This window comes from Lutra lutra, chromosome 14, assembly GCF_902655055.1.
Source record: "Lutra lutra chromosome 14, mLutLut1.2, whole genome shotgun sequence".
Taxonomy (NCBI): Eukaryota; Metazoa; Chordata; class Mammalia; order Carnivora; family Mustelidae; genus Lutra; species Lutra lutra.
Window position 1 is genome coordinate 50306332 of NC_062291.1, and position 72089 is coordinate 50378420.

Below are 72089 nucleotides of genomic sequence, written 5' to 3' on the forward strand. Positions count from 1 at the left end.
TTGTAGAACTGGGACAGAAAATCCACAAGATGAGCCTAGAGCACCTTATAGTGCCAAAAAGCAAGGAAATGGTCAAACGACAACAAAATGTATTGATGGGGCACTTTAAAAGGACACAGGAGACCACTGAAAAAGCTCCCAATGGCAAAGTTTGGAAAAATTTGATTCACAAAATAAATAATGTAGTACAGTTGGTTCTTAAACAACATAGGTTTGAACTGCACAGGTTCACTTATCTGTGGATTTTTTTCAATAGATAGAGAACAGTACTGTAAATATATTTGTTTTCCTTATGACTTTCTTAATAACATTTTCTTTTATCTTAACTTTATCATAAGCATATAGTATATAATATGTATAATATACAAACTATGTGTTAGTCAAATTTTATGTTATTAATAAAGCTTTTGGTCAATAATATGCTATTAATAATAAAGTTTTGGGGAAGTCAAAAGTTATATGTGAATTTTTGACTGCACAGGGGGTCAGCACTCCAAATCCCTGCATTGTCCAAGAGTCAACTGTATTAGATTATAGCCCAAAATATAAAGTAAATATTCATGAGTCCATACTGATATAAACAAATGACTGAATAAATAAATAATTGGGGAGAAGAGAAAAATCTCCCATGCAGAATCCCAAATAAATTATGTAGATACTCAGCCTTCAATGAGGTGGGCATAACTCTCCATGTGTGAGTTGTACATAATTACTTCCTTCCAAAGAATAAAGTATGAAAAGGGAGGCAGAGTAACTTCACAGTGGAGAAACCTGACAAATACTTTCTCAGTCAAGTGATCAAGGTCAATATCAACAATGATGGCATATTGATAACATGTACCCTTGATATGATGTGATGAGAATGGCTCTTTACCTCTATGATCTCCCTCCCAAGAACACAAAACATTAGACTAATCATGAGAAAAAGCATTGCACAAATCCCAGTAGAGGGGCATTCTAAAATTCTAAAATGTACCTGACCAGTACTCCTCAAGACTATCAAGATCATCCAAAACAAGGAAAGTTTGAAAAACTGTCACAGCCAAGAGGAGCCTAAGAAGCCATGATGATTAAATGTAATATAGTATCCTGGATGGGATCTAGAACAGATGAAAGATATTAGGTAAAAACGAAGGGAGTGTGTGTTAACTATAGAATTTAGGTAAATCTAATACATCAATATTAGGTCATTAATTTTGTCAAATGTACCATCTAATCTAAGATGTTAATAATAGAAGAAACTGGATGTGGAATATATGGAACCCTCTATACTATCTTCATAATATTTTTGTAAATCTAAAACTGTCCTAGCTTTTGACTTAAAGGAGGCAAAAGTGCAACTGTTTTCAGTGGTCCCAAATCCAGTTTCATTCGACATGAGCTGCCTCCACCATGGGCCCAGGTTGAACTCCAACAAGATCAAAGTCTTATACCTAAAGTACCGGTGGGGAAGTTAGTGCCACATCTGCCCTGGCCCCAAAGATCTCCCCTCTGGGTCTGTCTCCAGAAAAGGTTGGTGATGACATCGCCAAGGGAACTGGTGTTTGGAAGAGGCTGAGGATTATGGTGAAAATGATCATTCATAACACACAGGCCCACATGAAGTGGTACTTTCTGCCTCTGCCCTGACTGGGAAAGCCCTCAAGGAACCCCCAAGAGACAGAAAGAAGTGGAAAAACATGAAAGACAGTGGAAATACCACTTTGATAAGATTGTCAACATTGCCCAATAGATGTGGCAACTGATCTTTAGCCAGAGAATTCTCTGGAACCATTCGAGAGATCCTGGGGACTGCCCAAACTGTGGGCTGCAATATTGATTGCCACCACCCTCATGACAGCAATGGCAGTACGGTGGAATGCCCAGCGACATAAGAACTACAAAGGAAAATATTTCAATAAAGGATCATTTGAAAACCAAAACATTTTTTAAAAAGTTTTTAAAACTATATTAAAATATTAAATTTATTTTAAAATGAATGAGCACAAACTTCTGGCTGAATACGGCAGTCCAAACGAGGAAACATCTCCAATCAATACTCTCTGGTTTTTACCAACTATAGTGGAAATATTAATATACAAAATATTGCACATAGTAAATGTTACACATCTTGATGAGTTTGGATATGACACTTTTCTCAAAAGAAAAATCCCCTTAGTTTTTGTCAGGTGCTCACCCCATAGTCCACTACTATATGCCAAGTTCTATGCTAAACTCCTTGAATGGACAATCTTGGGACCATTGCACGAATAGGAAAGAGGCAGGGCAAACACTTGTAGGTGCCTACTCACCATTTATCCCCCTTCTTGTTCACTGGCAGAATATTCTATTTAGGGCAGTAAGACAGCCAGTTCCCTCTCCAGGCAAACTGCCCTGAGCTGGGGGTGGTCTCAGAATAGGTTGCTTCCCAGGTTCTGGTGTCATCGTTCTCTACTTCTGTCCTTCTGTCTGTCGGGAGTGCAGACACAAGGCTGTGGGGAAGCAGCCTCCTATGAACATGAGGCTGGAAGCAAGAGGACAAAAGCCTCACCTATGGGCAATGTGGTAAGAGAGGATCTGGGGACACAGATGACATGGAGAGCCACTGAGCCAGCCTGGACATCTATCTCAGGACTTCGTTTCATGTGAGAAAGTAAATCCTTAATAGGTTAAGCTATTCTATTGTGTTTCTGCTCTATGAATTTGACTAGAACTCTAATGGAAGAATTAAGTAACTTGCCCAGGGCCTCATACATAGGACATGACACACCTGGCTCCCAGATCAAGTTGGTGTGACCCCAAAGCTTGAAACTGCTGCATTTCCCTTCCTTTCACATTTGTGGTGATTGCTTATCATTAACTGTTTCATCCAAGGCTTTCCCAGCTCCTGATTTTCAATATTGACTTTATAATTTGAAATGCTCAAAGACTGTTCCTGGGCTCACCCCAGGGCTCTTCCTGGTCCTGGGCACCCCAGGCAGCAAGTCTGTGCCTGGGGTCACCCCTGGACTTTGGGGTATAGAGTTCAGACAAAACAGGCCAGGTGGGCATGCATTTTTTGGCTGCAGCTCAAATTCATCCCTATACCCTCATTGGCCCTTTGATCCTGTTTTTCTCCCTAAGCCACATCTCTCAAACTCTGACTCCCATGCAACTCATACTAATCACTGAATCAAATAGTCAGTGTCTAGCCTTATGTCAGCGTCCTGGGTTACAATGCGGGAAGATGATGGCAGCAGTGACCAGTGACTGTAAGGACAGGCCAACAGTGAGCACAGCAGGGAGGACACCCTCTCAGCTCTCCTTTCTCATTCTCTCCTCCACATTGCACCTCCATCAAACCCTGCTTCCTCTCTCCTGCCTTTGGTTAATGCTATTCTTACCACCTCACAGACAGCAACTTTGGGAAAAAAAAATAGTAAGGGCCACTATCGCTGGCTTGAGTCCTCTGTTCACCTCCATGTGCCCGGGTCTGCCAGGACCCCCTCAGAGCTCTGTGCCTGCAGCCTGGGTGCCCTGAGCAGTGTCAGCTCATCTGCTGTAGGTGGAGACCAGGACCTAGATCCTTCGGGAACTAATGCACTGTGGACATGAGCACAGGGTGTCCCTGTATGCCCCATGGCGTCCACTCTGATGCATCTGAGTCTCATGGCCAGGAACTAAACTGCTCAGAGGCCAGTGGCAGGGTGCTCCATGCACAGTCCCTCAGAGCACCTGGTAAAGGAGGCGTCTGGTGAACACCCTTGGAAGGAATCCGCAAGCAAAGCACAACTCCTGTGCAGCCAGCCCTGGCCTCCCCAAAGAGACAGCTCCTTGCATCTGCTTTCTCCTGGCCACCACCACCTGATGCCCCAAGGTCACCCCACACAGAGCAGTTCCCCAGTAGAAAGCAATCATCCCCCTTTCCCCAGCTTGTCCTTTCTTGAGGCGTGAACAGTGTAAGAACCATCCTCAGCCTCAGGTTCCATAGAGACAAGAAGGACAGAGTCTTCTCTGGCCCTTTCTTCTCTTCTTCCTCCTCCCAATCCTCCCTTTCCACAGACTTAGTCTCACTTGGGCCTTGCCACCTGCACTGTCCACGCTGCTCTACTTTATCATGCATATTTCCATCTTACCTCTGTTTGAAGCCCTCACTATGGGCACCTGCCTCCCTCCCACTCCAGGCTCCTTCCCCATTATTCTCCCATCACCCTTGCTGCCCCAGGCCTATCCTGAAAGTGCTTTTTCCATTTAACTTCCCTTAACTCCAGCTGTTGAAAGTGGATATCTCCCTTCCAAAGCCCTGAATGCCTGCTTCTCTCTCTCCCTCTTAGAGCAGCTTTTGTTTTGTACCTAATCATGCACTAGACGGCATGTACATGTTATCCAAGCGGACTTTGGGGCAGGACCATCTGCACATCTTGTATCTTCCTGAGATCAGTCATTTCCCATGGTGGGCACTCAGGAAGGAATAGAATCCCAGAGCTACAAACAATCTCAGAGCTGACAGAGGCAGCTCCGATTAGGTACATCCCATTACCAAGGTGAAGAAGATCCTCAGAGAAAGGAAACAGGTTGCTCAAAGTCATACCCCTCACTTGTAGCATCAGACAACAGCTGAGTTATGAACAAAAATATGTCAGACTTAGAGCTGTAGAACATTTGTAGAATTCCAAATGTCAGTTTGGAATTCCAGCTCTTATCTCTCACAGTTGATATATAAATAATTTTTTTAAAAAGGTAACATGGATTAAGTTTTCATAATGTGCAGGTGCTCTGCTAGGAACTCTGGGTGAGCTATCTCATGTGACCCTCACAACAGTGTTGTCACATAGAGTTAGTTTTATCCCCACTTTATAGATGATCCTAAGTCTTAGGGAGACTTTGCAACTTTTCCCAGTCATATATACCAGTTAAATTTTTGAGAAAGTCTTGAGCCTAGGTAGTCTCACATAAGAAATCATACTCTGAACTAAAACATTAAGTCACTCAAACTTCTGTGACCACCTGTAAAATAGGCATAATAGTAGTTTATCCTCATGACATACAACACACATGAAAGAGCTCCAGAATGTGCATCACCCTCTAGAGCTCAGGGAAGACTCCAAAGATCTGAATACTCACCTCAGCTCCTGCTTTCTGGCCTGGTGTACACAACCCTTCAACTCTCCGTGCCTCACTTTCCATATCTATAAAGTGAGGCACTTAACCAGACAATATTTAGTCTAAGCATCCTTGTGGTGAGTCTTCTGGCTGGAATCTGCTAACATCTGGTTGATTTTGCTTTGTGCTGGGTCACGTGCTCATTGACATGTGGTGCTATTAGTATGATATACCATGTTCATTGACATGCCAGGCTTGCCTCCACCAATACATATAAAAACAAAGCTTCACATGAAATGTTCTTTCAGTGTTTATTGTCACTTAGTTTAGGGGACATACTTGGAAAGGGATTTTTCTTTGCTTTTTAACTAAAGATACTATTTTGCATGATACTATCCATATGTTACTAACATTAAAACTCAGAAATATGCCTTTGTAGTCACTTCATGGAAAACAAATAAATATGCTTCATTATTTTTAATAATTGTGTAATGTGGAATATGAATTTACCTAAAATTTACTTTGTTTCTGCTATTTTCATTAAACATGGTTTGAAATATTTTTCTTCATTCAACATAGTTAGATAATCTTAGAGCTTGTATAAAATTTCATTGCACTAAAGTGCATAATTTATTAGGCTCTAATGTTGGGTATTTAGGTTATTTCCAATTTTCCTTGGATTTAAGTGCACATTTGTGAAACAGTGGATTTCTGGGTTAGTTTGAGGCATTGAGCACAATCTAAAATTGGCAACAAAATAAAGTCCAAGTTTTCAGTTCTAAATGAAAGGACACGTTAATATTATCCAACAGTGAAGTTCCCATATATGGCTCTGTGTTAGACCCAAAAGCTCAAGCTTCTAGAGCAAAGAGCTGGTGCATAATGATTTTTAAATTTATTTCTTCATCATCCATTATTCAATTTATCTAAATATTTATTTTAGGCATACTGTATTCTAAGCACTCTGCTAGGTTCTGATGATATGGGTAGGATGTCTTCCCTGACCTGGTGGGATTTATAATCTAGTAAAGAAACAGAGAGTACAGCAGTAAAACAAACATGTATGAGAAATAACATATGGAAAAGGGAATCTAGGTATATTTAGGTTACTTACTATGTATGTACATGGGCGAGTTATGTAACCTTTCTGTACCTCACTATCTTCATCTGCAAAATAGACAAAATAACAGTTAACATGTGTAAATGTTTAAAAGGGTCCTTGACACATACTAAGCACTCAATATGTTTTAGTTATTGTTTTTGTATTAATTATTCACTGTTATATAACAAATCACCTCCAAATTTAGCAGCCTCAAACAAGGATTTATCATCTCACAGAGCTTCTGATAGTCAGGGATCTGGAAGCAGCTTAGCTGGGTGGTTTGGACTCAGGGTTGCTCATGAGGCTCTAGTTATCTGAAGATCTGGCTACAACAGGAGACTCTGCTTCTAAGATGCCCCCTCGACATGGCTGTTGGTGGAAGGCCTCCATTCCTCGTCCTGTGGATGTCTCTGTAGGGCTGTTAAAAGTCCTTATGATATGGCATCAGGCTTCCCCTAGAGCCAGTGATCCCAGAGAGAAGAAGAAGAGGCAGTATCTTTTATGATCTAGTCTTGGAAGCCCTATGCACCATCACCTCCACCAATCTATTTGTTAGAAGTGAGTCACTAAATCCTGATTTCACTTAAGAAGACAAGACTTTGGGTCCACTTTTTGAACAGTGTCAAAGAGCTTGTGGACATACCATAAAATGCCACACAGACATGGAAGGATGACTCAGCACCTGACCCACAGAAGGGGTCCTCTCTCTCCATTCTTTTGGGCCCCCTCAATGGACCAGTAGACACAACACACCCCTTCATAAAGCTCATTTACTGAGATGCCCTCTATTTCTATCTTACCCTATATCCACAAATTCCCATCATCTTCCTCCCCAGATACACAAAGCTCTTTTGTTTCTGACCTCATGTTCAATCAAAGCAAATAATAGATTGATGGCTTTAATTCTTTTAAATCCAAGCCAGTGGGGAAGAGCAAGATGGCAGAGGAATAGAAGATCTAAATATTATCCTGTCCCAGAAACTCAGCTAGATAGTTATCAAACCAATCTGAACACCTATAAACTCAATAGGAGATTGGAGAGAAGAAGGGCAGCAATTCTAGGAACAGAAAACCAACCACTTTCTAGAAGGTAGGAAGTGCAGAGAAGTGAATCTGAGGTGATATATGGGAAGATAGACTGCAGGGGGAGGGGTTGGCTCCCAGCAAGTGAGAGAGCAGCAGAGCACAAAGTTGGAACTTTTAGAAGTCTGCTCCACTGAAAGATATCACTCCAGAGGCTAAGTGGGGAGTGGAGCCCTCACAGGGACAGTGTGGTCTCAGGACCTACAGGGTCACAAAAAGACCAAGGGTGACTAAGGATGGCAGAGCTCCCAGGTATAAGAATGGAGAAGGCAATTCAGAGACAGAGCCAAGAAGTGGGTTCTTAGCTCAGGGTTACCTTAAACCATGATCCAAGGTGCAATCGGGTCACTACTTTTCAAGCAGGGACTCCACTGGCTGATCTGGGGAGACTCACCTTCCTCCTCTGGGAGAAGCGGCATGGCAGCATGCTGCAGGAATCTGCTGGGTTTGGGGGCTCCAAACAGGGCCGTGCGCCAGAGACAGAAATGCTCAGTCACAGGCTGGATGAGCTCGGAGCGCAACCAGAGACCAGGGAGACAGGAGTGATTGACTGCTTTGCTCTGAGTGGAGCTTTGAGCTCTTGGTTCCTCCAGCCCAGGATAGGAGGCCGCCATTTTCATTCCCGTCCTCCAGAGCTCTACAGAAATCATTCAGGGAACAAAAGCTCCCGAGAGTGAACCCGAACAGATTCTTAGCCCGGCCCTTGACAAGAGCTGTGCAGTTCTGCCTCAGGCAAAGACATTTGAGAATCACTACAATAGGGCCCTCACCCAGAAGATCAGCAAGAACATCTAGCCAAGACCAAGTTCACCGATCACTGAAGACTGCAAAACTTCAGAGCTACAGATATACAGCACATAGAATCCAAGGCTTTTTTTCCCATGATTCTTTAGTCTTTCAAAGTTAAATTTTAAAAATTTTATTTTTTCTTATTGTATTTAAAATTTTTTTTCTCTTTTCTATTTTAGCCTTTTTAAGCTATTCTATCTTATCAATATCTTTTTAAAAATCTTTTAAAATTTTCATTGTTATGGTCATATTCTGTCTCTTCATTGTATTTAACCATACACACACACACACACACACACACACATATGTGTGTGTATATATGTGTGTGTGTGTGTGTGTGTGTGTGTGTGTATATATATATACACATTTTTCTTTCTTTAAAATTTTGGGATACAGTTTCTTCTAATAGATCAAAATATAACCTAACTCTAGTGCATGGTTTTGTCCAGTCTCCAGCCTGATCACATTCTTTCCTCTTTTTTTTTCTTTTTTCAACCAACTTCTTATTGTATCAATTCCTTTTTTAGAAACTTTTTTTAAAAATTTTCATCTTTACAGTCATATTCCATTCCTTCATCATGTTTACCCATATTTTTGTATATATATAAGTTTTTCTTTCTTTGAAATTTTGGGAGGAAGTTTCTTCTAACAAACCAAAATATACCCAAAATCAAGCATGTGGCTCTGTTCTATTCATAAGTCTAATAGATACATATAACTATAATATATACATATATATTTTTTTTCTCCCCTCCATTCTTCTACCCCTAGGTTCAGGTCTCTTCTGATTTGGTTAGTGTATATTTTTCTGGGGTTGTTGCTACCCTTTTAGTACTTTGTTCTCTCATTCCTCTATTCTTATCTGGATTAAATGACAAGGTGAAAAAATTCACCTCAAAAAAAAGAGAACAATGGTGTTCCTGGGTGGCTCAGATGGTTAAGACTCTGCCTTCGACTCAGGTCATGATCCTAGGGTCCTGGAATCAAGTCCTGCATCAGGCACCCTGCTCAGTGGGGAGCCTGCTTCTACCTCTCCCTCTGCTGCTCCCCCTGCTTGTGCTCTCTCTCTTTCTCTATCAAATAAATAAACAAAATATTTCTTAAAAAAGAACAAGAGGCAGTACCAATGGCTGGGAACCTAATCAATATGGACATTAGTAATATGTCAGAACTAGAGATCAGAATAACAATTATCAAGGTGCTAGCTGGGCTCAAAAAAAAGCATGGAAGATACTAGAGAATCCCTTTCTGAAGAAATAAAAGACCTTCCTGGAGAAATTAAAGAGGTAAAAATCTAACCAAGTTGAAATCATAAAAGCTATTAATGAGGTGCAATAAAAAATGGAGGCTCTTACTGCTAGGATAAGTGAGACAGAAGAGAGAATTAATGATATAGAAAACCAAAGGATAGATAATAAAGAAGCTGAGAAAAAGAGAGACAACTACTGGACAATGAGGAGAGAATTTGAGAGATAAATGATACCATAAGACAAAACAGTATTAGAATAATTAGGATCCCAGAAGAAGAAGAAAGAGGGGGGCAGAAGGTATATTGGAGGAAATTATAACAGAGAATTTCCCTAATTTGGCAAAAAGAACAAGCATCAAAATCCAGGAGGCACAGAGAATTCCCCTCGAAATCGATAAAAATAGGTCCATGCCAGTCATCTAATAGTAAAACTTACAATTCTCAGTGACAAAGAGAAAATCCTGAAAGCAGCTTGGGACAAGAGGTCTGTAACATACAACAGTAGAAATATTAGATTGGCAGCAGAGCTACCCACAGAGACTTGGCAGGCCAGAAAGGACAGGCATGATATATTCAGAGCACTAAATGAGAAAAATATGCAGCCAAGAATACTATAATCAGCTAGGCTCCTTCTATTGAAAATAGAAGGAGAGATACAAATCTTCCAGGACAAACAAAAATTAAAAGAATTTGTAAATAAACACCAAACCAGCCCTACAAGAAATATTAAAAGGGGTCCTCTAAGTAAAGAGAGAACCTAAAAGTAACAGACCAGAAAGGACAGTAACAGTCACCTTACAAGCAATAAAATGGCTAAATTCATATCTTTCAATAGTTACCCTGAATGTAAATGGGCTAAATGCTCCCATTCAAAAGACACATCTTATCCTTATCAGAAGGATAAAAAGCAACACCCATCAATATGCTGTCTGCAAGAGATTCATTTTAGATCCAAAGACACCTCCATATATAAAGTAAGGGGGTAGAAAACAATTTACCATGCTAATGGACATCAAAAGAAAGCTGGGTGGGCAATTCTTACATCAGACAAGTTATATTTTAAGCCAAAGACTATAATAAGAGATGAGGAAGGACACTATATCATACTTAAAGGATCTATCTGACAAGAAGATCTAATAATTTTAAATATCTATGCCACTAACATGGGAGCAGCCAATTACATAAGCCAATTAATAACAAAATCAAAGAAACACATCAACAATAATACAATAATAGTAGGGCACTTTCACACCCCCCTCATTGAAATGGACAGATCATCTAAGCAAAAGATCAACAGGACATAAAGGCTTTAAATGACACACTAGACCAGATGAACATCACAGATCTATTCAGAACATTCCATCCCAAAGCAAGAGAATGCTTCCCTAGTTCACAAGGAACATTCTCCAGACTAGATCACATCCTGGTTCACAAATCAGGTCTCAACTGGCACTGAAAGACTGGGATCATTCCCTGCAAATTTTCAGACCACAAAGCTTTGAAACTAGACCTCAATCACAAGAGGAAAGTTGGAAAGAACTCAAATACATGGAGGCTAAAAAGCATCCTACTAAAGAATGAATGGGTCAACCAGGAAATTAAAGAAGAATTTAAAACATTCATGGAAACAATTGAAAATGAAAACACATCTGTTCAAAATTTTTGGGACACAGCAAAGGCGGTCCTGAGTGGAAAGTATATATAACAATGCAAGCCTTTCTCAAGAAACAAGGTTGGTCTCAAATACACAACCTAACCCTACATCTAAAGGAGCTGGAGAAAGAACAGCAAAGAAAGCCTAAGCCCAGCAGGAGAAGAGAAGTAATAAACATCAGAGCAGAAATCAATCAAAGGAATCAAAGGAACAGTAGAACAGATCAACAAAACTAGGAGCTGGTTCTCTGAAAGAATCAATAAGATAGATATACCCCTGGCCAGACTTATCCAAAAGAAAAGAGAAAGGACCCAAATTAATAAAATCATGAATGAAAGAGAAATACAATTATAAGAATATATTATGAGCAACTATGTGCCAGCAAATTTGACAATCTGGAAGAAATGGATGCATTCCTAGAGACGTATAAACTACCAAAACTGCACCAGGAAGAAATAGAAAACCTGAACAGACCCATAACCAGTAAGAAGATTGAAGCAGTCCTCAAAAAGCTCCCAACAAACAAGAGTCCAAGGCCAGACAGCTTCCCAGGGGAATTCTACCAAACATTTAAAGAAGAATTAATACCTAATCTTCTGAAACTGTTCCAAAAAATAGAAATGGAAGAAAAACTTCCAAACTCCTTTTATGAGGCCAGCATTATCTTGATCCCAAAACCAGACCAAGGGCCCATCTAAAAGGAGAATTTCAGACCAATATCCCTGATGAACACAGATGCAAAAATTCTGACCAAAATACTACCCAATAGGATCCAACAATACATTAAAAGGATTATTCACCGCAACCAAGTGGGATTTATTCCAGGGCTGCAAGGTTGGTTCAACATCCACAAATTAATCAATGTGATACAATACATTAATAAAAGAAAGAACAAGAAGCATTTGATCCTCTCAATAGATGCAAAAAAAAGTATTTGACAAAGTACAGCATCCTTTCTTGATTAAAATTCTTCACAGTGTAGGGATAGAGGATACATACTTCAATATCATCAAAGCCATCTATGAAAAGCCCACAGCAAATATCATTCTTAATGGGGAAAAACTGAGAGCTTTTCTCCTAAGGTCAGGAACATGGCAGGGATGTCCACTATCACCACTGCTATTGAAAATACTAGAAGTCCTAGTCTGAGCAATCAGACAACAAAATCTAATAAAAGGCATCTGAATCAGCAAAGAAGTCAAACTCTCACTCTTTGTAGATGATAGGATACTTTATGTGGAAAACCCAAAAGACTCTATCCCAAAACTACTAGAACAGGAATTCAGTAAGGTGTCAGGATATAAAATCAATGCACAGAAATCAGTTGCATTTCTATACACCAACAGCAAGACAGAAGAAAGAGAAATTAAGGAGTTGATCCCATTTACAATTACACCCAAAACCATAAGACATCTAGGAATAAACCTAACCAAAGAGGCAAAGAGTCTATACTTAGAAAGCTAAAAAGTACTAATGGAGGAAATTGAGGAAGACACAAAGAAATGGCAAAACATTCTATGCTCATGGATTGGAAGAACAAATATTGCGAAAATGTCTATGCTACCTAGAGCAATCTATACATTTAATGCAATCCCTATCAAAATACCATCAATTATTTTCAAAGAAATGGAACAAATAATCCTGAAATTTATATAGAACCAGAAAAGACCCCAAATAGGCAGAGGAATGTTGAAAAGGAAAACCAAATTTGGCAGCATCACAATTCCAGACTTCGAGCATTATTACAATGCTGTAATCATCAAGACAGTATGGTAATGACACAAAAACAGACACATAGATCAATGAAACAGAATAAAGAGTCCAGAAATGGACCCTCAACTCTATGGTCAACTAGTCTTCAACAAAGCAGGAAAGAATGTCCAATGGAAAAAAGATAGTCTCTTCAACAAGTGGTGTTGGGAAAATTGGACAACCACATGCAGAAGAATGAAACTGGACCATTTCCTTACACCACACACAAAAATAGACTCCAAATGGATGAAAGATCTCAATGTGAGATAGGAATCCATCAAAATCCTTGAGGAGAACACATGCAGCAACCTCTTTGACCTCAGCTGCAGCAACTTCTTCCTAGGAACATGGCCAAAGGCAAGGGAACTAAGGGCAAAAATGAACTATTGGGATTTCGTGAAGATAAAAGGCTTTTGCACATCAAAGGAAATAGTCAACAAAACCAAAAGAAAACTAACAGAATGGGAGAAGACATTTGCAAATGAAATATCAGATAAAGGGCTAGTATCCAAAATCTATAATGAACTTATCAAATTCAACATCCAAAGAACAAAGAATCCAATCAAGAAATGGGCAGAAGACATGAACAGACATTTCTGCAAAGAAGACATCCAAATGGCCAACAGATACATTAAAAAGTGTTCCATATCACTTACCATCAGGGAAATACAATTCAAACCCACAGTGAGATACCACCTCACACCAGTCAGAATGGCTAAAATTAACAAGTCGGGAAATGACAGATGTTGGTGAGGATGTGGAGAAAGGGGAACCCTCCCACACTGTTGGTGGGAATGCAAGCTGGTGTAGCCACTCTGGAAAACAGTATGGAGGTTCCTGAAAAAGTTAAAAATAGAGCTACCTCAGGACCCAGCAATCGCACTACTGGATATATACCCTAAATATACAAATGTAGTGATCCGAAGTGGCATGTGCACCCAAGTGTTCATAGCAGCAATGTCCACAATAGCCAAACTATGGAAAGAACCTAGATGTCCATCAATAGATGAATGGATAAAGAAAATGTGGTATATATATATAATGGAATGCTATGCGGCCATCAAAAAAAAAACCCACAAAATCTTGCCATTTGCAACGATGTGGATGGAACTAGAGGCTATTATGGTAAACGAAATAAGTCAATCAGAGAAACACAATTATCTTATGATCTCTCTGTTATGAGGAATTAGAGAGGCATGGTGGGGAGTCGTGGTGGGGGGACGGGAAGGAAAAAATGAAACAAGATGAAACCAGAGAGGGTGACAAACTATAAGAGACTCTTAATCTCAGGAAACAAACTGAGGGTTGCTAGGGAGTGGAGGGGCCAGAGCGGGTGGCTGGGTTATGGACACTGGGCAATATATGTGCTATGGTGAGTGCTGTGAATTGTGTAAGACTGATGATTCATAGACCTGTACCCCCGAAGCAAATTAATACATTATATGTTAATTTAAAAAAAAAAAGCAAGCCATCTTCCATTCCTTTCCATAAATCTCTCTTAAGGAAATTCCTTTATTTTAGGAAAGAACTATCCTGTCCTGAGAGAGGTCAAAATCCACAGTGGGGGGAAGGGGGTGACTCCCACATTGCCCAGAGCTAGGTCAGCCTGCACCCAGGACGCCTCTTCCAGCCTTCCCCAAGGCTGACCAGCAGGCTTCACCTGGCCTTCGGTTCTCTCAGAGAGAGATCGTTTACCTTCCCTTGGGAGGATATTTACCAGTCCTACTGTATTTTTAAAAATTCCTATATTTATAAGATGCCACATCCTTGGCATAAGTTATCTTCAGTCATCACTTCAACTCCAAACATCAGGTATTACTTCCTAGTCTTCACTGTAAATGAGAAGGCTGAGTCTCAGAGAAATCAAGGTACTTGCATCAGCTCACCCAACACTGGAAGCTCAGAGTGAGGCTTGCTGCACTCCATATCCGGGTCTGTCGACAATGCTGACAGTCCTTGGCATTTTATTTCAGAGCTGCAAGACTGCAAAACCCTCCAGTCACTCTAGTTATGCCCAGTCATGCCAGTTCACTCACCAAACCTTTCCCAGAAGACTTTTCCATCCCCCATTACAACAAGACGTCCCCCACACATAGGGTTGCCTGATAACATACAGAATGTCCAGTTAAATTTGCAAGTCAACTAATTTTCTTAGTATAAATTTGTCTCATATTCAGCTAAAAAGTAGTTTGTTGTTGAGATGCAAATTTAACAGGGCCTGCTGTGACAGCAGACTAGAGTACTTAAAGCTCTCCCTCCCCAGGGCAGATCTGGAAGTCTGAACAGATCTGAGGGTTTCTGATTTCCTCACAAAACCACATAGTGGATGTGGAGATCATGGGAGCTCTGAGCTCTGTGTTTCTGCAGTGGGAACGGGGCGGGATGTCCCAGGAAGTGGGGGCTTCCACGGACACTGGGGTGCCAGGCCCCACCATGGGTAAATGCCAGATAGTTCAATGTCTGCCTTCTGTTCAGTCAGAGCTGAGTCTAAGTGTGGAAACCCGATTCTGTGGGTGTTACTTGTAGCAAAATTGTCACCACAAATGCACACTCTTTCATCAACCTTGTGCCTTTGAAGGGCCCCATCGCCATTCAGTAAGTAATGACCCTGGGTGCAGACCACAGCTGGGAAGAGTCTACAGCAACCCCAAATAAGGCAGGCTCCATGGAATTAAACTTTGTTTTAGTGTCAAACCAAGTTGGCCGGGACAGATGGACACCACTGTTGCCCTACACTGTCCTTGCCCAAATCCTGGCTGACCTCTCCATCATCCCTTCATGCAGCCGCGGCTGGAGAAGAAGATATGCTCCTCCCAGCGGCTCTGCAGACTCTTAGAACATGTGTCTGTTTTCAGAGTCAAAATCCACCAAAAATCCCTTAGGATAAAGTGCCAAAATTCTGGAGTGTGCTCCAGGCATTGTGTGACTCTCCCCTGCCCACAGGTCCCTCGCTGTCTTCTGCCACCAGTCACAGTGGTCCTTCAGAACCCCAAATGATTTCCTTCCCTGGACTGTTCTCATTCTTTCTTCTGGAGAGCCCCTACAGACACTGAAGGTAACAGCTGAAATACGATTGCCTACAGGAGGCTTTGGCCCAGCCCTGCCCATCTCCCCATCACAGCTAGGTCAGGTTTGCCAATCAGCCACATTTCACATGCTCAAAAGCCACATAAAACATTTCCACCAGCACAGAAAAATATTTTTCCTTAAAAAAAAAATTTAAATAAAGTCTTCTTTTTCTTTACTTCCCAGTGTCTTATAGAATTGTCTCTGGTGGGGTTTTCTATTCACATTCTTTGCTTCCATCTCAAAATTTTGTGCCTTAGCCTTCCACCTCCTTTCCCCATCCTTGAGGATATAGATCTGATGCTTTCATTCGCTTTTCTATAGATAGCCCCCAAGTACTGTCCTTGATGATCTCATCCATCCTCTTACTACGATTTCCACCAGACAGCCTGAGCTCTTGCTTTTAATTAATTTACTCTTTCAAATTCAAAGTCTGATAAGAAAGAAGCAGATCCAGACAAAGGTGCCTTGTCAACGATTTCTAAAAATCAAAGTTTGCTTATCCTGGGACAATAAGCTTCTTCTGGAAAACGAAAGAGCCAGAAGCTGAATGCAGTGACATCCACTCTTCTTACTGAATGTGCAACAAGGCTAAAACAGCTTTCTGAAGCTGTGGGCCCCTCCCATTTCTCACTGTCCTTTCAACTGGCAGAGAAGACAGAGGGCTTTCCTCTTGCAAGGTTCCTCCTAGACACCTCCACTTCCTTCTGCTCTTAACCATCTCTCTTCCCATAAATCGACTGGTCTTTCTTGAAAAGAAAATCCAAAACCTATTGATTCTCCATGTACATGAAGAGATAACTGCTGGGAAGTGAATACATGAATGAAACAAACAAACCCCAAGGTTCCATTCCCTGGGGGAAATTCTGCAATCTGTCTGCCTATTCAAGGTGGTCACACATCTGGGTCCTCTCATCTTTGAGCAAAACTCAGGAGAGAGGGAGAGAGAAAGAAGCAGATGCCCCCGCCAATCTCCCAGCTGAGGAGGGACATTCAAGAGGAGGTGTTGCTCAGGTTGTGTGCGTCTCAGATGACGGATTTCTGGGACTCTGGCACAGGCCTTCTTGGTAGGCTCTGTGGCGCAATGGATAGCGCATTGGACTTCTGGGACTCTGGCACAGGCTTTAAGGCCCAATGATAAAGACATTCTCCATTTCCCCCATTCCCTGGTATTGTTCCAAAGCAATCTGATTAGTAGAAAGCAGGCTTCTGGGAAAGTCTGAGAGCTCCACTCTCGGAGCGAGCACACTGTCTCCAGCAGTTCCAACTACTTGGGGTGTTTGGGGCTCTTACCCAATTGCCATCCCTACCAACCATGCTCAGCCAGTGCCCAGACCACCGGGGAGAAACAGGGCCTCAGAGCAGCTCCTGGTTTCCTGTGAAAATCACACAATCTTAGAGGTAGGAAAAGGGACATTAATGGATTGAGCAGAAGCTATTGTTTCCATGTAAGTCATGGTTTTAAAGGATGGGAAGACAAGGGGGGATGTTGTCATCAGACAGGAAGGGTGGTGATCTTGGATTCAAGCATGGTAATCATGGCTCCATTGGAAAAAGAGGGACAATTTCCAATAAAGCTGGAGGGAAGAAAGAAAAGACAAGCCAGACAGCTCTTGAGTGTTTGATAGATATTAGAAGCCATAAAGTATTACAGGCACCAGTCTTCATAGATGTGGGCATAGAAGCCTGTGCAGATGTAGGAGAAAAACACCGAGATGGGTGGACGTGTAGCAGGTTCACCCTTTTTTATCAATACAACTGCTTGCTTTTTCTCTAACTCAGCTGGCTTCCTTCATGATCCCCAGCAGCTGGTGATTGAGAAAAACAATCATCTGTGTGTTCAAACTAATTTATTCTGATCTTTTACTTCAAACAGTCTTGGGCCGGGGAGCGGGTAGAAGGGATAAGCCCCTCAGTCACCCTCCCTGTTCTTCATCCTCTGGAATGACATCTGGGTTAGAAGGTGAGTGTGTGCAGAGAGGTCTCTAAGTGAAGGCAGCTTTGACCTGGTGTGCTGATAACCATGTGTTAATGTTTCAGCCTTCCTGTTTGCCTTTTCATCAAAAGAATTCTCATGGTTTGGTTTTTGGCTTGGTGGCTTATGGATAAATGCTAGGTAGCCATTCGTTCTATGATTGGGGGTGGAAGAGGAAATAAAGCTATGTGTGCTGAGGTTGGGGGACAGGTCACGGCCATGGGTCCCTATAGACCCTGGGGACAAGGGGTTCCCACCTTCACCACAGCCCCTCTGTGACCATATTCTAGGTTTTGGCTTCCGCCTCTTTTTCATATGCTCAGACGCTCCCATCCTTCTCTTTGCCTCAAATCTTCTGAAACCCACATCAACCAATGACCCACCGTATCCAAACCCATGCCATCCCCTGTGAAGGATTTGTTCACTTTGGGATTTCATTAACTATGTGAAGAGGGAAAAATTAATAATATGCCCTGACTTCCATTTTGCATTAAGATTTACTAAAAGCCTTGAAAGTTGTGAAATAATCCTGGCAATGATAATGCTGACTCTAGCCCACGGATGGAGTGGTTTGTGCTCTAACAGATGGTCCTTCCGTTTCAATTCTGATTTTTGCTTTAAACCAAGAATTTGATATAAAGTTGTTTCCGTTTCAAGTTTCTAAGTGGTAAGGATTATTTGGGGTTTTTTCTTTGTTTGTTTTTCTGGGGGGCCAGTTTTGGGAGGAACTAGGGAAGTGGATGTGATTTTTACTTATTTCTAAAAATACGTAATTGTATTAAAGCCAATGGATATGGATCTTTGTTTTCTGTTTCGGGGATTTGCTGTCCCTATTAACCAACAGAAATGTCTGTTCTCTGTGTCCTAATCATAGTTCATTTTGTGACTGCTCCTGGGGTATTTACAAGGAATGCGTGATGATCTGTGTAGTTTAAATGTAAAGTCTTTCAAAGCTTTCAAACCCTCTGAGGGTTCTGCCTTTGGAGCAATGTTTAGAAATGCCACCGCATCCTCAGGATTATATAAAGACTCAACTATATTATTTTAGGACCTAATGCTTTCAGGTTTCATATTTAAAACTTTAATCAGCTTGAATTAAATCCGGCATGAGATAGGGGCCTACAACTCTTTCTGTTCTTTCCAAGTGATTATCCAAGCTATCCTAGTTTCTAAATAACTGAGGCATCTTTTACCTCTTGTTCAACCTCACACTCAACTCTATCAATATGCATGTGTCTGTTTCTGAACCATGTGATGTTTTCACATCTGCTGGTAAAATTCTCCCTTTACTCTTCTTATGCAACAATTTCTTAGCTAGTAGCAGTCATGTTTCTTTCTATTTGCTAGGTTTTAAAATAGCAATTATGTGGTATATTTGATCAGGATTGTTTTAAATGTATGGAAAAATGAGGCAGAACCAATATCTTTCAAAAAAGTCTTTCCTTTGACCATTTAGTATCAAATCCCTAATCAGCATTACTTGCACACAAAACTGTCCTCAATGTCTCTGGAACAAACGTGCTCTATGGGAATATTAGCAATAAAATAATATTTTGTGATATGGTGAAAGAGCTATGTGTTCTGTCCCACATTCACTTTAAGGTTTACCTAAGCCTTTTTAGAGAAACTGTAACTATTCTCCCATGCATAGTCATCAATTGGGTGATGTCCAACAGCCCGCTGGACTGTTTATCTAAGAATGAATTAAGATCAATTCTTCTCACCTCCAAATCAGCCACCTACCTACATTTAATTGACTCCTGTCTAATACTCGGGCTCCATAGATCAATCCATTTGGTTACCTAAATGTATATTTTTGTGACCAATTTATCCCAAAAGTTTCGTTAGAAACAGCATTACTTAAAATCAATCATTTTCTAGGTGACTTATTGGAAAATATTATAGTCATGGTGGGTGACTGCAAATACGTACTCAGAACATATCAGAATCACTGTGGCTGCATTTTACAGTTCAGGACTTTGAGGCCATGGACCTCTTTGTCCTATGTCTCAGGCATGTCAGGACTGTTTTCTCGCTCCTACTAAAATGCATTTCTCTGCTGCACCTCTGTATGAAGACTGAATGGCCTTCTTTGCAGGAACAAGTCTCTGCAGACACTATAATTTTCCTCAAGACAAGTCAGCCCACCATTTGTGTTTTTGAATGTTTGGATCAGATCTCCTTTGGGTCACACATCGGATTTGCTCCAAGTCTATCTTTATTATAACCTCAACCTGTTCTTCAACATCTGTCTGAATGCCATTGTGAGACATGTGCTCAGAGCCATAGCTACCTTCCATGACACCTCTGTACAAACTAAACAAAGAAGACCCTCTGGGTGGATAGAACTCTGCAAAAGCATGGCTTAGAAAGAAAACTGTACCCCCCTTTTTTAATAGCAAAATGCGTAACATAACATTTATCATCTTAAACCATTTTTAAGTGTACACTAATGTTAAGTCTATTCATGTTGTGGTGCAACCAATTTCCAGAATTTCTTCATCTTAGGAAGCTGAAACTAGACTTTAAACACCTCCTCATTTCTCCATCTACTCCCTCAGTCCACAGCAGCCACCATTCTACTTTCTGTTTCTATGATTTAGATTGTTCTAGATATCTCATAGAAGAAGAATTATACAGTACTTGTCATTCTGTGACTGGCTTATTTCACTTAGCATGATGTCCTCAAGTGTCAGCCATTTGGTAACATCTGCCAGAATTTCCTTCCTTTTAAGGCTGAATCATATTCCACTGTATGTATATTGTACATTTTGTTTACCCATTCATCTGTGGATGAATGATAAATGTTTGGGTTGCTTCCACCTTTTGGCCATTGCAAATAATACTGCTGTGAAAATGTTTCCTCAAGACCCCACTAACAATTGTTTTAGGTATATAATCAGAAGTGAGATAGTTAAACCATATAGTAATCCTATTTTTATTTTTTTTGATGACTGCCATACCATTTTCCATAATAGCTGTACCATTTTCCATTTCCACTAACAGACACAGGGTTCCAGTTTCGCCACATCCTTGCCAACACTTCTTATGTTCTGGAGTTTTTTATTGTTTGGTTTTGCTTTGTTCTTTTACAGAGTTCTCCCAGTATGTGTCAGGTGGTTCTGATTTGCACTTCCTGAATTATTAGGGATATTGGACATCTTTTTATTGGTTTACTGGCCATCTGTGTATCTTCTTTGGAGATTATAATCTACTGAAATCTTTTGCCTATTTTAATTGGATTATGTGGGGGGTTTGTTGTTGAGTTGTAGGATTCTTTATATATTCTGGAATTAAACCCATACATGATTGGCAGATACTTTCTCCCATTCTGCAGGTTGCCTGCGCTCTGTTGATTTTGTCCTTTTGTGGCATAGAAGTTTTTAATTTTGATGTAGTTCAATTTATCTGACCTTACTTTTGTCTCCTGTGCTTTTGGTGTCATATCTAAGAAATCATCACCAAATCCAATACCATAAAGATTTCCCATATTTTTTCTAAGAATTTTGTAGTTTCAGCTCTTACAATTAGGTCTTTGTTCCATGTTGAGTTAAATTTTGTATATGCTGTAAAGTAAGAGTTCAACTTCTTTCTTTTGCATTTGGATATCCATTTTTCCAACATCAGTTGTTGAAAAGACTGTCCTTTCCCCTTTTCAATGATCTTGGCTTCCTTGACAAAAATCAAATGACCTTATATACAAAGGTTTATTTCTGGGCTCCCTGTTCTATCCCATTGACCTTTATGTCTCTTTTCTCCAGAGCCAAAATGTTTGAACCATTGTAGCTTTTTTATAAGTTTTGAAATCAGCATCTGTGAGACCTCTAACTTTGTTCTTTTTCACGATTTGGCTAATTAGAGGAGATTGCACCTTTAGCAATTGAGGAAAAGACACAGCTTCCTCCTGGGATGTAGCCCCATACCAGGGTATCCAGATTGGAGGGCGGAACTGATCTCTCACCCGAAAGACCACCTCAAGGAATCAGCCTGTACATACAGCTATAGAGGTCCTAACCTCAGAGAATACCTCTGGAGGCCCATATGACCCATGTGGTCTTCTAAGTGTGATCACTTCTTCCTTTTAGCAAAGCCAGTCTGTCAGAGCTGTTGACTTTCCTCAGTGGTTAGATATTGAAATGCACCAATTTGTTTTGACATTGTGCAGATGGGATCTCATTTCCCTTTGTTCTTCTGTGATACCCTGTTTAGGGCAAGGGTGTTATGAAGAGCCACGAGTAGCATTTGTTCATTGCTCTTGCTCTAAGGGGACTGGTGAGAATGTGTTCTCCTAACCAAGACCCAACAGAGAAATACATAGCATCCCCAGGCATTATAGTATTAAATGAACACTGCAACGGTCTTCTCTGGCTGTTGTTATAAATAATGTCCTTTTTTCTGTTTTGATGGGTTCCTAAGAGACTGCAAGGTAAATGTGCAACCCAGCTTTAACAATTGCACAAGATTTTCTGGCGTATATTTTTGAGTAGTAGCTTTAGCTAGTCCTACTGTATTTACGAATGGCATCTGTACTCTTTGGAGTAAGAAGAGGCTTGCAAATATACTTCATGTCATAAAATATCTACATCTGTTTGACAACTAAGAGAACATATATTTTATTAAGGCTCATTTGGTTGCATTTAACAGAAAATGAACTCAAACAACTTTAAGCAAAAAGTGGGGTTTTATTTGTTCATAGAATTGGAAAGAATGGTTGGGTGTAGGGTCTCAAAGACATTAACAAGACAGTTTCTCCCATTTCCTGTCTCAGACTCTAGTTTACATTTCCTCTGTGATGGCTGCATTCTTAGTAGGGCTATTCTAACAGGTGGCAAATTGGTCCCAAAGGACTAACTTATAGGCTACCTCCTTAGCAATCCCAGTGGACCAGAAGGACATACATCTCCCAGTAGCTCCATCCTGAACCCTGGGAGGTTTCTCATTGTCCTGTCTTGGCCCATGTGCCCACCCCTGAACCAATCCATATGTCACAAGCAGTCAGTGCTCTGGGTGGTCAGGTATGAATCCCATGGCTCCCCCACTGCTACGGATGGAGTCCTGGGGCTAACCTTCATGGACAGACCATGGGAATTGGAAAACTAGGATGCTTTTGCTATAAAAGAATACAAGGGATGCTGATCAGGCAAAGACTGATTTTCTCCATACCATATATAAGGATTGATCTTATATTCTTGAATACAACCTTATTCCCCTTCATAGAGGAATGTCTTCTACAGTGTTCTTGCCAGATGTTGCACCTGACTTCCCTTGAACATATACCAGAACTCACAACTTCCAGTTGTCTTCCATTCCTATGCTGGACAAACCAAGTTGTCAGAAATTTTTCTTTCTTTCTCTTTCTTCTTTCTTCTTCTTCTTTCTTTCTTTCTTTCTTTCTTTTTTTAGCCAATCTGTGTCTTCCTGTAATTTCTAAGGAAATATCTTAACTCTAAGCATCAGAACTCGATGGTTAAAAATTGATCATTTATCTTCCTAAAGAGTGCTTTAAATTTGAGTCATATTTCAGTGTGCTTTTTATATTTCATGTTCTACCTTGCTAGTGTCCTTTGAAGATTCCTGATACCATCACCATGCCACATCAAGAATACTTTTTACAGATCCAATGGACTCTACTGATCTTTTGGACTTTACCAGCCACCAGAGATTGGTATGTATTATGCCATTAAGTAATTTAATGGCTCTGTGTTGGAAATAGTTTCCAGATATTGATTAAAATCTGCTTCTAACTGCCATAGTGGGGCCCAATATGAGTAATTTTTACCAGTCACATCATAATTTGGTTCATATTAAGCTTAATAATATTAGCTACCATTTATTGAGTATCAGATCCCTTATATAATTCATCTGTAATCCTACAATAACTCTTTTTTAATTTTATTTTTCCTACAATAACTCTTAAGCTTACTATTATTACTATTCCATTTTACAGACAAGGAAGTTGATATTCAAGTTAAGGATCTCAAGTGTAAAGTGCTATTTGAGCTCAAATGTCTTTGATTCCAAAACCAAGTTTGTTTGTTTTTTTTTCCAATCATACTTAAAGCTCCACTCTTGAGGTCAATTGAGATCATCAGGCCTGTGTTATTTGAACTCCTGTCAGTCCATTATCCACACCTGTACCTGTGAGTGATGAGTTTGTGTTCATCTTAGTGTGGGGCAATGTATAAAACAGATAACATAGCCAGTCTGAGGCTGCTATCCTTAGAAAGGCCTGTTTGCAGAGTTAGCCCTTGACCAGAGTCTTAGAACTGGATTTGGGGAGGTTCCCCCCACTCGCTGATAAGAATGAATCACTGTGTCGAAACCGTGAACACATGCTTTCTTTCCAGGAGCATGGGAATTTCAGAACGTTAAACAGAAGGTGCCTATATAGCCAGCCTCCATAAAACTCTGGGCACTGATTGCTTAATGAGTGTCCCCAGTAGATGTTTAACATATGTTGTCTCAGTTCATTGCGTACTTCTAAGCACATCATGTGAGACTCCAGTAGGAGAGGGGTCTTAGCAGCTTGGGGCTGGTTTCCTCTGGACTTGCCCATGAGCCTTTTCTTTTTGCTGATTTGCTTTGTATCCTTTCACTGTATAAATCATAGACATTAGGATAATATACTGAGTCCTCTGAGTCCTCCTAACAGATCACTAAACTGGGGTGGGGGTTGTCTTAGGGACCCCAACACAGGGGATTTTATATTTGTTCCTGTTAAATTTAATCCTGATAGGGTAATTTGAATCCTGATCCTCTCATTCTATTTTTCTTAATATTAACTTCATATATCCTTTCTAGGTATTCATTCCATCTCTTGATAAAATTCTGATTGAGAGGGTCAAAACATAGTATTGTGGTTGTCTCCTGAACCTCTCCCTTGTGCTGAGATTAAGCTATTAATCAAAATGTTAAGGCAGGGTTTCTAAACCAGTTATATATTTTTCTACAAGTAGTATTGAAAAGAACGTACTTCCTAGTATAGGGAATATAGTCCAATGGTATTGATAATAGTGTTGCAGGGTGACAGTGGTAGCTACATTAGTACAGAGTTGTCAATCACTAAGTTGTATACCTGGAGCTAATATAACATTGTATGTCAGCTCTATTTCAATAAAAAATTATAATTTTAATTTTATAATAAATGTGTTCTCTGAGAAAAGAAGGAAGGAAGAAGGAATTCAGAAAGAAAGAAATTGAAAGAAAGAAATTAAGTAAGAAAGGGAGAGAGAGAAAGAAGAGAGAAAAAGGAAAGAAAGAAAGAAAAAAAGAACATACTTCATATATATTCCTAAAACTTCTTAGATTTTTTCATTTGTAAAAATGAGACACAGAGTCCAAAGCATTCTCATTTTCTTCTTTATGTAGTTATATCTTTTTTTTTTAAGCTAGAGTTATTCTGACAATTTTTGGTATGTGGAGTCCTCTTTTGCATTGGGTATGTGGGGCTCAAAGTTCCTAATTTGAGCACTTGTATTGGGTGGAGGTAATGGAATAATGATGGGTTCTGGAGAGATATGCAGGCTTAGAGTGGGCTGGTTCATTGAATCAGCATTCACTGAGCTGCCTGTTTCATGCCTGGCTCTGTGCTGGACACCGTGGGGGCACACTGGTGACAAAGTCAGCTTCCAAGCCCTTCCTCAAGGACTCCCAGGCCAGTGCGCCAGACAATGCCAACCAGAGTGTCAAACTGAAGATAGGGAGGCACAGGCAGATGAGGGCTGGGATGGAGTTAGAAATGCTACCACTGTACAGTTTCTCTAAATAAAATCCTTTGCCAGGCAATGGGGACATAGCGATGACCAAGATAGGACCTGTTCCTCCTGGAGGCAAAAGTCTTTAAAGACTTAAATTTGTCTTCGGTCTCCATTTCTGTATAGGGTACTAACTGCCTTGATTTGGATACTGGCCCTGCCACTTGCCAGCCTGAGATAACCTTGAGATAACCTTGGCCAGTGACCATACTTCTCCACCTGTCTGTCCCTTGTAAGGTGGAGGATCTCGAACCTTCCTTACAGAATTGGAGGATGTGATGTGGTAACATGGCGGAAGGGTTTGGCACATATCACTGCTCTCAGACAAATTTGTTTGTTTGTTCTTTGTTTTTAAATCAGAAGAACACAGAGGTGGGGGAGGAGCCCCACCTAAGACAGGGACTCTTCCCTGAGGAAGCGATAAGGAGCCAAGATCCAGAAGCTAAGAAGTTAGCAGAGGACTCCAGTGGAGAGCACGACACCTCTAGGGACCTGAGAGGCCAGTATAGCTGGTGACACCAAATGTGAAAAAGAACAGCCTGGGAGAAGGAGAGGTGAGCTAGCCTGGAAGAGTCTAGTCCCCCGTCCCCGTGTGCAAGAAGGAACTGCCAGAGGCATGTCTAGAGGGGAGGGAGAGACCTGGCTTGAGTTTCAAAGGCTTCCTCTGCTCCTTGGGAACAGACTGATTATTCTTTACTGTTACTGAACCTATATTCCTCCTTTGTCATCATCACATTCTTTTTTTTTTTTTTTTAAACAATACCAAATGGTATTTTTTTTTAAAGCATTTTATTGTATTTATTTGACAGAGAGAAATCCAAGTAGGCAGAGAGGGCAGGCAGAGAGAGAGGAGGAAGCAGGCTCCCTGCTGAGCAGGAAAGCCCGACGTGGGGCCGAACCCAGGACCTGGGATCATGACTGAGCGAAGGCAGCGGCTTAACCCACTGAGCCACCCAGGCGCCCCATATCATCACATTCTTACTACAAATGTTAGTACCAATTGACTTATGCTCTAAAATGTTTTGAACTGTATCAATGACTGCATTTGCATCTTAAGAGTTTTTAGGCTAGGTTGTTGGTTTTTCCTATTTAAATATCAGGCCATTTCCCCAGTTCTTGTCTTATGCATTCTTTTAAGGGATTGGTCCATTTCATCTAAGTTATCAAATCTGTGAGCATAGAATTGTTCATAATATTCCCTTTTTGTCCTCTTTCTGCCCATCTGGTCCTAGTAATTGTCCCTCTTCCACTTCTCATACTAGCATTTTGTCTCTCACCTTTTTCTTGGTTGACCTGGCTAGAAGTTTATAAACTTACTAGTCTTTCAAAGAATTCAATTTGATGTTGTTGGTTTTATCAATTGTTTTGGGTTTCTAATTTGATGGATTTCTGCCCTAATTTTATTCTTTCTTCTGGTTGCTTTAGGTTTATATTGCTCTTCTCTTGCTGGTTTTCTAAAATTATTGATTTAAATCCTGCTTCTTTTCTAATATATGCATTTGATGCTATAAATTTCCCTCTAAGCACTCCTTTTGCCACATCCCACAAGTTTTGATGTTATATTTTTATTTAGTTGAAAATATTTTAAATCTGAGATTTCCTCTTTAACTCAGAGTTATTTTGAAGGGTTGTTTTATCTCCAGATATATATGAGATTTTCTAGCTGTCTTTCTGTTATTGTTTTCTAGTTAATCCCACTGTGTCTGAGAGCATACTTTGTATGATTTCTATACTTTTAGGTTGTTCAATGTGATTTATGGCCCAGAGTGGTGGTCTATCTTGATGAATGTTCCTAATGAGCTTGAGTATGTTGGTTCTGCTCTTGTTGGATGAAGGAATCTATAGATGTCAATTAGATCCAGTTAATTGATGGTGTTGTTCAGTTAAACTATGTTCTTATTGATTTTCTGCCTGCTGGATCTGTCAATACTGATAAAGGGGTGTTGAAGTCTCCAATCATAATAGTGAATTCATCTGTTTCTCCTTGCACTTCTACCAGCTTTAGTCTCATGTCTTTTGACTCTCTGTTGTGAGGTGTATACACGTTGAGTAGTAGGTCTTCTTGGAAAATTGACCCTTTATCATTATCTAATGTCTCTCCTTACTCCTGATGATTTTCCTTATTCTTAGGTCAATTTGCCTGAAATTAATTAGCCACTCCAGCTTTCTTTTGATTTTTGTTAGCATAGTATATCTCTCCCATCCCCTTACTTTTAATCTACCTGTACCTGGTTTTGGGTTTTGTTTTTTTTTTGTTGTTTTATTTTGTTTTGTTTTGTTTTTTAAGATTTACTTACTTAGAGAGAGAGAGAGAGAGAGAGAGAGAGATCATGAGTGGGGGAGGGGCAGAGGGAGAGAATCCCAAGGATACTCTCCACTGACCACAGAACCCAACACAGGGCTCTATCCCATGACCCCAAGATCATGACCTGAGCTGAAATCAAGAGTCAGACATTTAACTGACTGAGCCACCAAGGCATCCCCATGTACCTGTTTTTAAAGTATGCTTCTTACTGGGTTGGGGGAAGAGAGGCAAACCAACGAACAGACTCTTAAGTATAGGGAACAAACTGAGGGTTACTGGAAGGGAGATTGGGGGGGTGCTAAATGGGTGATGAGGATTAAGGAGGGCACTTGTGATGAGGGTGTTTTATGTAACTGATGAATTACTAAATTCTACACTTGAAACTAATATTGCACTGTATGTTAATTAACTGGAATTTAAATAAAAACTTGGGGAAAAAGTTTTCTTATAGAAAACTATAGTTTCTTCTTGGTTTTTTTGTTTTTTTTTTGTTTGTTTTTAGCCATTCTGTGAGTTTCTGTCTTCAAAGTGGTATATATAGTTGGATTAATATCTACCATATTTATTACTGTTTTCTGAATTCTATTTTATGTTATAATCACCCAATGCATTATTGCTATAATTATTTTGAAGTTGTTAGAACAATTAAAATTTTTTAAATAGAAGTTTTTATTTTACCTTCACTTATTCCTTCTCTAATATTCTTTCTTTTTTACACAGATCTGAGTTTCTGACCTATATCATTTTCTCTCTGAAGAAACTCTTTTAACATTTATGCAAGACAAAGTGCCCTAAAGACAAAATTTTGTTTGTCTGAAAAAGCTTTTATTTCTCCTTCACTTTTGAAGGAAAATTTTGCCAGATTCAGAAGTCCAGACTGATTTTTTTAAACACTTCAAATATCTCATTCAGAAGAAAAACAAGAGTGGTTTCTAAAGACAAGTCTGATATAATTTTTATCTCTTTTCCTCTAGAGATAATGTGTTTTTCCTTCTGGTTTCTTTCAAGATTTTCTCTCTGTCTTTGAATATGATATGCCAGAGTATACATTTTTTGGTATTTACCCTGCTTGGGGGTTCTCTGAACTTCCTGGATCTGTGGTTTGGAATCTGTCATTACTTGTGGAAATTTTTCAGCTGTTATTACTTCAAATATTTCTTTGCTCCTTTCTTCCTTCTCTTTCTGGTGTTCCCATTACGCGTATGCTGTACCTGTTGTACTTGCTTCACAGGTCTTGGATATTTCATTCCTTTTTTATTACCATTCTTGTTTCCTTTTGCATTCCAGTTCGGGAAGTTTCTATTGACATATTTCAAGCTCACCAATTCTTTCCTCGACTATGTCCAACCTCCTGTTGAACCTATCAAAGGCATTCTTACTTTCGTTGGAGTGTATTGATTTCTAGCATTTGCTGTGGATTCTTTCTTAAAGTTTCCATCGCCCCCCCCTATTATTTTACCCTTTTGTTCTTGCATGTTGCCCACTTTTTCCATTGGACCCCTAAGCATATTAATCATTCTTATTTTTAAACTCATGCTCTGACAATTCCCAAGTCTGTGCCATACTTGAGTCTGGTTCTATTGCTTGTGTGGTCACTTCCTATTGTGTTCATTCTTGCCTTTTAGCAAGCCTTGTAATTTTTTTGTTGAAAGCCAGGAATTATGCATTGTATCATAGATATTGTGGCTGACAGTGTGAGAGTTTATCTCTCTCTGGTGAGGAGTTATTCTGTGTTTTACTCTTTGCTATAATGGTAGTTGTCTAAGGATTTACTTTCTTCTAGTGTCTCTGTGTTTTATCCACACTATTATCTTTGGGTTTCCCAAGAAACTTCTTGAATAAAGTCTGGGCCCTGCAGTTCTTCCACCTGTAATCCTCTTATTATATAGGATCCCCTATCCCCAGGTCCCAGTAAGTTGTGATTTTCTGTATTCACCTCTTTCTCCAACTTTGGGAGCAACATTTGTCCCTATCATCTTGAATTCTCTAATGGACCTAAGAAGGTTGATTTTTTTCTTCAACTTTTTGCTTGTGGTGAGGATGGGAGTGATGACTTTTTTATATGTCAGAGCAGAAACTGGAACCAGTCACATTCCTTATGTTTCCTCAGTGCCAATAGGGAAAAGATTGGTCTGAGATCATGCTTATAGTTTTTATACACTTAAAAGATATGAAAACCTGGATCTGAAGATAAAAATTCATACATATGGTAATATAGTCTTTTTCAAGTTCTCTCCATAGGTTGAAATATCATCACTATGCCACTGGATTGACCATTTCCAGGTTGGCAGATAGCCCCTGGGAAGGAGCTGGGAGAACAAATGGTAGAAAAACAGGTCACAGAAGGAGTAATGGGGTGGAAGTGATGGATTCCAGTGGGGCCACTTAGTGCCTGTTGCCCCTAGTGACCTACACAGTTTGCCATAAAACCCAAGGCCTCCCTTCCAGCTCATTCCAAGCTCTAATACCTATGCTTTAAACAATGTTTTTAAAATTGAAAGCCCATCTGCAGAGTCCCTTGATAGTTGTGGATGAACTCTGGTGTCTAAGACTGTGCTATTGACAATAATTCCTATTTCATTAGTAAGAATTTTTTTACTATAAAGATGTTTAGATTTCCTTAATGCCCAAGAATAGCCTGGAAAAATATCCTTGGAGACAATGCCAAATAAAGGGCTTGGGCCAGCTTGATGGGAAGTCCAGCATTGCCTAGGCATGTTTTAATCTTCCTGACTCTTTTCCCAGACTGTGGGAGGCACGAGAGTTAGACATGAGTTTCAGTAGAAATGGAAACTGGGCCTGTATGTAACTCAATGAAAGAAGCTGGTGTCCATGGATAATCAGCTCATAAAGCAATCAATTAGCACATTTGGCTGTTAGCTGAAAGGCTAGAAACCACCCAGGGGTGATAATTTAGTTTTTCCTCCTCTGACATTTGCACTGGCTTGTCTCTGCCTCTGTCCCCTGGCCTGTGTTGTTCTCTCTGCTTGAATGCATGGCCCTCATTCTGTCCCTCTGGTCACCTCCTCCTTCTCCTTCAAGATGTGGCCCAGAATTCACTAACCTGTGCAGAACTTTCTGGCCACTCAAGCTTGATGTTAATCTTACTGAGGAGAAAGGGAGTGATCATCTTGCCCAAAACTGTTTCTTCTGTGTTGAAAATAATGTTCAGCTTGCTATAGATACTCAACAGTATGGTTTGGATGAACTAATGAAGTATATGTCTCTAAGTTCACATTCCTGGAAGGAAATGGTCTATGTATTTGTCTATCTGCCCCATCAGACCACAGTCTCTTTGCTAACAGGAACTGAGTCTCTAATTGTGTCACTTTTCTTATATCCTAGACCAGAACCCAGCACATAGTGAAGGTTCAGTAAAATTTGTGAAGTGAACACAAAATGAATGAACAATAAAGTTCCTGGGTACTTTGAGTTTCTTCATATCAAAGGCAAGACCTAGAGACATTTCACTGCTGCCCTATTCTTCCTTCCTCTTCATTAGGACCAGGAACAACTTTCCTCTGCTGTCCTTGTGTTCTAAGAGATATCATTTGTCAGTATAGGGCCAATGGCCACGATCAGACTCCCATTAGCCTAAGATGAACAAGAAGTCATTGCTATTGATTTGGCTTCCTTAATTAGGCCTCCTCACTAAGACAAAGGTATCTCTATCTCAGCTGAACGTGCAGGAAGAAAGAGACCAAGTTAAGAGCAGTGCGTAAACCATACACACCCTGTCCTTCGATCAGATGCCATCTGGGCCACAGCGAGTCATCTCAGGCTGTTCTGTGGGAGGACTGTCTCTTGGACTTCCTCATGAGAAACTTGAATGTAAGTGTCCAGACCAGAGCACTGCATTCCACAGCACTGAGCAGACATGCATGTAAGACCAGAGCTTGCTTGTACCTGTTTATGCCTGAAAAATTATGAAGAGCACTAACTTTACTCTCAAGTGTTCCAGTTTTTATGATAAATGATATGGCCACCCTATATGCTTCCCATACATTTTGTTTTCACTACTTCCATTACACACTGGAACATTCTCAAACAGATTCCAGATATATTTTATTGAGAACTGCTTCTGTTTTTAATCTCTCACTGATAAAGCTACTTAATAAGTAACCATCATGTCTTTATCCTACTTAACAAAATTATCAATAATTCCTGAATATCAGCAAATGTATAGTGAGTGTTCAAGTTTCTGCAATTGTTACCAAAAAAAATTTCTCCAATTGTTCCAAAAATATCTTTTCACAGTTGACTTATAGGAGATAGAATCCTGATGAGGTCCACACAGTATCCTGCAAGTCTTACTTCCTCACCTGGCTTTTTTATTTTGCACTTCATCTCTTATTTTTTCTTACCATTTATTTATTTAAGAAAGCAGGTCAATTTCTATAAATTTTCCCACATTCCAGATTTGACATCCTTGTAGGGTCATTTAACACATTTCTCTGTCCCCTGACTTCCTGTAAATTGTTGCTAGATCTAGAGACTTAATTGTTCAAGCTGTTTAGAAAAAATATTCCCTGGGTACCTCTTGTTATATCATATCAGAAAACGTAGAATGTCTGATTGCCTTTCTTTTTGGATGTTAGGATTGATGAGCAGTGTCAAGCATTGTCATTCTTACCTGGCTATTATAACATTGCTCACAAAAATCTCACTGAAAGTTTTTGGCAGTCATAGATGATCATTGCCTAAATCCATTATTCATTAAGGGTTATTGAGTCATAAAATTCTGTCCCTATCATTTCTTCTACTTACATTAAATGGCATCTTCTATAGAGAAGCAATCACTTGGTTATAGTTTATATAGGAAATGCATGATAAATGTTTGAATCTTCTCCTTTAATGATAAATTTTTCAGAATAATGAGGTAGTGAGCTGCATAACCAATGAAAATTTTGCTTTATTTTAAAAATGTGATTAGAACATATAAATATTTTAAACCCAATACTGAATTTCAATCCATTGTATTATCACTTTTGGTGCTCAAATCAGGACAGTAGGAGTTCTTCATGTTGCAAAAACAACAAACTTACCTTTTTATTTCCTGTTCCAAACCTGGAACCAACAATTTCTGCAAGAAGCCCTGAATTGGTTAGTAGAAAATTATGTTTCAAGTCCACACTGAGTCTGATAGGTACTGTGATAGGGTTGTTACTGTTTTTAGATGTTTTCAGGGGGCAGAGCAAGAAAATGTGTCTTCTTTTAATGGAAAAAAAAATATGACTTAAGTTCTTTTTGTTATTTCTTACAGATTTAAAATCACAGGGTTTTTATTTAACTTCTTGGGTTTTCATATACATTTCAAAAGTAAAAATGCAGGACTATAAAATGGCTCTTATTGTAAAATTCTATGATACATATTACCTGTTAACTCAGAAAAGTGAGTGATCCTAGACAATAGGCTAGAATGAACTAATTTCCTTGACTTTAAGCTTGATTACTGGATTTTGGTTCACACGATAGTGAGATAATTCATTAAATTCCAATGGTATCTTCGTGAAAGAATTAAAACTGGATGGAGTGGAAAGAACTGGTAAATTATTAATGCCAGCTTGAACAAGAAACAGGGTAAAGTCTGAGATCTAGCTTCAAAAAAAACACAGAGTGGGCAATGTTTAGTATAACAGTTATTCATGTCAAAAAACTTTGGAACTTTTAGGCTCTGCTAACATCAGTGAAAATAGCAGGATTAGGGGGCCTGGGTGGCTCAGTGGGTTAAAGCCTCTGCCTTCAGCTCGGGTCATGATCCCAGGGTCGGGGCTCATCTGCTCAGGCGGGGAGCCTGCTTCCCTTCCTCTCTCTGTCTGCCTCTCTGCCTACTTGTGATCTCTGTCTGTCAAATAAAATAAAAAATCTTTAAAAAAATAATAGGATTAGGGTCGTGATCAGAGGCATATCTATATGAATGAGGTAGATACCTGGTACAATGGAGCCAAGGCCCTCCCTTATAAGAAATGAGAGGTAATAATTGAAAATATATAGGTAGCAAACGCCCACTTGTGAACAAATCTCTCCATATACTAGGAATAAAAAAGAAGACTTTCAATCAAATAAAAGGCATATATGAAAAATCTACATCTACCATGTGCTGTTGATAAAATGCAACGCTTTCTCCCTGGGATAAGACACAAGATAAGGACATCCACTCATACCTCTTCTATTCAACATTATTCGATCTCCTGTTCAGTTTGTAGGTGTTCAGAATGGTTTGGTAACTACCTACCTGAATTCCTGGGACCAGATGAAATTTAGGTCTCCTACTCCTCTGCCATCTTGTTCCTCCCCCTATTCAACATTATTATACTGGAAGTCCTAGCAAGAAAAAAGAAAGACACAAAGATTAGAAAAGAAAAAGGGAACTGTCGCTATTTACAGGTGACAATTGTGTGCACATAAAATCCTGCTGAATATGTAAGAAAACTGCTAGAATCCGTAAGTGAATTCCATGCAGCCACAGGATAGAGGACCGATAGACAAAAGTTTTTATTTTAAAATAAAATAAAAACACCATTTAAAAACATCAAATAGGTAATAATACATCTAATAAAATATAGTAAGACTTCTATGCTGAAAACTTAAAAACATTATTTGCAGAAACAGAAGAAGACCTAAGAAGTGTCCTAGGCTCATGCTCGTGATTGAAAAATGACATTGTGTGTGTATATTTGTTCACAACTATGAATAAACCACCAATTATTCAGGCAACAACAACATGGACGAATCTCGAAAACACGATGTTGATACATGAATTCAAACCACAAACTGGTACATACTGAGCACCCCCATGTATGTAAAACCACATAATGGACAAAATGAATCTATAAAAATTGAAATCAGAAAGTGGCTGCCTATGGATTGACTGGAAAGGAACATGGGATCACTTTTTAAGGTGATAGAGATGTTTTCTCTCTCAGTTTGAATGGTGGTTGCATGGATGTATATGTAATTGTTGAACTGCATTTCCCAGAAATTGTCAAACCACAATATCCCTGATATGGATATTGGACATTAGACATATCCATTTTGATTGTAAATTCTACACAACCGCCACAACAAAATAAGAGACCTAAAAAGGGCTACCCTTTGTATGTATATGTGTATATATACATATATACACATATATAATTGTTTTATAATACCATGACACATAGATATGACAAGGTATTTGAAAGCTTGCTTTCAGAAATAATCTGTAATGAAAAACAGTAAAAATATTGAGAATTAAAATATCATAAAAACTTAATGGCTGCATTGTAATTCTTGATAAAGTCATGGATAGATGGTCATTGGTAGACAAATGTAACATTGATGTAACAGTAATACATCATATTCACATGGATTCACTCTTAAGCAAATGCTATAAATTAATGTTACTATCAAATTCCTTAAGTATAACATCTGTAAACAATAACAAATTAAGCCTCTAATGCAATTGATCATTTAACTTCTTATATCAGTGTTTCAAAGCTGTGTGTGTTCGTTATGAGGGACAGGTTGGGAATGGAGAAAGAGACAGAAATGGAGGGAGGGCAGGAAGAGAGAAAGAAAGAGGCATAAAAGGAGGGGACAGAGCGACACACAGAGACACAAAAGGAGACAGAGAGAGCTTCTGGGCAAATTCAAAGAATTTTGGAGCTGGGTTATCTCCTACCTTACCACCCATACAAAACCACACATGGACACTGATTTCGTGTTCTCAAACCTATGCATGTGCACATATGGATATATGTGTGAATCCCTTTCTGAACAGTCCTTTTCATTTTTTTGTTTTTACATGAATAGCTTCATTCAGTCTTATTAAAAAAAAAAAAAAACCTTGAAATTTTTGCCTAGAATTAAATACGGACTTGGTATCCGAGCTAAAGTCCATACCCAAGGCCTCACACCCTTAGCCCCAGCCTGTTGTCCTTCTTCTCAGTGGTTGTGGGGGAGGGGGCAGAACTCAGGCTGCAAGGAAACCAGAGGCCTCTAGCAATGCTGTATATTATGAGGCACAGACAGATATTGACCAAAATCCTTAGGAGAAGATAAGGCTGAAACACAGGGCCTACTAATTAAACATATGATTTGTATTGTTTCTGAGCAAGATGGAGTTTTTATTGATAGAAACAGGAGAATCTAGAGAAACATTTGATTGCAGAAAAATAAATGACAAAGCACTTCCCAAAGGTTTCATTGAAGACACAGAGAAACAACTTAGGAAATTCTGATAGGTGAAAATTCCAGAACTAAACCCCTGAAAGTCTCTCTCTTCTGCATTTGGGACCAGTTAAATTAGTAAACATCCCAAAAGGCATTTGTACTTTGCAGCCTATTCTGCTAGAGACAGCAGAGAAGGTGAGGAACACCAAGGGATTAATCAGAGACAGATGTAATTAAAGCCAGAAGGGCTAAAATGACCCATAGGTCAAAAGGAATTAAAATCCGAACAAAATGTCCACATTAAATAAATAAATAAATAAATAAATAAAGGCAATGTACTCTGTTGGGACGTTTAACTGTTAATATATTGCAGTTTCGGGCGCCTGGGTGCTCAGTGGGTTAAAGCCTCTGCCTTCGGCTCAGGTCATGATCCCAGGGTCCTGGGATCGAGCCCCACATCGGGCTCTCTGCTCAGCAGGGAGCCTGCTTCCCTTCCTCTCTCTCTGCCTGCCTCTCTGTCTACTTGTGATCTCTCTCTGTCAAATAAATAAATAAAATCTTAAATATATATATTGCAGTTTAACAGACAGCTTTCAGCTAACCTCTTCAGTCTGCAAACCTGGGAGGGGAAGTTTGTAAATGAACTTGACAGTGTGGAGTGCGCTGTCAAATGGCCCAGTGTCTGAAAGTCTTTGCTGAGACCGGAAGTCTTTCTTTAGTCTATAAAAATAACAGACTTTCCAGAAAACAGACATGTACTTCGGTATTTATTTCTGTATTTGTTGTATATAACACTTTATAAACTTAACGTCTTGTGATCATTTCAGTTCGGTTTCTTTGCCACATTCCAATGAGATAAGCAGTTACTGTGCCCACTTTGCTGATGACAAGGAAGAGATTAGAGAAGACATTTTTCTGGACTGTTCAGCATGAGAATAGTGGGGCACAGCATTCCGAGACGCTCTCAGCTACTGCATGTTCCCAGAGTGCCGAGCGGTCCACATTTCTGAGCCCTTTTCATTTTTTAAAACATTTCACATCATTGACTTCAGTGGTCTGGAGGGACACCCAGCTATCTCCATACCCTTCTGATCTGCCTGCGTCCTTCCAGAATCAACAGCTAGTCTGTTGCCAGGTACCAGCTCTGTTGTCAGGAAGAAGAGCCCTTCTAGAACCCAGCTCCTCCCAGCACAGGTCCTGCTGCACGATTGGAGCATGATGTCCATGACCTCCTGGCAGGAGGGGCTATGCATAAGGGAGGAGAAGTAAAGGAAGCCTGAGGATCCATTTTCCTCTTGTCCCTAAAGGAGGATTCCAGAGGTATTTGCAGGTTACAGCTGAACTAATTTCAACTGATGGGCCTGAAAGACCAGCAAGTCTGCTGGCCAGACATGGGGACATTCGCACTGATGCTGGACCGTCCCTCAAAAAGAACATGCTACAGCTCCTGCCTCTCCCTGGAGCCTGGGAGGTCTGATGGTTCACCAGAAGTCCTTCAGGGTGAGTGCTGGACACAGGACCAGCAAGGATCATGGATGAAAATATTACTAGAGCCACAATATAAGAAATTTTAGTCACATGAAAACCCAGCTCAGATTTTCCAGAAGACCTTACCCAGGCCTGAAGCAGCTGACAGGAAAGCTAATTCTATTGATTCTACTGCTGATGTATGGTCCCAGAGGCCTCAGAAACAAAACTCATAGTGTGTGGCCTTTTTTTCCCACATGGGGCGGTCTGTGGTCTTAACGTGCTGAATCTTTTTTACATGAAAGTTCATTTCTCACAACATGAAAATTCCCACACAGAATCAGGTGAAGCTGTCCTGTATTAAATAAAAACCAACAAAGGAAAGCCCTTGTAGGAAAGCCAGCAAGGGGGTGAGCAAGCAAATAAGAAAATACACAGGAGGAGTTTCCTCTGAGCATAAGAGCAATCCCTGTTGAGTTTTTAAACCGCCCTGTGTCTTAGATCAGCCTTCCTAGAACATAGCACATTGGTGTCCGAGCCACATCAATGAACCAACCCAACCTTACGAACCCATCAGCGCAGCACGGTCAGGGCTCGGACAGAAACACCAGAGGGAGCAGAGGGACACATACAAGACAAAGGATTCTGTTTTAGGAAAAGATGATCCCAGAGTGAGACCCTGTGGAGTTACCTCCCATGCTAACAGGGGATTTGAGGATCCCCACTTCCATCAGGAAAGACTCTAGAATCTTAGAAGATGGGACTTTCCTGAGGTCCAGTTATTCCAAATGCCCCCATATGTAGCCACATTCCATCTACACTCATCCACTGCGTCACCCCACAGATCATGACTTTAAAGGCCAGAAACAGGAGCGCCTGGGTGGCTGGCTCAGTCAGTTGTGCGCCCAAGTCTTAATTTTGGTTCAGGTCATGATCTCAGGGTTGTGAAATCAAGCCCCACCTCCCCCATGGGCTTCATGCTCAATGTGGAGCCTGCTTGGGATTCTCTTTGTCCCTCTTCCTCTGCCCCTCCCCACCCACATGCTCTCTCTCAAATAATAACAATAATAATAATAATAAATGATAAATAAATAACAGGGAAAAAAATAAAGGCCACCAACAATGATTCTTAAGCTAATACCCCCAGCCTAAACATGTCTTCCGAGCTCCAGACAATGTCGACAGCTGGCTGGACATCTCCCTGGGAAGGTGAACAGGCGTCCTGACTGAGTGAGCACCAGCCCCAGCTGCTGAGGTGACCATCCACCAGCTGGCTGCCAGCTCCTCAGTATTTCTCCACATCCAGTCTCAGCAAAACCCCGTATGCTCCATCTTCAAAATATATCCAGAATTCAACTGTGTATCCTCGCTCCCCTGGTTCCCAGCAGGGTCGAGTCACCCTCTCTATAAGTATTCTTGAATGAGCCTGCAAATGCCTTTCCTCCCTCATGGCCCTGTCTCTCTCCAGCTTGCTCCTAAAGCAGCAGCAGAGAGGCCATTTAAAAATGCTCCCCAACTCCCCAGCCCTGCTCTCAGTGACTGCAGGCTCTCCCTCACACTCGGATCATGAGCCGCTACACTCAATCCTTCTGGTCTCACCTCCCACCCGGCCTCCTTTCTGGGGTGGTTTCCATCTTTTTGTTATTGCAAACAGCACTGCCATAAACCTGAGGGTACAGAGACCTGTGTGTGTCCCTGCTGTCACTACCCAGGATGTTCTGGACCATTATATCGCAGGAAGAGCGAAGCTATTCCCTGGCTCCACCTGGCTTCCCACCCTAAGGCTGCTTCCAAGAGGCTGTGGGAACTTGTCTTCTTAATCTCTCTGAGCCTCATGATCTAACCTCTAAAATACACATCTGGGCACAGCGGGTGTAAATAGGGGGTCGAAGAGTGAGGCTGCATCTTGGTTTGCCGAGAACCCTCAATCTTCTGCTCGGTGGAGGCTCATTCAATCCCCGATGATACAATCTCCCGCTGTATCATCGCTAGGAAGAAGTGGGTCTCCAAGAGGCAGTGAGTGTGTGTACATGTGCCATATGGATCTGCACAGGGGAGAGGTAAAGACATAGTGAATCGCTGGAAGTAAAATCCAAATGATGACAGGAGGCCATGTAACACCACAGCCAGCAACAAGGCCCCAGCACGTCACAGTCCCCTCAGTGAAGGGAGGACTTGAGGGGCCTTTGGGATTCTGCAGTGAGGTGGGGGGTCAACTCACTGTTAGAGATTCTAGAGCAAACCGGTAGTGGGGGCTTCTGGAAGAAGGGGTAAGGGTGGGATACGGTCTGCTAGGGCAGGGTGCAGGCAGAACTGCAGTGCCCACTGTGGTGGGGAATGAGCTCTTGCCTGAACCAGAGCCCAGGTTCCTGAGTACTAGTATGAGGAAGTCAATTGTATATCTGTTTGCCCAAAATAATTCCAGTTGAGGCCTATTGTTCTGGGACAACTACTTTCAAAGTGCCACATTCTTTTTTTTTTTTTTTTAAAGATTTTTTATTTATTTATTTGACAGAGAGAGATCACAAGTAGACGGAGAGGAAGGCAGAGGAGAGAGAGGGAAGCAGGCTTCCTGCTGAGCAGAGAGCCCGATGTGGGACTCGATCCCAGGACCCTGAGATCATGACCTGAGCCGAAGGCAGCGGCTTAACCCACTGAGCCACCCAGGCGCCCCCAAAAGTGCCACATTCTTGATTTAGAAGACAAAGTATGTGGTCAGCCCAGGTGGTAGGAAGGTAACCAATACAGGGGTCAGCCTGGAGAATTAGACTAAAAGTACACAGCAAGGCCTGTGTCACCAGAAGGCAGGAAGCATGGCCTGACTGAGGCAGAAGGAAAGCCTTTCTGGAACAGGGCCCCTGCTAAAGGTAAGGAAAGTGGCCTCCCTTGGTTTTTCCATGAGTTTTGCTTGACATCTAGCCATCCCGGGGCCCTGTGGTCCATACCTTCCCTTGAGAAACCACACAAACCCTTGGACTTTTTTGATTGGTTTTGTGGGAATGAAATGGCCCAGAGGAGAACACCCAGGTTTGGCCCCCTCATTCTGTTTACATTCACCATGAAGTCCAGCCCTGTGGGCCCAGCACACGGTGGGGGTCCTCTGTAGGACCTGGTAGGGAAGAGGTCAGACAACCAGAAACTTCAGCCCATCCCATGTTTGCACCTGACTCAGGTAAAAACCCCCGCTTCAGTTTTCCTTCCCTTCCCTTGCCATTGTAAAAAGCCTGAACAAAGTATTAGCAAGTGGAATTCAGTAATATATAGTTAAGAATTTGTACCAGCAGCAGGTGGGGCTTATTCTGAGGATGCAAGGCTAGTCCTATATTGAGAAATCAATCTGTGTAATCTACCATATTAATGAAGGGAAAAATCACATGATCATATCAATGGATGCGGAAGAAACATTTGACAGAGCTCAAGGCCCATTTATGCTAAAACCTCTCAGAAAGTAGTAGAGGGGAACTTCCTCAATTTGACAGAGTACCAACAAAAACCTACAGCTAGCATCATACGTGACGGCAAAAGGCTGAATGCTTTCTTCCCGACACTGGGAATGGGGCGAGGATATCCCCTCTCACTACTGCCGCTCAGCATCACCCCAGCAGTGCTGGCCGACACAACAAGGCAAGAAAAGGAAATCAGAGCCATACACACCACCACCTCGGGAACCAGCCCCAGTGGATCCCTCACCCTGGTAACTACATGGGCCCAGCACCCAGGGATTGGCTGAAGCCTTTATCTGAGAACCATCCAAACATGGAGACAAAGCAGCAAAGAACTTACCAGGGTGACAGCTAGAGTCAGGCCCAGCTCCACCACAGAACACCTGGGAAATCATGCAGGTCACTCAATTCAGTGTGCCTTGGTAGTGTTGTCTGTGAAGTGGGGCGATAACAGCACCTGCATCACGGGGTCCTCAGGAGGCCTTAAGGAATTAAATCCGCAAAGCCCTTAGAATGTGTTCTATCACACAGTAAGTAGCATGGAGGTTTCAAGCTACTACTATAGATTGAATGATTACTCTGGGCTTTCCTCATGAGAAGAAAGAAAATTTAAAAGTTAACAGCCTCCAGTAGAGCAATGGAAACCCGAGGTTATTCCCCACATCCCAGCTTGTGACTTTTTACAAGGATCATGCACCTTGACGCTATATAATAACATGGTGGGCAGACTTTGGGTCAATCAGGCAGTTTCCAGAGGCATAAGACGGGAATATGATCTCTTTGTTCCCCTCTTCCTGGTAGTTCAGACTGCGATCTGGGGAAGTACTCCCAGTCTTCCTCCCCACTTTCTTATTTTCCACCAAACAGGTTTTCCCTTCTGGTCTCCAATGCTACTATTTTCCTCTCTCCAGCCTCTCCTAGCCCCTCTTCCCACTCGCCTATCATCTTGACTTTTCCACATTAAAACCTCCTTGTAACTGACATGGACCTCTGTGAAACTTCCAGGCAATTAATCTAACTGGGCAGAGCTTTCAGAGACCTTTGTTTAAAAAAAGGCCACAAGCTCAGGTTTCTCTCACATACCATTTAAGTGGAGCCTACAGAGATACGTGGCGGGCCAAGGAGGGAAGAAAGCCACCTTTTCTTATTTTATTTAAGGAAGAAATTAAAAATTCAGCTCATGTGGATTGGAAACAAACCCTTTCTACCCTTAAAATTTTCCCCATGTTTATTGCTCACTATAAATTGAAAAAAGAAAGGAAAAAAAAAACAACCAATGCAATAAAACCACCACAACAAAGCTGGAACAAATATGCAAGCCTCGGCAGAGGCCAGATTTACGGTCAGAAATATGGAGTGTGTCTCAGCAGGGGCAGGTCATGAAATAGTATGAGCTAATATCAGGGGTGTGAAAACAGGCATTGTTGTTTAGTTAACTAAAGTCATACAATTAAGCGATTCTCAAAAATCAATTAGCCATATGTTATAACCAAGATGACATGTTTTTATAACTTCTCCCTGGATGTTTTATTGCCAAAGGATGCTCATGTGGGCACTAGAACAAGAAAATAAAACAGCCCAAGGAAAAAAGTACAGAAATCCAGCCATGATTAATTAAAAGAGCCCAGACTGGAAATGATGGAGTCGCTGGGCAGGCAGCGTGGTACTGGAAAGATTCCTTCCCGGTGCCTCCGTGCTGCTGCAAAAGGCCATGGGTCATTTTTTTTTTCCCTTTCTCTTTGTTTTTCTGTCCTTTTTAATTTAGCACAGATACAGCTGTGAAAACTGGATATTCCATTTGAACTCCCATATTTATACTTGTAACTGGTTCCAAGGAAATGTCATTTTCAACATTTTCAATGGAAAGTGAAAGACGTATGCCTCAAGGGAAATCCTGGGGCCATGGGGTTGGTTGTGAGTTTGTCTCCCTGACCTTCACAAAGGGAACAAAAAGTGAGGGCACCACTGTGCTCTGTCCTCCTTCTTGCTTTTGAGTCAGGTAAGATGAAGACTCAAAGAGGATTTGCAGAGACTATGATGTCCAACACACGGTACAGTCCATTTTTAAATAGCTACAAGTTCTTCCTGGATCCACCACTGAGGGATGGGTTGTATTTTCCCCCTTGGCTTCTTGGCTGGTCTAATGCTTACTTAGGGCAAGGGCACAAGTGGCGTGTGTGTCAGTTCCACACTGGGCCCCGAGCACATGGTACAAGATTCTGCTCTTTCTTCTGGAAGGTGCAGCAACCATATGAACAAGCCCGGGTCGCCTGCTGGACTAGGAGGCACTGCTGGACTAGGCGCCTGCTGGACTAGGAGAATCATGGTTTAGGCTTCCTTGTTCCTAAACGTGAATATGCAGTCAACATGAAGCCAACTGCCAGGCAGGGGGCTGAGGCCGCCCGGATCAGCAGACCCGCCCAACCTTTCTGCTGACAACAGACATGAGCCCCCCAGCTTCTATCACCTGAACAGCTCAATCAAACAAAAGGGGGCCCTGGGAGGCTCCATCAGTTGATTTCAGCTCAGGTCATGATCTCAGGGTCATGGAATCCAGCCCGGCGGGTGCAGAGCCTGCTAGAGATTCTGTCGCTCCCTCTCCCATTTGCGCCCCCCATAAATAAATAAATAAATAAATAAATAAATAAATAAAAATAATTTACTATGAATTTACACTCACACTATAACAAATAAATGAAATCTTAAAAAAAACCAGAATTGCACAAATAACCAATAGACTTGCAAGCAATAATAAATATTTAAGCCACTAACTTACAGGGCAGTTTCTCACAAGGCTAAAGCTAATGGATGGCATCTGGCGCCCAGAGGCAGAATTAGCTGCCGCGACTCCAGCCACATCGTCCAGCAGATCATCACCGTCTCCACACTGCCCTGGACATCACAAATCCGGCAGGTCTGCAGGGTCATCAACTCATAAATTTAAAAAGCTAACATAACCATGCTTCGTAGAGTTGGCAGGGTGTCACCCTACGGGCCGGAATCTCAGTCGCAAGACTGTACATTGCCGAGCCTCAAATTCTTTATCTGAAATCGAGGCTAACACTAGAAAGCTCTGCACCTCAAAGTGTGGACTGGAGACCATCTAATCTGTCCAAGTCGATGCTGATGCTACAAGGGAGCAAATGGCCGCTGGGACCAACCAGACTCTGTCCTCCTTGCTAGAGTGAGCCCAGAGTCTTTGAGGTCCTTCCCTAGACATGGGCCATTTGCCCATATGTGAACTACCTCAGCTTCTGGTGGGGGATCCTAGGGGCAAGTCAGGGAGGATGGTGCTGATAAAGTATCTGGGGGCACTTGGATGGTTCCATTATTAAACATCTGTCTTCGGCTCAGGTCATGATCCCAGGATCGTGGAATTGAGTCCCGCATCGGGCTCCCTGCTCAGCAGGAAGCCTGCCTCTCCCTCTCCCACTCCCCCTGCTTGTGTTCCCTCTCTCGCTGTCTCTCTCTCTCTCTCTGTCAAATAAATAAATAAAATCTTAAAAAAAAACAAAAACAAAAACAAAAAAACCTGGGCTCCCCCAGCTACAAAACAGTATGATGCTGCAGGAAGTTGGCCTTGGGCTTCTCTAGGCTAAGGAACAGTGAGAACCCCCAGAGCCTACGCCTCCTGAAATCAGGCCTGTACATGATTTCTGGACTCCATATTCTATCCCAGGTCCTTGATACTGAGGACCAGAGGAGACAAGGAAAAAGCACTCACCTTGTTCCCCTCTAGGCCGACTTCTCACCAAACACCCCATATCCGTCTCCTCACTTACTCCTTAAAAGCCCAAAGTCACATTTTATTATACCATTTTAAAATGAAAGAAACTGAGGCAGGAGCCACTTCCCAGACCTTGATCTAAAACATCTCCAGCTCCCAGGGGCTCCCCTGTTCCCCTCCCACCAAGACCCCCATGGAAAGACTATTTAAGTCCCTATATGAGTTTTCCTCGCTTGACTTCATATAAATGGAATCAGGCAGTAATCGCTACTTTGTGTCACACTTACTCCCTATGTTATGTCTGTGAGGTTTATCCAGGTCACGTCGTGGTAATTTATGGCATTTCATTGCTGTGTTTCTTCTTTCTCTTTCTTTCTTTCTTCCTTTCTTCCTTCCTTCCTTCCTTCCTTCCTTCCTTCCTTCCTTCCCTTCTTCTTCTGCTTCTGCTCTTCTGCTTCTTCTTCTTCTTCTTTCTCCTCCTCCTCCTCCTCCTCCTCCTCCTCCCCCCCTTCTCCTTCTCCTCCTCCTCCTCCTCCTTCTTCTTCTTCTTCTTTCTCCTCCTCCTCTTCTTCTTCTTCTTCTCTTCTTATTCTTCCTCTTCCTCTTCCTGGTCTCCTCCACTTTCTCCTCCCCTCCCTCTCCTCTTCTTCCCCTTCCCCCTCCTCCTTCTTCCTCTTTCTTCTTCTTCTCCCTCCTCTCCTTCTCTCCTCTCTCTCCTCTTCTCTCTCTTCTTCTTCTCTCCCCCTCTCCCCTCCCCCTCCCCCTTCTTCCTCTCCTCCCCTTCTTCTTCTTCTTCCTCTTCTTCTTCTTCCCTTGTTCATATCCTTTGAAAATTGTGAGTTATGTGGAGAACTTTCCTGGTTTGTTGTTTGTCCAGTTGCTAGAGCATTTTTGAAATACTATCAGAGAGTGTGTCCAGCAGAGTAAGATGGGACAATTCAAAAAGTGATTTGTGGAAGGAAACTGAACTCAGAATACCTGTGAAGAACCTAACAAGGAAGTCTGTCCTTTTAAAAGAGAATGAGAGGATGAATTAAGAACGAAAACATGCCCGAGAAACTCCAGATTCTCCCGAGTTGAGCTGCTCCCAGGACAGTAGGCCCTGGCACTCATTAGCCACATACTTGGGTTCCATCCTGACTCTACACGAGCTTGGCTTTTAGATCTTTGCAATGAGATGTCTGCAGCTACAAAAATAGCAATTCCATTTCAAGTCTCCTGCAGGAGAAGAGCCCCTATTGCCTGCAGAAGCAAATTCAAACTCTTTATGGGGACCTAGAAACCCTTGTTGTTCTGGGCCTACCCTACTATCCCATCCTGGCCCCACTGTGCCACCCCCACTGCCTGCCTCACATCCACCAGCCCACGTCCTCCAGGCACTAGGATTCCCACACCTCCACACCTAATTATGCCACCGGGAACACCTCTTCCTCCTTCCCAGCTGGGCGAGCTCCTACACGGTCCAACACAGTTCCCTGATGGGACTGTTACCATCTTTCATTGTAATTATTTGTTTATGGCTTCTCCCACTAAATTGTGAACTCCCCAGAAGCAGTGATGAAATATGACCCCTTTTTATAGCCTCCCCTCCTTTTGCCATTTCGTGCCTGGCACATAATAAGAGCTTAAAAATGTTGGTTGAAGATTTTAAGTATTTCCCTTTTGGAATAATGAGCGGGGGGGGGGCGGGAAGAATGTGGAATATATTCTCTACCTTCCCTCCCCTTTGCTTTTCTGGGCCAGAAAGGGGGCTTTGGGCCAGCACATCTGAGGATCTAGCCTTGAGCACATTCCATCAATTACTACAGCCATTCTATTTGCATTGGGGTGGGACTTGGCAAGGCTTTAATTGCAAGCGTGCACTTTCTGGGGAGAGAATGCAGTCCCAGGATTTCCTTTCCTGCAAAGGTGCTCTAGCCCTGATCCCTGGTCTCCTTCTGAGGACGCAGAGGCCTCCGACTGCACCCAGGCCCATGCAGTCATTAATCACTCCCCCTACTGATTAAAGGAACTCTCCAGACCAGGAGGGGGGGATGGGGAGGAAAAAACCACACAAAAAACCTATGCTATAAAAAAGACCAAATTATAGAGTCCCTCTGCACCAATACTTCCAAATCAGGCAATTTATTGCAAACAACCAAAATCTCATTCTCAGGCCATTAACTAAAATAGGAAAATATCATCTTAAATTCTAAAAATAACAAGGGACACATAATAATAGGTTCCTGGTCCTGCACAAGTGATGGGTGCTTCGAGAGATGGAAACCTCAAGAACTGGGAATGTGACTTTTTCTTTCCTGAACACCCCTCCCTCCAGCTACCTTGGAGGCTGCTTGCTGGAGCACAACTCCGCCTTCCTCACCACTACCCCACTACCTCTGTCTGTCATCTTAGGATTGTCCCAGCTGCGGTGCCACCCTGAAACAAAATCTTTTTTTTTTTCCATTTATTTGAAAGAGATGGACCTGATATTTAGAAGAGGTCTGCCTCAGGCTCCTTTGTTGTGTGGTGGTGTTGTGTTTTTTTGTTTTGTGAAACCTGGAGAGAGTCACAAATGTACAGAGGAGACTGGGTCCTGTCATGATGTGAATCCATTCCGCACACCACCCTCCCCAGAAACTCCTCAAGCCCATCGATGGGTCTTTAGTGCCAAAGCTAGAGGTCTTCTCTGCTCTCAGAGAAGAGACCCCTGGCTGGGTCTTGACACTGGACAAGGAGAGGGCAGCAGGGACATTTGGGTCTGGGTATCGTGCCCAGGAGTCACCAGGTCAGGGGACAAGGGTGTGACTTGGCTTTGCATTGATGGGAACCAACCCCCAGAAGCCCTGACACTGGATGTATCTGAGGTGAGAGCCTTAGGGAGGCGGGACATCCTGACATCCTCAGAAGCAGGGCCCCCCAGGGGTCTGAGGGCCTGGCCTCACCTACCATGAACTCCCTGGAGGTCTGGAGACCTGCCCCCCAGCTCGTTGTGAGTATTCTGGGTCAGTCTTCTGACCACTGTTTCCCACAGCAGACCTGGATGCTGCCTCCCCTCTCTCCTCTTCCCCCTAGGATTCCCTGGAGACAGTCTGTTGTCTGGGGTCCTAAAGCCCCTTCCTCAGTCCCCATCCCAGTACACACTCCCCACTAACCGCCAAGCTCAGACATGACCTTGGACTTCCTCCCATCTCCTTCCCAGTGGCTGTTGGGGCTCAAAGCTCAGGTAGCAAAAGAGGGAATGTGTGTGCACTAAGGAATAAGTGAGTGACATCGGGTTCTGAGCCCTCTGGGACAGTACTTCTCATACTCAATGGACAGGGCTGGGGGGAGGGGGAATGTTCAGCATTTTGAGGGGACAGAGCGCTCAAGGGTCCTCTCACTCCCCTGGGGAAAGCTTCTTCTAGAGAAGGAATAACTGAAGGCAAAAACTATTTTATGATCTTTGCCCCACCAGACCCTGAGGAATGAGTGAGTCCCTGTTCTCTCCCTTCCACCTCTTGCTTCTAGGAAATCAAGAGCTTTCTGAGTGCACTGCCGGCCTGTGCTGACTGTTCCCCATGGTCAGGAAATCCCACGGAAGTGGCACTGAGGCCAGGCTGCTGGCTCCAACCTGCTCGCCTTTCTAAAGAGCAGAGGGAGGTACACAGAAGGGCTGGGAGAGCCGCTGGGTGCTCAGGGCCTGGGATGAGCCCACCTCTTTGGTACGGTGGGCTCCTGAGTCTCCCACACTCTGAGTCCAGAACTCTCTCTGAATGCAAGCCCAGTCACATTCACTCTTGCTTGAACTGTTCATTTTAAGGATGACTCATTATTTTCACAACGGAACCCAAATGTCTTATCTTTCCAAGACCGGTGCTCTGGCCATGGGGTCCCCTCTCACGCACTTCCCAGCAGCCTTTGCTGCATGCGCTGTGCTCCCAAACCCCAGTTGCTGTCACTTGTGCCTCCCTGCTTCCCCACATTCTGTTCAAGAAGCCTCTTGGTGGCACAGGAACCAGATTAGTCTCATTCATTCCTGCTCCTGCCACTCAGAAGGGGCTCCCAGCCATTCCCAGGGACTCAGAGGCAGTGCCTCCCCCTGGCCAATGCCAAGCATCTCTGTCACCTCAACAGGTTTTCCTGTGACACCAGGAACATAGGTCCTGCTCAGTGCTCCCCAGTGAGTCACCTGGAATTTCATCCGAAGGGGCAACACTAACCAGTGGGAGATCAGAGTTTGAGACTTGTTTGTCCTTTGTCCTGTCTCAGGGGCCCATGGCTCTGGAAAGTTTCTCTGAGGACAGTGCCCACACCACAGAGCAATCTGCCACACGCAGCTGTGACCTTGCTCTCATATGTTCTCTCTTTCCATTCCCTGCTCCCTCCCACTGCCCATGATTGCCCTTCTGTAGTAGTTAGCTAAGCTTTCTGGCACAAAGAACCACACCCCAGCTGGCTTACACAACACAAGCTCTGGAAGCGGGCCTCCCCGGGTGGTAGATGGCCAGCTTCTTCCTGTGTTCTCACATGGTCTTCCCTCTGTGTGTGTCTTTGTCCTTATCTTTTCTTATAAGGACATCAGCCATATTGGATTAGAGCCCGTTTTACCTAAATCACCTCTATACATACCCTGTCCCCATATTCAGAGGTACTGGGACCTCAACATATGAATGAGGGGGGCACAGTTCAGTCCCTAACAATTCCCTAACACAGTGACAGCCCATGAGTCCTCTACTTTCTGGGTCACTAAGACTAAGACCTTGCAAGAGAGGAGTCAAGATGGCGGAGGAGTAGCAGACTGTGCTGACATCAGGTCGCAGGAGTTCAGCTATAGTTATCAAACCATTCAGAACACCTACAAACCCAAGAGGAGATCGAAGAGAGAAGAGCAGCAATTCTAGAAACAGAAAATTGACCACTTTCTGAAAGGTAGGACCAGCGGAGAAGTGAATCCGAAGCAATGGGAAGATAGACGCAGGGGAGGAGCCGGCTCCCAGCAAGCCTCAGAGCACCAGAGCACAAAATTCAAACTTTTAAAAGTCTGCTCCACTGAGGGACAACACTCCAGAGGCTAAGTGGGGGTGGGGCTCTTGCGGGGACAGTGTGGTCTCAGGTCCCGTGGGGTCACTGAAGTATTGGGGGTGTCTGAGTGAAGCAGAGCTTGCAGGTATGAGAGCAGGGAAGCCAGCTACAGAGACGGAGCCAAGGAGTGAGCCCTCAGCTTGGGGTTACCTTAAACTGTGATCTGTGGAACAATCAGGCCACTGCTCTTTGAGTAGGGACCCCACAAGTGGCAGATCCGGGGAGACTCACCTTCCTTCTCTGGAGGCAGGAATCTGCTGGGTTTGGAGACTCCAAATGGGGCTGTGCACCAGAGACAGAAACGCTCAGTCACAGGCTGGGTGAGCTTGGAGTGCAACTGGAAATCAGGGAGACAGGAGTGATTGAGCGCTTTTCTCTGAGGGCACACTGAGGAGTGGGCCCTGAGCTCTCAGCTCCTCCGGGCCGGTGATTGGGAGGCCGCCATTTTCATTCCCGTCCTCCAGAACTCTACGGAAAGCGTTCAGGGAAGAAAAGCTACCAAGAGTGAACACAAGCAGATTACTTAACCTGGCCCCTGGCAAGGGGGGGCAATTCCACCTCAGGCAAAGACATTTGAGAATCACTGCAACAGACCCCTCCCACAGAAGATCAGCAAGAACATCCAGCCAAGACCAAGTTTGCTGATCAAGAACAGTGGAATTCCAGAGCAGGGGAAAGCAAAGCATGGGATTCATGGCTTTCTACCCATGATTCTTTAGTCTTGCAAAGTTAATTAAATTTTTTAATTTTATTTTTTTCTTATTATAATTTTTATAACCTTTCCTCTCTCCTCTTTTAACATTTTTTAAATAGTTTATCCTAACAATACCTTTCTTTAAAAAAAAATCTTTTTAAACCTTCATTATTGTAGTATTTTATCCTTCATTGTTTCTAACTTTATTTTTTTTATACATATGGAGTTTTTTTATATAAAAATTTTGGAATATGATTTCTTCCAATAGATCAAAATATACCCTAAATCTAACACACGGCTTTTAGTCTCCAGCCTGAGCAAATTCTCTCCACTTTCTTTTTCTTTCTTTTTCCAACCAACTTACCTTGTCACACCCTTTTTTAGAATTTTTTTCTATTTTCATCTTTATAGTCATATTCCATCCGTTCATCATTTTTACTCTTATTTTGGTATATATATAAGTTCTCCTTCTTTAAAATTTTGGGAGGTAGTTTCTTCTAGGAGACCAAAATACACCCAAATTCAAGTGGGTGGCTCTGTTCTATTCACCAGTCTAATATATATATTTTTCTTTTATTTTTAATTTCTTTTTACCCCCTAACTTCTCCCCCCAATTTGGGGTCCCTTCTGATTTGGTTAGTGTGCATTTTTCTGGGGTATTTGCCACCCTTTTAGTATTTTATTCTCTCATTCATATTTCTTATCTGGATAAAATGACAAGGCAGAAAACCTCACCACACAAAAAAAGAACAAGAGGCAGTACTGAAGGCTAGGGACCTAATCAATATGGACATTGGTAATATGTCAGATCTAGAGTTCAAAACGATGATTCTCGGGTTGCTAGCTGGTCTTGAAAAAGGCATGGAAGATATAAGAGAAACACTATCTGGAGAAATAAAAGCTCTTTCTAGAGATATAAAAGAACTAAAATCTAACCAAGCTGAAATCAAAAAAGCTATTAATGAGTTGCAATAAAAATGGAGGCTCTTACTGCTAGGATAAATAAGGAAGAAGAGAGAATTAGTGATAAAAAGACCAAATAACAGAGAATAAAGAAGCTAAGAAAAAAGAGATACAAACAACTACTGGACCACAAGGGAAAATTAGAGAGATAAGTGATACCAAAGATGAAACATTAGAATAATTGGGATTCCAGAAGAAGAAGAAAGGGGGGCAGAAGGTATATTGGAGAGAATTATTGTAGAGATTTCCCTAATATGGCAAAGGGAACAAGCATCAAAATCCAGACGCACAGACAACCCCCCTCAAAATCATAAGAATAGGTCCACACACTGTCATCTAATAGTAAAACCTAGAAGTCTTAGTCACAAGAGAAAATCCTGAAAGCAACCTGGGACAAGAAGTCTGTAACATACATGGTAAAAATATTAAATTGGCACCAGACTTATCCACAGAGACCTGGCAGCCAGAAGGAACTGGTATGATATATTCAGAGCACTAAATGAGAAAAACATGCAGCCAAGAATACTATCCAGCTAGGCTATCATTGAAAATAGAAAGAGAGATAAAAAGCTTCCAGGACAAACAAAAACTAGAAGAATTTATAAACACCAAACCAGTCTTACAGGAAATATTGAAAGGGGTCCTCTAAGCAAAGAGAGAGCCTAAAAGTAGTAGGCCAGAAAGGAACAGAGAAATATACAGTAACAGTCACCTTATAGGCATAATGGCACTAAATTCATATCTTTCAATGTTACCCTGAATGTAAATAGGCTAAATGCCCCAATCAAAGACACAAGGTATCAGAATGGATAAAAAACCAAACTCATCAAAAAAAAAAAAAAAAAAAAAAAAAAAAAAACCAAACTCATCAATATGCTGTTTACAGGAAACTCATTTAGACCCAAAGACACCTCCAGATTTAAAATGACGGGTGGAAAACAATTACCATGCTAATGGACATCAAAGAAAGCTGGGGTGGCAATCCTATATCAGATAAATTAGATTTTAAGTCAAAGACATAATAAGAGATGAGGAAGGATACTGTATCATACTCAAAGGGTCTATCCAACAAAAATATCTAAGAATTTTAAATACTATGCCCCTACATGGGAGCAGCCAATATATAAACCAATTAATACAAAAATCAAGAATACATCAACATAATACAATAATAATAGGGGACTTTAACACTCACTCACTGAAATGGACAGATCATCTAAGCAAAAGATCAACAAGGAGATAAAGGTTTAAATGACACACTGGGCCAAATGGACTTCATAGATATATTCACAACATTCCAACCCAAAGCAACAGAATACACATTTCTCAAGTGCACATGGAACATTCTCCAGAATAGATCACATCCTGGGTCACAAATCAGGTCTCAACAGGTGCCAAAAGATTGGGATCATTCCCTGCATATTTTCAGACCACAGTGCTCTGAAGCTAGAACTCAATCAAAGAGGAAAGTTGGAAAGAACTCAAATACATGGAGGCTAAAGAGCATCCTACAAAAGATGAATGGGTCAACCAGGAAATTAAAGAAGAATTTAAACATTCATGGAAACAAATAATAATGAAAACACGAATGTTCAAAATCTATGGGACACAGCAAAGGCAGTCCTGAGAGGAAATATATAGTGATACAAGCCTTTCTCAAGAAACAAGAACAACCTAACCCTATACCTAAAGGAGGTGGAGAAAGAACAGCAAAGAAAACCTAAACCCAGCAGAGAAGAGAAATAATAAAGATCAGAGCAGAAATCAAAGAAATGAAACAAAACAAAACAAAACAACAACAACAAAAAAAAAACAGTAGAACCAATCAACAAAACTAGGAGCTGGTTCTTTGAAAGAATTAATAAGACTGAAAACCCCTGGCCAGACTTATCCAAAAGAATAGAGAAAGGACTCAAATTAATAAAATCTGAATGAAAGAGGAGAGATCAAAACCAACACCAAGAAATACAACAATTATAAGAGCATATTATGAGCAACTATACGTCAACAAATTTGACAATCTGGAAGAAATGGATGCATTCTAAAGACATGTAAACTACGTGCTCGCTTCGGCAGCACATATACTAAGATGTAAACTACCAAAATTCACCAAGAAGAACGAAAACCTGAACAGGCCCTAACCAGTAAGGAGATTGAAGCAGTCAAAAAATCTCCCAAGAGGGGCGCTGGGTGGCTCAGTGGGGTTAAGCCGCTGCCTTCGGCTCGGGTCATGGTCTCGGAGTCCTGGGATCGAGCCCCCGCATCGGGCTCTCTGCTCTCTCGGGGAGCCTGCTTCCTCCTCTCTCTCTGCCTGCCTCTCTGCCTGCTTGTGATCTCTCTGTCAAATAAAAAAAAAAAAAAAAAATCTCCCAAGAAACAAGAGCCAGGGCCAGACAGTTTCCCAAGAGAATTCTACCAAACATTAAAGAATTAATACCTATTTTTCTTGAAACTGTTCCAAAAATAGAAATGGAGGGAAACTTCCAAACTCATTTATGAGACGAGCATATCTTAGTCCCAAAACCAGACAAGAACCCCATCAAAAAAAAAGAATTACCGACCAATATCCTTGATGAACACAGGTGCGAAAATTCTCACCAAAATACTACCCATAAGATCCAACAGTACATTAAAAGGATTATTCACCCCGACCAAGTGGGAGTATTTATTCCAGGTTGCAAGGTTGTTCAGCATCCACAAATCTATCAATGTGATACAGTACATAATAAAGAAAGAACAAGAACCATATGATTCTCAATAGATGCTGAAAAAGCATTTGACAAAGTACAACATCCTTTCCTGATCAAACTCTTCAAAGTGTAGGGATAGAGGGTTTACCTCATATCATCAAAGCCATCTATGAAAAACCCACCATGAATATCATCCTCAATGATGTAGAGAAAACTGAGAGCTTTTCCACTAAGGTCAGGAACACACAGCAGGGATGTCCATTATCACCACTGCTATTCATATAGTACTAGAAGTCCTAGCCTCAGCAATCAGACAACAAAAAGAAATTAAAAGCATCCAAATTGCAAAGAAGTCAACTATCACTCTTGCAGATAATTATACTTTATGTGGAAAACCCAAAAGACTCTACTCCAACTCTAGAACTTGTATAGGAATCCAGTAAAGTGTCAAGATATAAAATCAGTGCACAGAAATCAGTTTGCATTTCTATACACACAACAAGAGAGAAGAAAGTGAAATTAAGGAGTCAATCCCATGTACAATTGCACCCAAACCATAAGTTACCCAGGAATACACCTAACCAAAGAGGCAAGAATCTATACTCAGAAAACTATAAAGTACTCATGGAAGAAATTGAGGAAGACACAAAGAAATGGCAAAAATTCTATGCTCATGGATTGGAAGAACAAATATTGTGAAAATGTCTATGCTACCTAGAGTAATCTACACTTTAATGCATTTAATGCAATCCCTATCAAAATACCATCAATTTTTTTCAAATGAAATGGAACAAATAATCCTAAATTTTATGGAACCAGAAAAGACCTCATATAGCCAGGAATATTGAAATAGAAAAGCAAGTGGTGGCATCACAATTCCAGACTTCAAGCTCTATTACAAAGCTGTCATCATTAAGACAGTATAGTACTGGCACAAAAACAGACACATAGATCAGTGGAACAGAATAGAGAGCCCAGAAAGACCCTCGACTCTATGGTCAATCTAATCTTCGAAAGCAGAAAAGAATGTCCAATGGAAAAACGACAGTCTCTTCAAAAATGGTGTTGGGAAAATTGGACAGCCACATGCAGAAAAATGAAACTGGACCATTTCCTTACACCACACACAAAAATAGACTCAAATGGATGAAGAACTCAATGTGAGAAAGGAATCATCAAAATCCTTGAGGAGAACACAGGCACAACCTCTTTGACCTCAGCCGCAGCAACTCTTCCTAGGAACATCTCCAAAGCAAGGGAAGCAAGGGCAAAAATGAACTATTGGGACTTCATCAAGATCAAAAGCTTTTGCACAGCAAAGGAAACAGTGACAAAACCAAAAGACAACTGACAGAATGGAGAAGTATTTGCAAATGACTATCGATAAAGGGCTAGTCCAAAATCTATAAAGAACTTAGCAAACTCAACACCCAAAGAACAAATAATCCAATCAAGAAATGGGCAGAAGACATGAACAGACATTTCTGCAAAGAAGACATCCAGATGGCCAACAGACACATAAAAAGTGCTCCACATCACTCGGCATCAGGGAAATACAAATCAAAACCACAATGAGATACCACCTCACCAGTCAGAATGGCTAAAATTAACAAGTCAGGAAAGGCTGGCGAAGGGGGGGGGGGGGGGGGGGGGGGGGTGGGGGGGGGGGGGGGGGGGGGGAGGGGGGGGGGGGGAGGGGGGGGGGGGAAGGGAACCCCCTATCATTGGTGGGAATGCAAGCTGGTGCAACCACTCTGGAAAACAGCATGGAGGTTCCTCAAAAAGTTGAAAATAGAGCTACCCTACGACCTACAATCACACTCCTGGGTATTTACCCTAAAGATACAAATGTAGTTATCCGAAGGGGCACGTGCACCCAAATGTTTATAGCAGCAATGTCTACAATAGCCAAACTATGGAAAGAACTAGATGTCCATCAACAGATGAATGGATAAAAAAAAAGGTAGGTTATATATACAATGGAATACTATATAGCCATCAAAAGAAACGAAATTTGCCATTTGCAATGACATGGATGGAACTAGAGGGTATTAGCTGAGCGAAATAAGTAAGAGAAAGACAATTATCATATGATCTCCCTGATATGAGGAATTTGAGAGGCAAAGTGGGGGGGTTGGGGGGTAGGGAAGGAGTAAAATGAAACAAGATGGAATCAGGAGGGAGACAAACCATAAGAGACTCTTAATCTCACAAAACAAACTGAGGGTTGCAGTGCGGGGGAGGGGAATATGGAGAGAGTGGTTGGGTTATGGACATTGGGGAGGGTATGTGCTATGGTGAGTGCTGTGAAGTGCATAAGCCTGACAATTCACAGACCTGTACCCCTGGGGCAAAAAATACATTATATGTTAATTTTAAAAATTAAAAAAAAAAAAAAAAACAGACTAAGATCTTGCCAGTTTGTTCCCAAGGTATAAAACCTTGGAGCCCAGGAACAAGGCCCTGCCTTCATATTTGTATCCTTCATGCACTGGGCAGAGCACAGATTCGGGATTAAAAGAAAACATCCAGGAATGAGTGATATCATGCAATGTAATTCCCAGATGCCCAAAGTCTGCCCAGTCAGGTATGTCTTCTTTGGGGATGGCCTGATTCCAGGATGTGTGCATTGTTTGCACTCAACAAATCCCGTATCGAATAGTGTTTATTACTCTCTAAAAAGATGTCACATGAATTATTTTATTTAGTTCATTGCAATCACCTGGAGAACCAGGTTTCTGAAAACTAACAGAGGTGGAAGCTCAGTCCAGAGGGGAGGACTTGCCCCAAATGTACCCAATGGAAGGGCCGACATAGTTTATCTGAGTCCTGTGTCCTCCAAACCCCTTGCCCAGCTGAGATCTGGGTTTGCTGTGTATCTTTGCCTGAGGCCTGGATGTCAGGCCTTGTGCCATGCATTCAATTCATACTGCTGCCAGAGAAGGACCCAGAACAGGAAGAAAGGCTTTTGGAGCATTGAAACTTCGAGAGCTACCTTGCCAAGATCCCTGCAGCCAACACGCCGTAATTTATGGTAACCCGTGGAGCCTTTGCTGGGATTCTGAAGCAGACACTCCACACAGACCACAGAGGAACAGCCAAACAAATGTAGCACGCCACCGCGAAACCCTAGTGACCAGCTTTGCCATCAACACCATCGCCATTACCAACATCACCCTAACCCTGCCACACACGCATGTGCACAAACATACACATGTATGCACACACACTCGTGCATGCACACACACACGTGCACACATCTCTCAGATCCTCCGAATCCTGTCTGAACCCCCAGCCCTTACCCATGGCTCTCAGCTGGACCTGCACTGGACTCCTAGGACTACTGGTACCCCCCTCCCCCACCTCCTTCACCCTCACCCTGGATCCTTACTAGAGCCCGTCTGAGCACTTTCTCTGGGGTGTACTGTTGATTATCACCTCTGGCCCCAAACACTGCAATGTAGGGGCCAGACAACAAAAACAAAGCAAGTCAAACATTCTCAGACAAATGGCTTTATCGCTAATACTTCCTAAATGAAATAATAAACATGAGCAAGGGTCTGAACATTCATTCAGCACTTTTGACAGAAAAGACAGAATGATAAATGGTCAAAAAGAGCCGATAACACTTGCAGTCCTCATAATGAAATAGAAGGTGGTTCGATCTGAGATAGCTGTTTCAATCACCCCCAAAGATCACTTCACCCAATAGATTATCAGTGGATTGATCTGTTTGCCTGTCTCTCTGTCCAGGAAGACGGCTGGAGTCATGACAACTTGTCAGTTTTGCGTTAAAGTAGAACCCAAAGTAGCCACATGTTTTGGGACATTTAACAAGAAGGTTTTCTCTTTTTTTTTTTTTTTAGAGAAGATGCCCAAGATAAGGCAGTGAGGGGCCAAACCAATAAGAGTCCCAAACAGGCTTTGGTCTCACGGAACCCAAGACAGGTAGCAAACCCTGGAAGGAAGAGCTGCTGAAAATTGCTGGGTTTTATGACCCTGAGCACACCTGGCCACACTGTTCCCCTTCCCATTAAATTCCCCTTTCCCAAGCTCACAGACATGGTCCTCGGGGGTCCTGGGACAATGGGCACAATTTGCACTAGGCGGCCCCGTCGTTCCCACGCCGTGGGGGAAGGGTCCCCGAGCTGGCTTTGAATGATGAAAGCCTCCAAGCAGCCTGCTCCTCGCCCCCTTGCTTGGGAGGGGTCATGCAGACAGGCTGGGCTTTGAAAATGTAGGGGGCTGTCTGCCTCCAGAAGGTGGGTCCAGCCGCCGGGGAGACCGGCCAGCTCAAAGACAAGCCCCCGAACCCACACGAGGGACTCTTCTCCCGAGGCCTCTTAAAACTCAGACTCGGAAGAGATGGCGGTGGTCCGACCGCTGCTGCACATGGAGGACGGACATTCATCACACTGAAGGGCCAGCGAGGCTGTTGTTTTGATCTCCTGTTTACATAGCTCTGGCCTCTGCGGCGTTCCGAGGAATTTGTGTCCCATGCAGCCTGGGGACCCCCCAGGGACCGCAACCGCCGCCTTGTGTCCGTTCCGCCACATGTGTTTGTGCAGCTTTGGCAGCCTCCGCTCACAGGACGCGATGGCCCTAGCGGGCTCGCGCTGGGGAGCAAGTGCACTGCTGGAGGAGGGCGGGGCCCTCACATCTGCGCCCTGCAGGGAGCCCGCGCGGCTCGCGGGGTGCAGCCTCCATCTTCTAAACAATAGTCGGGGGGTGGGGCTTTGTTTCCCTCCTTCCAGACTCAAAGCACTGAGCGTCACTTCATCTCCCCAGATGGAGCAACCCGAAGTTAGATTAGAAAATGATAGCCTAATGTGATTGAATGCCAAGTGCTGCTCACAACCCTGGATGCTTTGCACAAGGTAAACCTCCGCCTCTCGAGCGAGGACCCAGCCGACGCCCTGAGGTCACGCCGGCGCGGAGGCTGGTGTTACGGGAATTGTAGAGTGGAGTCTGATCCAGATTCTGACCCTTTCCTCCGAACGCCCTTGTTATTCCAAGTTTAAAACTGTCATCCCCAGCTCCTGTTGGGACCCCTTTCCCGGGCTTCCCATCCCGCATGCTCCATTTCATTCCCTCGGAGGGGTCGTGTGGGATGCAAAGCTCTACATGTGTGGGGCCTCGGAGACAAAGCTCCAGTGTCTTTCTTGCGGCCACAGGGCTTAGCTGGTCTCCCGTTGTGGGAACATCCAGACCTGCAGACAGGCTTAGTGTTTCCTCCTTCAGATGGCGTCCTGCCCTAAGCCCAGCGCTCAGAACCCAGCAATCAAAAGCAGATGTGCTATCATGGAATCCGAAGCTCTGGGGTTGGATGTGACCTTTACGATCACATCGAGTTCATCCCGGAGGGCCCTGCTCCAGGCTGTTCTGTGAAACCTCTCCCACCTATTCACCCAGACAAGTTTTAAGTATCTGGATTACAGACATTTCTACTCCAGTCCAGAAATGAGGAAATGCTCTTATTCCCTTAAGAGTCTGATCACTTACCATCTTCAACCTGATTTCTGTGTCTCTTTGAACTTTAATATCCCCTCGGCACCATGGCAGTCTATGTATTTAGGAACACCAGCGAAAGGTGAATGCCCGTGGAGTTTGAAAAGAGTCAAGATTTCTTTGAACTCCATGCGTCCCTTTTGTAGGCACCCACTTCTTCCTGAAAACTCTAATGAAACTTTTGTACTACCTATCATCTTTGTCAACAGCAAACATTTTACTTAGCACCTACTGCATATGGATTAAAGCTGACACTGGGTAGAGAAGGTGGGGCAGCTATACAAACATATGTTAAAAATATCATGTGTGGCCCCCAAGCAGCACATGAGAGACAGACAGATGCAATCATCCTTGGCACTCACATGATCGGAAACGCGAATGGGAAGAACTGACAGAAGCAGTGATTTCTACCCAGGCACAGTAGAAACGTTTCAAGGAGAAAGTGACTTTTGACATTACAGCTGAAGGTAAGCCAGACTGTCACAGGTAGAAAAATCACCCGTGAAGGGTGCTTTCCAAACAAGGAAAGGACACATTACATGGTAGCTGAAGGAATCAAGAACATTCTGCCATTACCAGGAATTAGAAGAGGTGACTGAGATTGGGGGAGAGCGTGGGGGTAGGTGACGGGTCAGCTGAGTCATGTCCAGACTCTGGAGGGTCTTGTGGCTCAAGGAGCTGGATGTTCGTCTCATCCACTGATCTTACCCTCCAGATGGGTGGCCTGTCCATCATATCAAGGCTGGGGCAAGAAATGGCTGGTGGCCTTGACAGCAGTGAGGAGGCCACAGCTTCTTTTCTTGGCCACTTGTTCCTTTAGGTGAAGAAAGAAGGCCTTCTGAGGCATGTTTCCATCCTCTTTGAAGGCCAGTTCAAATGGGGCCTGCCCCACTCTCTGATCCCTCCCTTCCCACAAGGCCAGTGAGGCTTCTTTCCCTCTACCCTCACAGACACTCTATATGCTTCTACTAAGGCACTGAATCCGTCTATCATGATGACTTATGGGCCCACCTGTCCTCTTCACTTAAGTGAGATTTTGTCAAGAGAGGGATGGTTTCTTACTCTTCACACCTCACAGGGTCACTTAGGACAGTGTTAGAGAGGCTCATTTATTCAGAATCACTTAGCGCACGGGAAGCACAAAATAACATTCATATGGGGGCACGGGGTGAGAGATGGGGGTAGTGAAGAGGATGCCACTTTGTCTCTCCAGTGGAGCCTCAAGGTCATAAATGTGAGAAATTGCTGGAGCCTCAAGGAGTCAAATCACTAACAGAATAAGACCATTATTAATGGGGCTCTGGTCCTCCTCCCATGGGTTCTTCCAATGGAGACCGGCTCTGAAAGTACATAATGACCACTCTTCCCAATCCAAAAATAAACATGGAATGAATGCCTGGAAATTCAGCTCCAGTTCAGCCTCAGTGACCTTGGGTGGATTGCAAACATTCATTAAGTAATTTCTAGGGACAAGACATTCAGCTGGCTACCATGAAGGGTGGGAGATCAATTAATCGGGTTCAGATCAAGTTTCAAAGTCCCTACAAAGGACAGATAGAACCCTAGGGAGTGCCAAGAAGGAAGAGCTTGTCTCTAGCTTGAGAGAAAGAATTGGGGCCTAAACTTCGGCAGAATGTGCCTATATACTTCTAAACCATTGTCCTCTTATGCCATGATATTATTATGTTAGCTGGGAGATGACTCTGTAGGGCATGAGAAAATAAATCTCAAATCCAGGTGGTAATGAAAACTGCCATTGGGTACCGATTTAAATGTTCACAAACTCTTAAACCTGGGTTTCTTAATCTCTGTGCTATTGACATTCTGGCCTGGTTGACTTTTTGTTGAGCACTTAATATGGTAGGGTGTGGAGGAGTACCCCTGACCTCTTCCCCAAGAGATGTCAGTAGCCTCCCCACCCTGGTTATGACAACCAAAACAAATACTGCCAAATGTGCCCTGGGGTGGCCAAGTCACCCTCCGTTGAGAACCACTTCCTTAAGTCCAGTCAGATAGCGTGCCCACCTCTCCCAGTTGCCCCTTGTTCCCAACAGATGCCCCTGCATGCCTCCATCTGCTATTCACTCTGGCTCAGACAATACCCAAGCATACACATGCTGTCCCCATTTGCTCTCAGATGTCCCCCCTCCTAGTCATCACAAGCAGGGTGGCCCCTTGCTCACTCAGCTCTGGGTTCCTGTGGACAACATCCACATGCATTCTGATGTCACCACCCCCATCTGAGGTCACCGCTCCTGTCACTTGCCCTCTGTGTTCACTCCTGTGGCACAACATCCATTTGAAGTGGCCTTCCCTTGCCTGGATGTCTCCCACGTTGATTCTTAGTATACTCCATATTCTGGATCCTTAGAAAGAAGTGCCTTCCAGGTCTCAGCTTCCGTCATCTGTAAGCCAGCAATTCGAAAGATCTCATTCGGTTGGCATCTGCCTTCGGCTCGGGTCATGATCCCAGGACCTTGGGATCAAGCCCCACGTCAAGCTACCTGTTCAGTGGGAAGCCTGCTTCTCCCTCTCCTCCCCACTCATGCTCTCTGTCACTATTTCTGTCTCTCTCTCTCTCTCCAATAAATAAAATCGAAAGGAAGGAAAGAAGGAAGGAAGGAAGGAAGGAAGGAAGGAAGGAAGGAAGGAAGGAAAAGAAAGATAGATCTGACCAAATTCCCATCAAGGTGTTGCCCAGCTGCAAGGCTGTGAGGAAGGAAAGAAGGCAAGCATGAGGTCCCACACCAGCTCATCCCCCACAATGGCCACTGTGTGCAGCTGAGCTCCCTGAGGAGTTCTGTGTGGCCCTTCCACGCAGAGAGGAGTCCTTAAACTCAGTCTGCCATTTGAGGACACCCAAGCACCCCACACATCTGTTAGATGCTTAAACCTGCAAACCAGGTCAGTTTTCCCACTAACATCTAAAGGCCATACTTGGTGGAAATCTGCATATTTTCATAGAAATCCTGGTGAAGCCTCCAGCTGGTTTGCATACATCATTGGTTTGCTCTATCAAGCCCCCCAAACAAGGGAGAAGCCATGCCTTCCTGTCATACTTTGACATTTCAATGGGGCATGGAGACTGAAAAGCCCTCAGTGTGTTTGCCAAGGACAGAGATTTATTTCAGAGAACTTAAGGGGCCATGAAGAGAACACTTAATAACCCTTAACAATTCCATACAGTGTGAGCTGAAGTCTCCCATGCACTTCGAATCCAGTGGCTCGTGCTTACTCAGCTGAAATGCATTCGCACCCCGAGTGCCAACAACAACAAAGAACGTGTCATCTTCTCAAACATTCCTGCTCTCCCCCATTCCTCCAGGTGGACGGCTACCAGGAGTCCCAGACCCCGTTCTCTGAAGGGACAAGAGGGAGCCCCAAGAGTTCCAACTGCACCCATGATGGAGGCAAAGGTCCACCATGTACCAAGAAGGAGGAATGACACTGGCCACACTTGGTGTCAGGTGGTCCGGCCACTCCTGGGGTGAGGAGAGCTGCAGCCAATGGTGACTCGATAAGCAATGGATGCCACGTGGGGCTTGGGTACCTGGTTCAAGGCCCTTGTTGCAAATATTCCTGATGCCCTTCACACCTCAGTCTCCTCATCTGGAAATGGGGCCATGCTGCTGTTAATAGCAATCCCGACATCACACAGCCATGTGATGATGAAGTGGGACACACAGCATGCGTGTCATGATTGCAACCCCAGGAATACCAGGGCTTGCGTGATTACTACGTGCATTGTGTTTTAGGTGGATGAGGCCCCTGAATCCTCCCATAGCATTCATGTTCTTGCTCAGGTACAAGGCACAGTGTTCGCCAAGCTGGAGAAGCAGATCCGAGGGCGGCCAGGCACACACTCCTCCTGGGCCTGGGGACAGATCCCAAGTGGGCTTCTCCCCAGCATGCAGCAGAATCTCTAGCTGGCTCCACCAGAGCACAGCAACCCTTTCTCCTCTCCTCACTCTTGGTTTGAACTATCACTAAAAGAAAACAAAATAGAAACTGTCACTTTATTGTTGTAAGTTACAAGTTGAAAGGACCCAGTTTAAGACTGGAAATGGAATCTGATTCCACTTCCCAGACCAGACCCAGATACTACTGGAATTGTTCTCCCTAACCCCGAGCTGTGAAAATGGCCTGAATGATGTGTGCCTCTGTGTCTTTATCTCCAAAGTGGAATTTAAGTTCTTGGCCATTTTTATTAGAAAACTGGGGGATTTGTTTGGAGGACCCACTTGACTGAGTCCTGCCCTTGACTGTTAGGTACCCTTTCTGTGAACTTCTCTACCATATGGGAGCAAAAACCCAGAGTCAGTGTCTCTGTGAAGCATTTAGAGAACTGCAGAGATAGCAAAAGGTCTAGAGATTCATTGATAGTTGGAATTGGGACTTAGAAACTCTACTGTGGTCGTTTGCTTAAAGGAGGACACAAATGCTTCCCTGGCTGTACAATAGTGACACTGACAAGGGAGGTAGCGTTTCATCTGACCCATGCAGGTGCACGTAGAAATGGAAGAAATTCAAAGCAAAACAATCAGGTGCTAGTCACAAAGAGAAGCATTTCCAAACTCGAGACCAAACCTCCTGGGCTTGGGCTGCTCACAGGCAGTGCCAGGGGCTATCAACAGGAGGATGATGAAGGTGATGACTGCCAGTCCCGGAGCCCTTTTGGGGGGTGTGTGGAGGAGAGATGGAGGCCTTGAAGGCAGTCAGTTTCACTGGCTGGAGGCTAAAATACAAAGATGAGCTGTTAGAATGTCTGAGCTCACTGTGATGCACATATGAGTAGCTTTTGAGTAGACAAAGGAGCTACGCCCGGCTCATTGCTGAGCTCAAAAAGAAGCTGTTCTCTATCCCCAGCACCAGAGCCTCTCAGGCTGAGGCATGGAAACAGCCCTGTTCTTGCCCTCTCTTTGCACCCAGATGGAGACATCTGGAAACTAGGACTTTGGGAGAACTGAAGTTATTCTATACCCTGGAGGGACAGATGCCAGGAACAACCCCAGGTTTCCAGCTAGACCTTCCCTGGGCTAAAACAACAGAACAGAAAAATTCCTGCAAGTGTCCCTCCCCTCAAAACATGTTTCATTTAAAATAATAACAATAATAATAAATAACAGTAACACGGTCCTGGGAGAATATTACAAGGATGTGATCCAATAAGAAAAGGGTGGAAAATCGCAGAACTTTGAAAATCCAAGGCATTCTATAGGATATTGAGTGACATGGATGTTCCCATGTTTCCCCATCTTCCTTTTTTAATAAGAATTCCCCAAACCACACTTTAAAAATGTAGCGAGGATAAAAATATGATTAAAAAAAAAAACAATTGCCAAAATGCATTATGTTGGGATATGTCATAAGATGATCAGCAGCAGCTCAGGGACATATAAGCAACCAGAGCCTTAGGAAATGTTCTGTGTTTGCTCTAGGAATGTTGCTAAGAGTTGTGTCCCACGGTCACCTCTAACAGGGTCACTGAGAAATATTTCTCTTAAGCCTCAGCACCAGGAATAGCTGTGACTGTCCTGAGCCACTGACTTAAGTTTCCTCTATGTGCACTCTGACACAAAATGATTATGTTACCCTCTTTCCACTTGTTGCTAGGAAACTTAAAGCCAACTATGTGGTCTATCTCTGGCTGGGTTACAGGATCTCCTGGAATGCATTCTACCTGCCAATATAACTTTTGGGCTTCTCTAGTTTCCCTATCCATGCTATCCCTGTGCTAGTTTCTTAACGAATATTTTTATATACGACCATATTATATTTTGAGCGGTCACTTTAAATCCTTTTAGGACTAAGAACATCAAGAAGTTGAACATCGAGTAAATAGATACAAATAACAGTTTATGTTTATAAAATCGACAATCGAAGGGAGACCTGAGAATGTGTAAGTTCAGTGAGTACACACAGCATGAGCCGGACTGTGCAGCACATTATCGTTAGCAACCCTGGTCTGATCACCGTGACATCGTGAGCCATTCCAAACACGTTTTAGGAATCATGACTGACAGCTTCAAACACATCAGGAGAAGAAAAGAGAGAAGTATCTGGAAAGTTGGAGGAAGTACCAAACAAATGCGGTTAATCTGGAAAAGTAAAGCCTTGGGAGAAGATTCGAAGAAGCCTTGGGATTCTTGAAGAGCCATTGCATGGAAAAAAGAATTCACATATTCTATTTCAATTCAGTCGCCAGAATTAGAATGAGTGATTGGCAGCCAAAGACAGGGACAGATCTGAGATCAATGTAAAGAGAAGTTCTAACCAGTATGTCTGTGGAACAAAGGGGTCTCTGTGCTCTGCTGGGGAGCGCTGAAACACGAGGAAGCAGAGCCTGCATTGCAGGGGAGGGGCTCCTGCAGTGCCCCGGGGGAATTGGAGTCATTGTTTCAAGGTTCTCTTTTCCAGTGTGTGGGGGGGGGCGGTCCAGACCCCATCACCCTGCCAGCTCAGTGACTCTAAGCACATTGTTTTCCTCCATGGGTCTCATCATGCTCCCACCAAACGGCAGGTTGAAGATCCTGAAGGCTTAACCTGCTAGGTGTCCCTTAATCGCAGATAACTCTTTATTATGCGCGACACCTTTTTCTAAAGGAAAACCTTACCAGATTTACCCGGTAAAGGGCCCTTGTGAGAACTAGACCTTTCTGCATGAGGGTGATTGACAGGTGCTGGATCAGCCCCTTGTGCTGTCTGCAGCTCAGCCCCGTCCCCTCGGCTCCACCAGGACAAGGTAGAAAAACACGTCCCTCCACGCCACATTGCAGGGAAAGGCAAGGTTCATTCGTAACTGCAGCGGGACCAACCTGGTGCAGGCCCGGCCCGGGGAATTAAGGAAAACAAACGCAGGCGGACTCACTTGGGCCTCGCACGGATGAAGAACGGAGAGGAAATGAAGTCAGCGAGGGTTCCTGTGTGTTTATTTCAGAGCTGACAGAGCATCATCCGAACCCGGCCGAGTTTCTGATTTATAAAGTATTTTTATTATACTACCTATTTTATATCATATTGGAGTCTCAGCTCTTGAGCCCGAAAAATAAACAGCAACCCCGCAGGAGGCCTGTGGTCTAGGTAGAAGAGTATAAACTCTTACCACCCTCCTGCTCTGGACCAAGCTTTTCTGCAAAAGGCAATCTGGGCTTTCGGATTTCTGGAGCTGGCCTCTGGGCGCGGGGAAGGCGAGGTTCACACGGAATACAAATGTTAGTTTTCAAAAGCCGAAGGATTAAGGTTCATTGACAAAAACCAACAAAAACACTGTGCCTGCTGCTATAGAAAATGTGTATTTCCTATTTTGGCTGCGAGGTGGCTACACAGCTCTCCTTTGGCCTAGCCCAGCCACAAGGCGGGCAAGACAGTAGGGCCAGGGTAATCCCGGGATGGCAGCCCGGCAGAGGTGGCCAGCAGCGCAGCTCTGCCTGCCTCCCGCGCTTACTTCACGTGCCTTTTCTTTTCTCAAAGAAGCAATTCTTCCACTTGAGCAGATGCCAGTTCCAACCGGAGAGCTCGCCTGGGGCATTTCTGGCTCCAAATAGCTGAACTAAGTTATTGTTAGCAGTGAATTAGTAAGTTTTATGCTAAACGTGTGTTACTGACTTCCAGTGTGCCCCTCCTTCAATGTGTACCTGGGAGATTTCTGGGTGCTCTCTACGAATTGGCCCCTGGTGTGGGGAGGTGCCCAGGACTCTGCTGGGGGCTCAGCCGGGCTACCCCACAGAGTGGGGCTGGGGTGCCCGTGAAGTAGCCACACTTTTCAACCACAGCTCTCCTCGAGGGGAGGGATTTGGGCGCCCGCATTCTGCTCTTCAGCCTCATCTAGCAAACTCCTATTTATCTTCCCCGAACAGATTAAAAGCTCACAGTCAGAATGTTTACAGCCTCTAATGGGATGAGGGCATGTCTATCTGGACATATGGCCTGGGACCCAGGCATTTCCCCAGCCCAGTGCTGGCCCCGAAACTGTCCCCAGGGGAAGCCTGCTGAATGACAAAGCACAGAACGAACAGGGGAGAAATGCAAGGCGTAAGTGATACAGGTGTGGAATGATCTGCAGCTCCTGCGAAGGCAAAGATATCCAACAATCTAACCAGCCTCGGCTTCCTGTCCTGGGATGCTTGCCCTTGATTTTACACCAGAATCTTGTATCAATACTCCCGCTGAATGAGAACGGACAGTGCCGGCATCACCGCTGGGAAGACAGGGTCGTCACCATGGCTGGGAAGCAGACGAAAGGACTAGATTCCTCCAAGGCGACAGAGCCAAGAGGTCCAGAAAGTCTAGCGGCATTTTCCATATGCCTCATGAAAATGCAATCTGGCTGTCCTGAAACCCCCTTTTGTTTTTAAATTGTGGTAAAATACACATAATATAAAATTGACCGTCTTAACCATTTTTAAATGGACAGGTCTGTAGTGGTAAGTAGCCTTCCCCCACTGTGGTGCTCCCTCAGCACCATCTAGCACCGGACTTCTTCCATCTCGCAAAAATCGAAACCCTGCCCTTAAACACCCGTTCCCCCATAACCCCCCACCCCAGTCCCTGGCAACCACCATTTCATTTTCTGTCTCTGTGATTTTAACTGCTCTAAGTACCTCAGATCAGTGAAATCACAACAGTATTTACCCTTTGAAACTGGCTTATTTCACTCAATAGAAGGTCCTCAAAGTTCTTCCATGTTGAATGAACCTCCCCCGACACACACATTCCTGTGTGCGATGAGACAGTGACTCCGTCTCTGGGCAGTCCCTCTCGTCCTGCATCCTGTCTCAAGCTGGAAGGAGGCCTGACTGGCTTTTTTGGATGGCTGAATGGTGCCTCATTATGCTGTGAGCTAAACTATGCTTATAAAAATGAGATTTTGCTGTATAACTATGGAAAATACAAGCTTAAGCACATAAGCATTTCCCCATTCATGTTAGAAGGTCAAGTTGGTTAAAAGAGAAAAGACTGGGCAGATCAGCTGGTGGCCTAATTAGAAAGCTCAAGAGACGTTCCAATCCCATGTTTTCACTCTCCCAAATGAGGAAAAGCGGCAGCTAAAGCTGTGTGTAGCCTGAGGGCCTGGGAACAAGGCGTGGGCCATCTGGACCCGCCTCTAATGGAAGCCTAGGCGTCTCAATCCTTGGAGCCGCCGGCCTGAGGAAATCTGTGTTTCCATATTCTCCAGGTGCCACTGTGGCCCACCCAGCCACTGGGGGCCCAGCTGGGAATGACTGCAGATGGTGGGTGAGACCAGAAGCCTCCTAATCACACTTCTGAGCCTGCCCTCTCTTTTCTCTTTTCTGCCTTGCTGGAGCCCTTTGCTCCCTCTTAGCTGAGGGTGGCAAAAACTCACCAGCATCTGCTCACATCTTTACTCCGCTGTAGCCTGTGAGCTATGGACCAAAAGCAGGACCACTAAGGGCTGGACACAGCTGGACGAGCTGATGGGGAAAAGCCCCTCCCCCTGCAGCCACTTGTAGGCTCCAAGTGGCCAGGCCAGCCACCCCAGGATCCCAGTTATCACAGCATTCACGCCCCAGGGTAGATGGCCATGAGGTGGGGGAAAGAGCAGGCCTTGGCGTGATGGCCTGACCCAGCTTGGTCCTTGAGCTCGCCTGTTCTCCGCAGGTGACTCCTAGGGGAGATGTAATGGAACACAGGCCTCTGAGATCCGGGACACCTGGGTTTGAACTTGGGAGTGAGACACTGGGAGGAGCAAACGCCAGGGGCGAAGGGAGTTTGGGAACCGCCAGATGTAAAGGACCACCTTTCAGGGAAGACCCACCAGGCCTGTGTCCACCCAGCGAGGTAGGCCTGGGAAGGCCTGGAGGCAAAAGACCTGAACGCTGGCATCCTTCAGCCTGAGTATGTCTGTCTGTCTGTCTCCTGAATCAAGCTGAGCCTCCGTTCTTGATTTCCTCAACCCAATCCACAAATTAAATCATGCTGAACTAATATCCCTAATATCCAAAAAATCCATCAACAAGAGTTCAGTTGTTGCTTGAAAATCATTCCCCCAAGGGAGTGGGTGTGTTTAAAAGGACTTCATAATTATCTAAAAGGAATCAGAATCTTTCTAGTTCTTAGGAAAGTCCTACAAAGACAGCAGGATACAGATGATCTCACACTGTGCGCGTGTGTATGCGCCGAAGCAAGTCGCACCCTGGCCCCCCGTCCAGTGGGTCAGCATTTCAGGGGGAAACCCGACCCTCCCCCTGGCCATTCCCTTTCCCTCCTCCCCACGCTGAAATATTCACTGGCCAAATTTGCAGGATCTTTTCTCTCTGCTTGTTTTCTTGATAAACAGTCCGTGGACTGTGTTTGAATTTGTTAATAGTTTCATTGCTTCATAGTTCCTGGGAAAACAATGCCATGCGGGGAATAATTGAGGAGTGAATAAGGAGTTGGTTTGATTCTCACTCCTTGAATTCCAGGAAAATGGGACGTGGCACAATCCTGTGCAGAGCGAGCACCTGGCAGCGGGCCCAGCACAGTGGGCTCACCAGCAGGTCACCAGCTCCCTTGGTGACAGACAGCGGGACGCAGCAGCCACCCAGGCCCTGAGAGGCGCGGAGCCACAGGCAACCCACATGATAGGCACAAGCTCGCCTCCTTCGGCCTGGGGTAATGGTTCAAACTGGGATCCGGGCGGAAGGTCCAAACTGAAGGTCGTTTTTCTCAGAGGCGGAAGGTCCAAACTGAAGGTCGTTTTTCTCAGAGGATTTGCTAAATCACCAGAGTGCTTTGCTCTTCTTTCCAGAGTTGGATTCTGGGCCTGGGGAGGGGAAGTCACACTTAGACACCGAAGGACACCCTGGGGAAGAGAGGCAGGTGGCTGGGCCTAGGACCTGCTTCTGTCTCTTACCAGATATGTCACTGGGCCCTGCGGTCCTTCTGTTGGACCTGGTTCCCTCACCTGACAACAAGAGGAACAACATGTGCCTTGAGAGTGTGCAGGCAGTCATGGAGAACGTGTATGTAAACCTCGAAAACTTAGCAGTGAACAGCTGGACAAAGTCGGGTGCAGGAACGGCCCCGCGTGCCCGGGGGCCTCCCTGAGGCTGAGGCCTCCCGACAAAGCAGACACACTCTGAGTCATGGGGAGCGAATAGCAGACAAACACCAGTCCAAACACCCTTTCCTTGGCTGTGCCGAAGTCCCCCAATATGGACACGCCTCTGCATGGGCCGATGTTTTGTTTCTCGTGTTTTTCCTTCATTTCTCTCTTTGAAGACCCACCAAGGGCTTTAGGAAGAACCTGGGATGGACGGAGTTGGGCCAAAGCCATCCCAGGCATGGAGAGGAGGACGAGAGTGGGGGCAGAGGCCACGCGGGAGCCGCTCTGAGCTCTGGGACGAGAGGGGCCGTCTGGCAGCGGGTCTCCCCCTGCCCCCCCACTGGGGCGATGGGAGTGCTACAGCCCCGCAAGTGTCCACGGAGCTGGGTGGGACCGAATATACGACCGACCATGGTCCTCTGGTCCCCAGGCTCTGTCAGTGAAACTTCTCTGCACCCCTGAACTGATGCTCCCTACTGGAAGGTTTTCCCTTATCTTTGTGGGTCTGACAGGAGGAAGGAAAGAATACTGAAACCTGTGAGAGAGTCTTAACTCCAGGGAACAAACTGAGGGCTGCCGGAGGGGAGGGGGGTGAGGGGATGGGTTGACTGGGTGAACGGCATTAAGGAGGGCACGTGATGGAATGAGCACTGGGTGTTGTCTGTAACTGATGAATCACTAAACTCTACCTCCGAACTAATAATACACTAGATATTAATTGATTTTAAATACAATTTTAAAATAAAGAAAAAATAAAAGCAGATATAGTTAAAAAGAGAGAGAGAGAGAGAGAGAATATTGAAAACTAGGTCACTTTAAATAGAGTCCTCAGGCCAAGGCTAGTCTTGCCCCTCAGTCTCCTTCTAGAAGATTCTATATCTCCAGGTTTGTTTAATAGGTCTGGAATTCTTGTCTGTCCACCCAAAACATTGTGGAGATGGGTACAGAGTCACAGGGTGTCAGGCTCTTTAGAAAAGGGACCAAGTCTATCTTACCCACCACTGCTCTTCTGGGGCCCAGGACAGCATCGGGCACAGCACTCATGCTCAGTAAATGCATTGATTGGACAAATGGGCACTTGCGGGCCTCTCATCTCTTTAGGTCTTAGAACAGACAGCAGACACTGACCTGGGAAACCCTGCACAGACCTTTCCAGGCAGATCTGTAATGTGACAACTAATGTCTTTCCACCTTCACCTCTTAACTCTCTTTAGGGAAACTGGACTATTTCCACTTTCTCTCTGGGTTTTCTGCGGGCACTCAGCATGCTGTCCCTGCTTCCGCACATGTGGGGTGGGGAGGAGGCTGCCCCATAGGGTCTGGGAACCTCCACTCTGAAGGGGCCGGGTCCCGGCAGACTGATAACCTTGGCAAACTGGCTTCTGTTTCTGTGCCAAAGAGCATCCAGGTTAAGAACTGCTATAAAAGTGCTCTCTTACCCACATTCACGTCAGCTGCCTACGTAGTGATCCTGGGCTTGGTTCGGCAGATTAAACAAAGGATCCAGAACGTCCACCCCTGAGTCTCGGGGGCTTAGAGTGGTGATGGGTGGTGGTTCAGTAG

The 72089-nt window shown here is 43.5% G+C and overlaps 1 long non-coding RNA gene and 1 pseudogene across 1 annotated transcript; one reads left to right on the forward strand and one right to left on the reverse strand.

Annotated features, from left to right (window-relative positions):
* The window catches only part of LOC125084390 (60S ribosomal protein L12-like), a 24922-nt pseudogene extending 23048 nt beyond the window's left edge, over nucleotides 1-1874 (forward strand).
* Nucleotides 1875-6195: 4321 nt separating this feature from the next.
* Nucleotides 6196-49898, reverse strand: LOC125084466 (uncharacterized). The gene is made up of 3 exons (XR_007122625.1): nucleotides 49856-49898; nucleotides 34026-34114; nucleotides 6196-6228 (listed from the first exon to the last, which is right to left on the reverse strand). It is a non-coding gene; the product is annotated as an uncharacterized LOC125084466 (long non-coding RNA).
* Between the last annotated feature and the right edge of the window lie 22191 nt (nucleotides 49899-72089).